The sequence below is a fragment of the Camarhynchus parvulus genome, chromosome 5 (assembly GCF_901933205.1).
Source record: "Camarhynchus parvulus chromosome 5, STF_HiC, whole genome shotgun sequence".
Taxonomy (NCBI): domain Eukaryota; kingdom Metazoa; phylum Chordata; class Aves; order Passeriformes; family Thraupidae; genus Camarhynchus; species Camarhynchus parvulus.
The window spans coordinates 38,079,402-38,151,490 of record NC_044575.1 but is presented as its reverse complement, the minus strand read 5'-3'; positions in this window follow the sequence as shown (position 1 = coordinate 38,151,490).

Below are 72,089 nucleotides of genomic sequence, written 5' to 3'. Positions count from 1 at the left end.
ATACTGTCTCTCAGCAATTAAATCGGTGCTCATATGCTCTTTTTATGACAAGAGAATTTGTAAATATTAGTAGTCTATTATGAAGCAGTCTTGGGGAAGAAAACCAGGCTGGCATAAGTTTCTTGCTGTTTCACTGTCAGAAATAATTAAATACTATGTTTAAATTATTAATTATAATAGTTTCTGCAGAATTCCTTGGAGCAGATTTACCCTTTAAAAGTGTTTAATATTTTTTGCTTTATTTGAGATAAAGTTCACATATGACTGTAAAAGAAGTGTTCATTAGTTTTGCTTATGTGATGTCCCTTAAACAGTAGAATTAAAATAAATGTTGACTACTGTTGTGGCAATGGTTGTAGTAGTACATGCAAACTGCACAGCACTCTAGCTAAACTAAGTAAAATTATCCAGTATAATGATCTGAAAATCTCTAGTGGTATTTAAAAACCAGCATAGATATAAGCAACTTAATGTTGATGCCAGGTAAACAAAACAAAGTGAAATGTAATAAAACCTCAACAAATGATCCTTAACCACAAGTATGGTTACTTAACTGCAGCATGAAAAACCTCCAGACTGGAATGATAATGATGATGTGTACTAACTCAGATCTAGGTAAAAAAATATTTTTCAGAGTGCAGTGCAAGGTAGTAAGACAGTGGACAGACTGCTGGTGGTGATGTGTAGGTGAAACATACTGAATTAATACTTGCTACCTAAAAGTCTTTTAACAATTATTGTGATGGATTATACAGATTTAAAAATTCAGAGGGCTAAAGTGAGTTGTATGCCAGACACTTAAAAGAGAGAACCAGTCTTGCAGTCCCAAAGAAGCAGCTTCATCCAAGAGATGCTGAAGAACTTTTCCATTTTTGGAGAAAAATTCTAGTTGCATTAGTAATTTGTTATAATTAAAAAAATTTTCTTCCCCCTCCTTTCCCCTCTTCCCCCCTTCTTTTGCTGCTCCCACATTGTGCTTATTTCTGTCCTGAGCTGTTGATCATCCTGATAATTTATCTATTATAATTCCTCTATTTCTATCCTCCATCCTGTGTCATGTTTTCCTTCTGGGCCAGCAGCCTAGTGTCTTCCTCTTGGACCAGTCTGGAGACTTTTCAGTGCTGCTTCCTGCAATGCTCATTCTCCTTAAAGACCAAAACAAACAAAATTTGTAAATTCAAACAAACCACATACAAATTAACAAAATATTCAGAGAGTGCCTAAAAATTAGTCACACTCAGTTATGTTTCCTTCATGTGGAGACATAACTTATTCACTATTTTTATTTCAGTATAAATGTCTAGGTGTCCTCTTCACGTGTTCAGTTTATATTTGGGAAAGAAACCTTCTTCACTTGGTTCTCCTCTGTAATATTCCAGAGGCTCACACTCCCCACTGCTATCACACCAGTGCCACCTTCTGCTCTAATGTGCTTGAGTTGACAGGTGCTAAAATCTGAGGCAACAGCCAAGCTTGCAAAAGTAGAGCTTATAAACATTTCAAAACTTCTTGAACTTCCAGAATTATTATTAGTATCTTATGACACCCTTGGAGACTATACCAGAGTAGTCTGCAATTTGACTGCAGTTCCTTCCCCATCCTCCACCTCCAAATCAATGAAACTTTTGAAGAAGGAAGTTCTTCCTTGATCTCCTTTGCTATTGAATTATGCTATGTAGCAGTTCATAGCAATTTTTAAAGGAACACATCAGGCAGACTATATTTCTGTGATAATTTCCAGCCTTTAGTTTTTCCAGAAATCTTATTCATGTCCAAATGAATGTGTCCTATATTGTTGAAATCTTTGATATGCTGAGAAAGGGTAAATCATAGGGGTTAAATTAAGAATATTGAATGGGGTACCAAATATGAAAAAAAATGGAGCTGTTCTGTAAGTGGATTTTAATGGCAGAAAAATAAAGCAGTATGTCCTTCATCCATATATTTTATAGGAACATTGATAGATAATAAAATATTTAAAAACAGAGCATATAATGCAGTCTTCTAAGCATTTTAACCTGCTACTATATTTTCCCCTCTATTTTAGAAGTTGCATGTTTTAGCTGACAGTCAACCCATTCACATGAAACTCCTTTTCATTTTATTCTACTCATCAGTTGGAAACTTAGTACTTTAGCAAATCCTAAAGTGTCTGATTTTTCTTTTGACGGTTGAAATCAGAGACAACTCTCCCCGTTATTTCTGTGTATTTGGATTACCAAAGAATTGGAATGTATTCAAATGTTATATTGAGTGGAATAATAACCATAGAATTTCTGGGTTTGGAAAAAAACTCTGAGATCCTTGTGCCCAACCATTAACCCAGAGCTACCATGTTCACCACTAAACCATGTCTGCAAGTGCCCCATTCCCAAGCTTTTTTAAACAGTTCCAGGGATGGTGATTCCACCACAAATAATGATGATAATGATGTAAAAAGTAAAGCAGTAACTTTAAACAACCCTGCCAGTGATGTATCACTTTCAGAGCAAACTTGGATTGCTTCAAGTATAGTACTTCTCTGCTTTTTATTCCTATCTTGCCGAAGCTTAGATCCCATGGAAGGAAACTTGTCCCTTTAAGCACCCTTTATTGGTACCCTCATCTTTTTACTGATAGCACTCTTCCTCCCCTTAAAAGCCTGATTTCAAAGGATTTCTTAATAAAATATGCAATGATGCTACTTAAAGTGTTAATAACTCTTGGTTATGTAAGTTGTCTACATTGTGAGATCAAGGTATATGAACCTTGTTCTCTTTTGCACTCTTGAGTCTTAGTTTTGGGGACTTGCTCTTCTTTTTAATTTGATAGCTTTTCACTATTAATTGTTTAGAATATACTAGGGCCAATGACTAGCTGGAAACTGGAAAAGGAAATTGGACAGTGGGAATAACAAGGCCAGTGGAAGATTTTATAGCACTATGTATCAAAGCTGAAGGCTGAAGCCTGATCTAACCTGTACTCATGGTATGGGAAGAGCAGCAAGGATATGAGCTACACAGAACTTGCTTTGTTTCTGATGCTGGAAATGGGGGAGGAAGGGAAGATGGTTATTTTTCCTAGGAGTAGCTAGCTTGATTCTGGCAATGGCTGTTCCATATACCCAAACTACTCCAAAATGAAGACCGCTGAAGACTTGTATATGCAAGCAAATGTCTAATCTTCAGAAGTGCCATGTATGTAGCAACTCTCTCTAGAGCAAAATGACTGGTAGACAACATAAAAATCATTATGGTAGCTCTGCTGCTTAGTATATGATGTTGCTGATTTGATTTTAACTTCAAATACTTTTTTTCCCTGTATTTGCTGTTATTTAAATGAGAAATTCATTAAATAATACTTAATTTTTAAACGTTGACAAATTTTGGTAATTTCAAATGCTCATGGTAAATTTAAATGCCTAGTTAAAGCTTTTAACATTATGATCCTGACAGCTCAACATCATAAGCAACTTACTCAATTATTTTTGTCAGAAAAAGTGCAAAGCTCTAAGATAGTTCTGCAGACTAATTTGTGGAACTGGGTCTTACTTCACAAAGATCACTTTTAAGAAGTACTGATTAAATGGAAGCAGATTTCACTTAAATTATTTTCTGCTCAGGGAACAATAAAAAAAATTCTTTTGGCAAGTTATTTTTAACTTCTAAACTGCATTCCATGTGCACTTCCAACACATAACCCCTGCTTAAATTTTGAAAGGCAATGTACAGAAAGTCATATAACTAAATAGTAAGGATTTAAACTTGTATAAACTGTAAGTAGAACATGAATGCTACTTTAAACTTGTTCCCTACCATAGATTTAGATCAAGTTGGTTTTCTTACTATTCCTATCTTCATATTCTCAAAACAAAACTAGTGATAAAATACAGAGCTCTTAAAAGGCAATAGGACAGATACATCTGCTCAAATATTTGGATAGACTTGTATTGAAAAGGGAAATGAGACTGAACCTTCTTTCATGTCAGTGGTCCTTTGCTGTTGGCTTTTATTTCCCAAATGTTGTTGTGAGGGGAGCTACTTAAAACCTGGAATGTATTCTGGCTTCAGGGGCATTCTTCATAATTTATTCATTGTCCCATTTGCACATGCTGCTACAGAACTGGCAATAGTGACACAGTTTAGACACAGGGAGTTGTCTGGGTCACTTGATCGTGTGGTGGAGCAAAAATTTCTGGTGCAGGCAGTGTGTAGTCCTTGAGCAGTTTAAGGGCAAATGCTGCAAAGTGTGTGGGAAGGTGGATAATGCTTCCTTCAATTGCCATGGCAGCATGGTTCAGCTCTCCAGGGCCTTCCTGTTATTCACTGTCATGCTTCCACCCTTTTCCAAGGCAGAATTAGCTTACTTTAATCTCTTCCTCAAGGAGGGTTCTTGTTCTGGGCACACAGCTATGGAAAAACATTAAAAAAGTAATCTCTAAGGAATTTCAGCCTGAATGCCTGGAAATACTCAGTATGAGGCACGGCTAGTGATTAGAAATATATCTGGCAGAGACTATGGGATTTCTCCATCAGTCAGCTTCCCTCTTTGTCAGCACAGGCAAGTTCAGATCAGCACTGGTATAATTTTGTCTTAACTGCTGCTGCTTCTTAGTATAAAGACTTCAAATGGCATTTTTCTTGCTAGCTTTCCTAGCAGATGCTCCCATGGCGCTAGAATCTGGGAGCCTCAATATGATGAATTAGTCTCCCCCTCCAATATCTTTATAGGCTGAAGATACCAACTTGGTAAGAAGAATTTCATTAGCTTCTTTCCTCTTTTGTGTGTTCTTTCTTTTTCATTAGCTTCTTTCCTCTTTTGTGTGTTCTTTAATATTTTAGTCTTCAGCCTTATGAGAAGGTTACATAAGGTTTACCAATATTTGTAAGTATAGTGATTGCTAGTAAAACAAACCTGGCCACTCAAATCTCATCTTGGTAGAAAAGGATAATAGGGAACCAGAATAAAGCAGGACTCTTCTAAACTTCAACCCTGCAACCTAGCAAAGATATTAAACATATCTTATTTAGCACACCCACCCATTTGTAATATTGCTATAATTTGAAAATGAGAAGTCACAATATAAGGAATGGCAAGTAACTGCAGGAGTCCCTACAGGAAGAAACAGAGGTCCCTAATGTTCTCTTCCTTTTGGCACTGATCTTCTTTGTCATGGGTGAGTAGAAGGCTGCATCAATTGACTTTGGTCAGAAATATACAAGATTTCTCAATTTATGAATATTTGCTATTTTTTCCCACTCAAATTTACATATTTACTTGTACCTGAATGAATTAGTGAGATATTTAGTGGAACCTATTATGAGTGTAGAATATTTTTTTGTAAATAGGAAAAAATAGGAATACATCCTTATTTTCTTTCCTGTAGTTGACTAGATGAACTTACAGGGAACTGGAGCAGTTCAATGACTGAGTGTTAAACCTCTGTTTCTTCTTAAGAGGCACAACCAGTAAGTATGTACCTCTTGTGTCCATAAAGTTTTTGTGAACCTTAATGAATACTGAGAATTGCAGAGCAGCAGAATCAGTCAGCAGCTATTTGTATTAGGTAAGAAAATGGTAATTTAATTTTTTCAATCACACAGAATGAGATATATTTGCTACAGATAAAAGATTCTTAATTAAATGTATTTCAAAATCAAAACTTTGGCAATTGAGTAGTCTAGTGCAGCTGATTAGAAGGGTCATACTTTCAAATATTAGGGCATTTTTATCACCAGAGGGCACTATCCTTCCAGGCTAAGATTAAACTCTTATATGGGTTTACATATTTTTTTCTAATCTAAGAAAAAGGATCTCAGGCAATACCATTGGGGGTTTTCTCTTATGTATATGTTCATTTAAATAGCTTCATTCTGATCATCCTTTCCTTTAAGTTTTCCATATTTCTATATGAAGAATATCCAGGTTGCTTTTAGACTAGTTTAAGAAACCCCAAAGGATTTGCAGAAAATGCAAATGTTATATGTTGTTGAGCACTGGCAGAGACCGGTTTGTCACAATTCAGCTGCTATTATAGGAACAGATCTGCATTTGAAAATATTTGAAAAATACTTTGTGCAGAGTATTCCTTCCTGTCTCCCCACTGAGGGATTCTTCTGGCTGCTGGTCTGTTTTTATGGTCTTCAGCCAACCAGTGCTCAGCAGCTGGCAGGAGAGGCAGCTTGTGAGTCATGCTGACCACACCCCAGCATGCAGAGCTCCTTTTTGCAGGTGGCTCCTCCTGGGATTTTCTCTTGCTGACTATTATATTCCAGTGACCAGCACTGCACAGATTCCAGTTGCTAGTTGTCCTCCTCTCAAGGGAGTATGGGAGAGAGTAGAAGTCATGACTGATACAGCAGTGACCACATAGCAGCAACAGTCTGCAGCAGCATGAATCCAAGATGATGTTTCCTTGTAGCACACAATGATATTTAACCTTTTGTATGTAGTATTATGCACTAGAAACATTCATGCTATGAATATATAGCTGATCTTTAAGTGTTTTATTTGTATACTGCCTATATTGATGTAATTCTTTTATTAACCAGACAAGACTTTAGTTAGTCCTTTGGACTACAGACATCTTTCTTGTTGGTGTCATTACTAGCTATGTGTTAGCTCTTCCCAAGTTCTGGTAAGTCATCTGCGTGGGTATAGCAGCGAGACATCACATCCCTTAGATCTGCTTGCATTGCATTAGCTGTGTTACAATTCTGGACTGAATTCCTTTCTCAAATAACCCAAAAGATGTTATGATCTTGAACCGATATTAAAAGTCACCTAATTCCTAGCAATGATGACCACCCACAGCTCTTGCCTGTAACAAGATACTTGTAATTGTCAAGTTATTAATCCAAACTTGTGATTGACAGAAAGAGAGATAAGAGTGGAAATGATTCTTTGCTGCCTTGCACATCATTGCTGTTTAGTTCCAGGTAGTGATGATAAATACTTTAAATTTAAGAAGACTGAGACCATAGGTCTCCAATCCTACACAATTTTGTGTTTCACCTGTAGCAGCAGGCTATGTATGAAGGAAGGAGTTCTTGGCGTTATGTGGTGGATGCTTCCGCAAGGGAAGCGCCACTTGTGCAATTATTGCCTTTATATCTGGTCCTGCTGTGTTTATTCTTGACCTGGATATTGGTTCTTCAAAACAGGGGCAAAGAATGATGCTGTTGGAGCTTTCTGTACCTGCAGGCCATTGCCTAGGAGAACAGACAGCAAGAAAACCTGCTTTCCTGATTGACTGCAAATATGATCCTTCTTTTAAGGTCAAAAGAAATATTTACTTTGTGGAAGGGAACTCTCATGAGGAATGGTTTGAAAGGAAAAAGAAATTTAATTAACCTTTGCTGCCCATAAAGTTTCCCATGGTGTTCATGGGAATGTCTTTTAGTAAAGCAGTAAAACAGATCAGGTGACACTACCTTTTCTCTCTTCTCTGAGTATATCCTCTAAGCATCAGGCCTCAGTATGCCCCTTATGCCTGATGGGTTCCTATGGCTGACTCCTTATTTTCCTGCGTGCTTGATCTGCTTTTGACTGGTCAGAATGATAGCTCTAAATCCAGAGCTATCAAAACCCACCATGTACAGTCACAGGGAACTGCTTGCACAGAGCAACATGGGATTTGTCTTCCCACAGGAGTTTTGCAAGCAAAAACCAACAAATCCTTAGATGCACACAGCCTTATCTAAATCTGGCTATTCTTTGCAAGCTTAGGCAGGTCCTTGCTGCCCAGTTACAATCTGCTTCTCTGCAGAATCTCTTTTTTCCATGCTGTGGTTTTTCAACTGTTTCCAAATTCTATTTACATTTTCTGCTGAAGATTTCCTGTTCAGAAAAACAGTTTTTCTTCATGCTTTTAATCTTCTTGAAAAAGAAGCTGTAGAAAAGCATCAAAAGAACACATAGCTTCAATTTGCTGCATGATTACAGCCACCAGTGGCTTTTGGCTATAGCTCTCCAAAAGTCATTCAAGCTGATGCAACTCCTTGGTTAAGTCTTATCTGATTATTGAAATCATCAAAACAGTGGAGGTGCAACATTTGTTAGGCCTATGTTTGTCTTGCCATACCAGAATATCAAAAACAGGGATCTGTTTTTCAAAGTATTTCTAGCTATGATGTAATTAAATGGTTGGGGGTATTCTAACAGTCTACATTGACAGTAACAAATGTCAAAATTATTGTACTTTCTCTATTCAGAGAAATAATTTATTTATATTTTATTTCTCTAAAGTATTTTTCAAGAGGTCTAATCCTTTACTAATTAATAAAGTGAGTGGTATAATTATTTTCATTTGGAGAGGGCACATTTGAGCAAAATATAACCATTTCTAAAAATCACAATCAGTTTCTGTAGAACTTCTAAATAATATAAAATTCAAATATTACAGTATCTTGCATAATACCTTACATTATTAATGTCCCCAGAACTTTGCAGTCACTGGTATTTTCTTTAGTAAGGATGACACTATCTTACTCTAAAAAATACCTTGCAGTTGACAATGCGAGTGATTAGTGTTTGAGAACATGTCCTTTCTAATGCATAGTAGAACTTGCAAGATCTTAGCAAACTGACAAGATAAGTTTTTGTCTTTAAAAATCCAAAATGAAACAGAAATCACATTTATAGGAAATTCTGGCATCAATATGCAGCTAATTGTTCATTTCAGTGAGCAGTGCAGTTGGTTTTGTGCCATTTGCAGCATTTGTCACTGACTTCTGTGGCAAATGGATACAACCTTATGGATACAACTAGAGTCTCTTTCATTTTATAAATATATATATATTTATGTATGTGATAGAGAGATATATGCATGTGTATGTGTGTAACTGCATAAAATTATCTCTCTCAGTCACTGACTGTAGCATTGTAAGGCTGCATGATTGAAAGAAGCGTTTGGCGAGAGTTCTTTTACTGTTTAGATATCACATTGAGGTGGACAGACTTTAGAAGGAGAGTTCAATCTTCAAAAACAAAGTAAATTCATTAAATGCTCTCAATACATTTCTTCCCCAAGAGGACAGCAGTGGTGAAACCTTATGGTTTTGGTGTTTAACAGCTGATTTGTGTTTAACAGCTCAACAGCAAAATTGCAGTTCATCTCATGAGTTCTTGGAGTGACCTGGCTTGAATATGCCAAAGAATTGTTAAGAATTTGAATACTTAATGATGGAAGCTTCCTTCTGCCTTTCGGTTTTTCTGTGGCAGCAGATACTGTTGATATATAGTCCATCCAAGGAAATGCATCTGTGTTTGAGACTACAATTTTCAGTATTGTTTATAGATTCCCACTCTAGCTTTAAATGAGGTAACTTGGGTACTGGTAGAAATCTTGCTGCAGCAACACAAGGCTTACCAGGGGTAATTTTCTTTTCTTGGAAGTGGGATAAATTATCTGTGGGAACTCAGCACATCACTTCGGATGTGCGAAGTCTCCCGAGACCCCGCCGGGGGGCTCGGAGATCTTGGCATGATGTCCAGAACACTTGGTGGCTTGACTTTGATCCTGCAAATGAATTGCCAGCTTTATATGAGAGTTGGAAGGTCACACGAGTTTAATGGGTGTATTTACAGGGTGCACACAGGGTGAAAATATAAGTTTTAAGATTTTTGGTATAAGCGTCATGGGGACAAGATGGAGGGAACAGGGCGTGTCTCGTCCTTCTTTCTTCTTCTTGTTCTCCATCTTCTGCTGTGATGTTGGCACTTGGGGATTGGTTTAGAGTAGAAATGCACTGTCTAACATAGGTGATAGGTATTGGAAATTAAAGGTAAATATGATGTACGTAGTTTGTAGTATAAAAGACGATACAGCTTCGGGGTGGTCGGAGAGTGCTGTGGCTGCCTTGCTGAACAGACCTCTGCTCGGCAGGGAGAAAATTTTATAGATAAGAAATAATAAACAATCTGAAGATTGAACTCCAGAGAGTCCAGTCTCATTCTTCAGAGCCTGTGTCCGTTCCAGGACCACCCAACTCATCTCGGGACAGAGACCAGACAGCCGGACCCAAGACTTATCCTCTGCTGAGCATCATGCGTCCGTGTCTGGTCAGACTCATACTCAGGCTTTCTCATTTCAAGCTTGCTCAGATCTCTACACCATATGGTAGTCTGCAGGGTAGCTATGGCCCTTTGAATTGAGATAGAACCAAAACTGAATACTAGAAAGGTAGAGGTCTGAGTGACAGTCAAAGAGCAGCAATCATAGGGTAGCTGGCAATGATAGACACTGGAGGAAACTTCTCTGGTTTTACAGAAGACAGCTGTTCTCTCTCTGATGGTAGTCTACATGGAATAGCTGCTCTGTGTATGAAAGACATAATGTAAAGCAAAACTTTAGGTGATCTAGCTTCAGAAGGGAAATGTTTAGCTAAATCTGACTGTCCTTTTTTGCCTGCCTGTCAGTTTACTTTTTGCAAATTTAAGGGTTGGGTCAGAAATACAAGTTGAAGTAAACTGTTAAGGATATGGAAGTCAAAAAGAATAGAAAAAAGAGCAGAAAATGTTATATTCTGCTGCTAGTGCAGAGCTCTGGTTTGCAACCCACTCACCTTCTGATCTGATGCTTTCTGTGTCTCAGAGTTATTTTCTCCTGCACCTTCTGTTATGCAATAACATGTATCAAATATGATCTGCTCAGCTGCGTAATGGACAGCTGAATTGAACTTGTCCCACTACTGAGAAGAGGTCTTTGTGCAAATTTGCATACTGTTCTTACATCTGTTCCTGTTGTCTCAGCAGTTACTCTCTTGGTCCTCTGTTCTGGGCAGTCTGCCTTTAAACGATAAGCACTGCAAGGGCTGGATTAAAGGCAGGAAGTAAAGGTTTTCCTCTTCTTACAGGATGTGCTTTTGTGATTTAGATGTGCCAACATGGTATTAATTACTGCTTCTTTAACAGCTTAGGCGATAGAAGAGTTGGAATCAACTCTTCCAAATTTTATTGTTCTTTAATTTCAGATGGCTACATCACATCGGTAATTACACTCAGAGTTTGAAATCTCACAGAATGCATCCTGAAAAGAAATAAAATCCCAAATATTTTGTGAAAGCAGAAACAGTTCTGTGTTCCCCAGTACAGGCACTCAAGTATACAGTGCCCTGATTCTTCCCTGTCTCCTGCTTATATAGTAATTTGCACCTCTGTGGGAAGAAAGTATCCAGTAGAATTGGGTAGCATTTCAGCTGAAAACCTGTCTACATGATTACAGTATGTGAGGCATACTTGGTCAAGCTGGTAGTACTTACATGAGAATCCAAAATTTTGAAATAATATTTCTGTGACTCATCTTTCCACCTGCATAACTGTCATGTTATGGTATATAGAAGATACTTTTACATCTCTAAATTTAGAAAAGAATATATGTTCAATGTCAAAAGATTGTAGAATCTCTCCACTAAAAATTTCAGGGTGAGATCCAGAGTTCTTTGGCTTTGGCATGCTAGCTCTAGTCTAAGGGCTTTGCTACACAGCAGAACTTATTCTCTGCTGAATTTTTTGGAATATAAAAGGTCTTACCTTCTCTGGGAAATTTACTTATTAATGGTGCCATACTGTGTTGCTTGGAAGTAGCAGTAAACTCCTCCTTGTGATTGATTATTTCATGCTTAGATGGCATGGTGCTTTGGCAGGTCTCCCTTTGCCCTCCCACATTGCTCGGACCACCTCGTCTGTTACCTGTGTACCTGTAACTGCTCTGCAATTACACAGATAGAGAATTTGTTCCCATGTTTGAATGCTGGGCAGCAATGGTCTTGCTTCATGCTTTCAAGTTCTAGCGATCTGTACAATCACCATGGCTTTCTTTTCAAGTCTTATTTTTCAAAAGCAATAAAAAATGATCCTCAGAGGACAAAGAGCTGGCAGAGGGAAGCAGTTCTCCAAAATTCAGACATCATGTGGTGAGGAAGCTGATGTTGCTAATGTGGATGGTAGAACAGAGCCAGGAATTCAGTACATATGTGCTGTGTCAGAAATCATAAATGTGAAACCACCTTGCAGTAAAACTGGACATCTGCTTTTTGAGGGGAGGTGGAACAGGGAAGGGTTCAAAATCTGATGATGAGGAATTAGTATAATTTTAGCACAAGTCTGTAGTGACTATTTCACCTTAGCATTGCTGGGGCTCAAAATACAGGTAAGGCCCCTGGGTGAGGTAATGATTTTAGGTTTAGATTATCTGGTAGTCAGGAGGCGCCCTAATGCCTTGTCCATGTTCCCCACAAGGCTGCCAGCAGGCTGGCAGAGGGACCAGTAAGCAGCATGGTACTGGCTTCTGCTGCAAGTCAGTCCTACAGTGAACAACCACCCATTGTTTGGTTCTCTTCCTGAAGCCAGAGGCCCACTGGATCTCCCATAGTGTGCCAAGCACTGTGCCTTTCATGCTGCCTTTCTCCCTCTCTTCCTCCCAGCGAGCCCTGTCTGGCCGTACACTGCGTTCAGAAGCTCTCTGTGCTGGCACTAATTGAAGGAAATCTTGTAACAGAAATGTGTTTGTTGAGGGCATGTCATTCTGTAGGTCCGCAATAAAATATGTAGTACACAATGTATTTTAATTAAACTGGAAATTAATTCAATTCATCAGAACAAGTCCACCCATCCTCTCCTTTTTAATATCACATGCTCCAACAATAACAAAACTCCAGATAGGAAAATTGCCCATCTTCCTCAATGAGACACTAAGACTGTTAGCATTTGGTGTGCTGGGCTCTCACTGCAAAGCAGCATTTATGGAACAGGGCCCTCTGAGTGTGTAAACAAAACAGGTTCTTAGACTCATAAAGTAATTGAGTTGGCCCTTGCTATTGTAGACCAAGGTGCTTTTGCTTTCCCATCATGGGAGCTGTCTATCTTCTCCAGAATGTCAGGGGAGGAACATTTCAGTGACTCATAGCAGCTGACCTCAGTTGTGCTTATTTACTTGGGAGTCCCATGTACAATTTTTTTCCTTGCTATTCCTGGTCTTAGCCTGTCACAGATGCCCAGTCTGTTGCATTTGTTGCACTTGGATTTTGTGGGTAGGCACTTTCTTCACTTTACTGACTGAAGACACAGGTCAGGGGTATGTCTTCTAGTATGAATTGATCTGCATGCAATTAATTATTTGTTTGCCTGTCTTCAGCATCCATGTCATTCCTGATAGCACCATCAACACTTGTCTTGGCCATGTATTCCTTAAAGTTTTGGCTACACACAAAGCTGTGGCTACAGACATTAATGTGAAATGGAGTTTAAGAGAGTAGCCATCCAACATGCTCAGAGCTCAGCATGACAGTTATCCCACCTGACTGTTTGAGCGTGTAAACTAGAAAGTTCTTCTTATTGCAGATGCTGGCAAGCTCTGGTGTTCAAAGAAATTGCCCAGTTTTGTTAGATAAAATACAATATTCTGATGATCAAGATGAGAAACGATCCATCAACCTCTCAAATGCCATATAGCTGAAGGTATGGTATGGTTTTCCAAGGCTGAGAGAAAGGAGACAGGACCAGAGACACCGGTGACCTGCTGAGACAGATGAAGTAATGGGGAAGATTTTTTCTGTTGACAGGGAGAAAAAATTCTCAGTGACAGGCAAACTGCCAGAGAGAGTAGGCAGCAGATTGTGGGGATGGACAGGCAGATCTTATTTCTGTAGCCCATACTCTGTGGAAGCTGCTTTTCCAGGGAATGGAAGTGAACTTTTGTTGGGGCACAGGCTTGGGAAAATGTCCCTTTCTGAGCCTCAGTGTCCCATAGCCAGAATGTTGATTTTTTTTTTCCTTTTTTTTTGGTACATTTTTCCTTGAGACAAGTCACTGCACAGCCTGTTATGTAGCTCTCCTGTACAAAGTTACCACCGTCATCAGTTTACAGAAAACTGTCCTGTCTCAATTAAATTTCTGGCAAAACCTTTAGCTTCATGCTTTGACAAAGACTTTTTGGCACCTGTAGCTGGGGATGAATGACACTGTCTGGGATTTGGTACAATAGACACCAGGCCTCCCAAGACTGGTGTCTATTGTACCAAATCTTACTGACTGCTCTCTGTGATGCACTAAGGGAGCATTCGAAGATGAAGGCATGTCTGTCTGACCCCCTGAGTAGCCTTGGTGCTGAAGGGATGCTTGGGTGGCACAGGAATACTGGAACTCTTCCTGCCACTGACTTTTGCCGAACAAATATTTTTCATTATTTGTGTTGTATCTACACATCTGGGACTTTGAGCTGTGACTCAGGAGATGTGGTAAGTCAAAAGCTGCCAGCAGTGTTGCATTGTAGGTGTCTGGATCAATAAAAAATGGTTACACCTTTGTCTCCCTGTGTTACACCATATTTCCCAAAGCCAAGCCTAACTGACTAAAAGATGGAGATGGCTTTCTGGGAGGAGAACTTCTAAGATCTTGGCACTATTCCTTGTATAGATGTGTTTGGCTGCTCATGTGTAAGCAAAGTGAGCTCTGTCTTGGATGCTCTGAACTGAAGCCTGGTATTTATGACATCCTCCTCTCTGGTGAGTTAGAGGGTTTCTGTTTAAACTATGTAGAGGAAAACACTGTCCAACCATTTCCATGTCATATATTAATATCTGGCTAATCACAGCAATATCTAGACAGGTTGTTTTGGTTTTGTTTGGTTTTGTTTTGTTTGTTTATTTTTCTGGAAGGAAAAATCATTTAATAGTAACAATGTCTTTCAATGAATGGGTTAATGTTTAATGAGTCCTGACTCTCATTAGATAGGAGATAAAGATTGTAAACAAAACATAAATCTTAGATTTCGTAGCTACTACACAGTTATTAAATAAGCTGTATTACAAATCACAGAGAAGTTTTTTTTTCTAATTCTTCACGACTTTTACTGACTGAGAAATTAATTTTGTTTTCATCAACTTAGGCAACAAACAACAATAAAACTTAAATGCAACGTTAAGTTTAGACACGGCAGAATATATATACAGCTTCAGTGAACAAAGAAACTGGTGGGAATAATAGGTCAATTAGGCTGTTATTACTTGCTTTGATGAGAAGAATTGAATTTTCAAGACTGATATATATCACACCCAGTGTGCCCAAGGATTATACAAACAGAATTGAACAGCAGATCCAGAAGGTGATCAAGGGACAGGATATGAAACCTATTGAAAGCTCTTCTTTCATAATTTTTTTTTCTGATTCTAGCTAAAGATTAGTAAAAAAAAAAGGGGAGTTGAAAGAGACCCCCATTTTTTAAAAAGGTATTGGTTCTGGAAGTTGCAGTAACTGCAAATTCTCAAACACAACTAATACACATGTTCTAGTTATCACACTTTCACCTTCCACTTGTAACAGTTAGAGAGACCTGTATTGCTGTTCTAATAGGATCATATTTCTAATCATCTTCAACTTGCTCTGTGACACTCCTACTTATAAAAGTTAGCTGGATTTTGTAAAGAAAGAGTTACCTACCATAATTACATCTTTCTGGTTGCCTAGTTTAATGGAAAAGTCTGAAGGGCATGTCACAATGCACAGCTTCAGCACAGATGTTTGTCTCTGTGTAATACTGAAACAAATATTGACATCTATTACATTACTGAATCTGACTCAGGGTTTGGGAAAATAAGAAGTTTGTGAATTTCTTTAAGGAACCTTGATATAAGAATTTTTTTCACTGTTTTCAAACAAAGTTACTGGTGTCGATATTAGCTATCTGAGTTATGATTCATGATGCTGAGACTACAAACTAGGTGGAAATGGTTAGGAAAGAGAGCTAGAGAGGAAGTGGTCTCAAGTTGCACTGGGGGAGGTTTAGATTGGATATTAAGAAAAAAATTACTCACAGAAATGTTGTCAAGCACTGGAATTGGTGCCCAAGGAAGTGATTGAGTCACCTGTCCTTCAGGTATTTAGAAGACATATAGCTGTGGCCCCTGGGGACATGGTTTAATGGTGGACTTGTCATTGTTACATTAACAGGTAGATTCGATGATTTTAAAGGTGTTTTCCAACCTAAATGATTCTGTGATTCTATGAAAATAAGATAATCTGTCTATGTTATGTTCTGTAGCAGGAGGGTTTTTTTCCCCTGCCTCCTTCTGTCTTGTTTTAGCTTTAAATATAATTGAAAATTACTGTCAATAAGAAGTGGGTGATTTTGTTGTATTATTGTTGGGGCTTTTGAAATACATTTTATTTCCTTTTGGACATGACTCTGCAGTCCTGCAGTAGCAGAGCTCAATGAAGACGAATAACAAACCAAGCAGTCTTTCTAGGTTTCCCTTGCATTGCCCAAGGGCAATCGACTTTGTGTCCAAAAATGATTGACTTTTAGTGTTTTGTAAAAGACTTTTGACCTTTCTATTGTCCTTTTTGTCCAGCTATTTCAAGGCTGTCCTACTTGAGACATGCCTTTTGACATGCTAAGACTGTTTTGAAATGCATTAACAAAGTATAATGCCGGTGACTCTTTTGTGACAGGAGGCCAAAGTAGTATAACACAACTGGGATAGAGTAGGCACATCCCTGCAGTGATGTTACAAGCCCCATAAATATAGACTATCCCATCTGATTTCTTTGCAAAACAAAATAGTTTCTAGGGACTCCAGCTATTGTGAAGCATATCCTGTCTCGAACTTTTGGGGTTTTGGGAGGGAATGTTGTACTTATTTTTCTATCTGTTAGAATGTACATGGTACTAAATAAAACATTCAACTCAAACCTAAACCAAAAACCTAAAACAAAAATTGGTTTGCTCAATGCAAGGCAAATAAATGTTTATGGCTTTATTCTCCACTTTACTCAGGAAAGAAGAGGTGTTCATATGTTATTTGTGGTTCAATTCTTCCTGATGTGGTCTCTGAAAAGGAGGAGGGTCTAGTTCTGGTCTCCTGGTTTCACTTAAGCAAAAACCCTCAGGAAAATCCATTCAGTCTGATTTCTGTAGTGAAACATGTGAAGCATGTAAAATATCTTAATGATTAGGGATGAGTGGGTCTTGTTATTTTCATGGCTCTCTGCCTTTCAGGGAGGAGGATGGCAATGCTGTGGAGGGGATGGGCAGGGCAAGCCAAGCCATGAATGCACAAAACTTTTGGTGTAGAGAAAGCTCTTTTTCATTATATAAGTTGTAGCCTGTAACTTCTTATAAGGTGAGCTGTTGTGCTGCTTTTGTTACATCCTTTTCTCATGTGCCTCTGGTGTACTTGAGAATCTGTGTCCCCTTCCCTTGCTCTTTGCCAATGATAAATATGTCAGTGATTAAGACAGTTTCACCAAAGCAACTAGAGTCCAGATGAAATCAGTCAGCATCAAATGTGTGTAAAGGCCTGTATGCAACAGAGCATTTATAGAAATTAATTTGGAGTAAGTAAATAAGTTAATTCAAAGTGGGCTACTTAAAATCACCTTTAATTCCTCTTCAGGTGTTGCTATTAAAAAAAATAAAGTCTCACTATACCTGTATTGGTTCACTTGAAGACTAAATGAAGGTAAATCTTTGAGTGTTTGATTCTAAGTACTTGATTCAGTACAATTTCTGTTCAATGACAGAGGTGAAAACCAAAAATACACTGCAGTGCTCTTCCACAGCATCCTCCTGAAGCGTACTGTCAAACTGTTTTGAATTCACTTGTCCTTGGGCTGGCTTGGTTTTTGTACAGCAGTTATGGGTGTGTTAGCAGATACAGCTGCTTATGACCTCTCTGGCACACAGGTGTGCTGACTGGGTCCCCAGTTGGGCAGAGGGAATAGAAAGTTTCTACATATCTCCATCTGCTAACATAGTAGTCTTCAAAAGGAGGGTTCCTAATAATTTTTCTACCTTTCTTGTCAGTATAAAGGCAACATAAAAAGCAGGAGCAGATGATGCTTTCAGTGTGTCCATCCTCTTGATCAGATGTGGTCACAGAGTCTTGAAAAGGAATAAATTCACAGAGTGAAGGCCATCCCTCCTCATTGTGATTTATCACTGCTGCTCTTGCTGACAGGTTTGGGGACTAATCTAGAGAATCAAAACTAGACATTCAGAAGTAAAAATCTTGCTCTTGCACATCCCTTTTTGTAATTCTTATTAAAATAAAAAGAAATGCCCTTTGAAACCAACATTTGAGATGCTCTGATCGTGTAGTAATAGAAAACTACTTTTTTCCAGTAGAACTTATTATACAAAGGTATGCAGTGGGTATGTGTGAAGGCTAAACAGTGGATCATGCCTCAGATTAAAATTGAAGCCAGGAATGTGTTTGAGGAAGTGTTAAGATGGTAGGGTACATTAATAATATTATGGAAATGTGTCTGTAATTCACCATACTATCTTAAAACAAGGGATGATGTGATCCCAAATGATTAGTTGCAGTTTAGGAAACAAAAAAGGAGAGGTGGGGTGCAGCTGAAGGGTGCCTATTTCTGATATGCCTGTAGTGATTCATACCACTGTTTAAAAGGGCATTATTATTGAAGACAAGTGATCCATACTGTATCCTAGTGTTATCCTCTGTGAACAACTGAAACAAACACAGTTCTCAAGGTATATCCCCTTCTTTTCTTTCCCATCTAAAGCACTGAGCACCATCAGCTCTTGAGCAGAGACTATAACATATATAATTGTTTGTTCTTCTTACACTAGTCCCTTCAGTATAACAATTAATACTGCCTAGGAGAATGCAGTATTAATTGTTATACTGAAGGGACTAGTGTAAGGAGAACAAACAATTAGATAAAAAGGGGTTGAAATTCTGACAGATGTACTAAGATAATCTTTGCTATGCTAAGGGTTACAGCTGCCACTAATTTAGTTGCATTATTCTTCTAATTGCAGATGTTCAGAGATGGGTCTTCTAAATTACAAAGAAGAAAAGCATTTCCACTATAAAAGTGGACATTATAATAAAAATATAATTTATAGGATGATAAAAGCTTTTGATACTGAATGATTTGATAGACTAACAGGAAAAATAGAATATTTGCACAGATATTTATCTGAAGAATAAGATGAACACTATGATACCAGCCAATGTGTTTCCAGTTCTGTTGCTTCTGAAATAAAATGCTTAGGAACAAGTGATTGGGCTGAATTAATATTGTCTGATGACATAATGATACCTAATCATGATTTGTTCATTAACTGTGTTGTCCCCTAGTGATAACTAGTTAGCACTATGAAAGCCATAATGGGATAGTTTGGTTAATGTATGCAGCTCCTAACAGTTTCATAAATCATTCTTGCAAACAAATCAAAGTCAATAGAAAAGTAACATGACCACACATAATTTGCAATGGTTTTTCTATCTCTTACTCATTGGTAATGTGTCCTTCAGCAGTGGTGAAATGTCTGATGGGTTTAAAACCTCTTTTGTTTGCTATTTTGGCTATGATCTTAAAGAAAGACAAAACCTACACCTAAAATTTATTATCCTTAAAGAAACCCCCACAGGCACAAGCTGTAAGCGCAGGTGTTAAACTAGAGCTAAATCTACGTACTCTAGCTCATGCTACGTGGAGGCACAAAGCTCCTGGGGGCTAATTTACTCTACTTCCAGGTACTTAGGCTATATCTGATACTGACCAAACTAGCTTATTTGGAGCTTGTTTGGAGATCTGCATGCTAGTGTGCAATGTAGGTAAACCATTAATTTAAGATTTATGCTACTTATTTTATTGCTCAGTCTCCAGAAAGGCTCACAAATCTGTAAGTGTAGGTTGTGGTTAGGAGTGCTCTAGATCATAATCTGTCAGGAAGAATTTGCTGGTGTGCCCATTGCCTGCCTTCTAGAACACATGGAGTTTACATTGTAAAATATTACTTTTACTTGTAATATAAAGCAGTGTGGTACACATGTTTTTATGGCAGCACTGCGCTTATAATTTAATACAAATCTCTGACAAAAATCACAAATAAAGGATTGGCCAAACCCTTTCATTTTTCTTTGCAGCAGTGAAATTTTAAAATAAACCCTCATACAAGAGAGGCTGAGTGTCAGAGGATTAGTCACGCAGTTGTAGTTCAGCGTTCTTGGTCCTACAAACCTTTAAGAAATGTTTAACACATCACATTTATCATGTCAAACAGTCAGTGGAGCTTATGCAAAGTGAGGTGCAAGGAATTAGATTTCAGATATGGGCTCACCATGGCTGCTATACTTTTCCTATGGCAAAATCCACATGCAGCAATAGGGACTCGCAGTAAAGCCTTATGGAGAGCATCACGTTTCTGCACATGGGGACACTGTGCTTTCAAGCTGAACAAGAGAACCTTGCAACCAAATGTGGTGTGCTGCAAAAGGGAATGCTGATGAAATTGGGCTCTTGTGACAATCTCTGCATGATGTGTGCTCTGCCATTAGGCACATGGGCCGATTTAGGGCAAGGCTGGATTTCTCCAGAGTTTTTCATGTGGCACTGTGTTGATGCAGAACAGCAGAGTAACAAAAAGATTGCTGAAGAATAAAAGTTGAAAAACAAATCTATCTCTTTGGGCACCCTCTAGCTGGAAAATTTAAAGTAGAAACATTACCAAGGAAGACTGTGTCTGTTGGATCATTGGTGATAGAGAGAAATTTTTGTTCAGCATACTCCAGAGAGGGGATCTAAACCTTCTGTTCAGAGCTGATTGTATTTGCTAAAAGAGATTGTGTCTTCCTCTCTGAAACTCCTTGTGAGGGGGAAAAAAAGGCTTTATATGTAATTTTAAATTAATTCTGTGGTTTTTTTTCTCACTAAATTGAATAGAAAAAAAAATCAGAATCCTCACATTTCCTCTCTTCTTGGTCTTATTTTTTAACTATAAAAATTTTTAACTTTGACCATGTCAGTGTAGTAGAATGGAACTGCTGAATACACTCCACTGAACAGTACAGAATACACTCCACTTTTTGCTGAAAAAACCCCATCCAACCCGGAAATAGAAAATTTTCAGCTTTGAAAAATGGAATTCGGATAAAAACTTTAAGTAAACTGAATGCTGTAGTTTTACAATTTTCCTGCAATTAGATAAGATAGTTGAATAAAAAAAATTCTTGGAGGAAAGAAAGGGAGACAAAAGTGGGGTTTTTATCAGTTTTAACCTTTATGGATTATGCCTTCAAGATCATGGTTCTGTTTTTTTCCTTTGATTCCATCTTGGTGTTGCAGGAGGCTACTGATACCTTGACCTTTTGTTTCTTGGAGTACCCAGTGGAAATATTGAAGCAATAAGATCTAGGATGAGTCACCTGATGGTAACTACTGACATTTGTTATTTGTTTTGTGTGAATCTTTTCACAGAGTAGAATCTACATTAAAAATACAGTGTCAGAAATTTTCATTGCAAACTCAGCAACATAAACAAGCATTTGTTTATAAAATGTGCTTTAAAATATATGAATCTATTTAAGTTTCCTGCTTAAAACTAGTTTTGAGGTGTTGGTTTCTGCTGTGCTCCTGTCTGCTTCATGCTAGGTTTTAACAAGCAGGAGTCAAACATAGTCCTCAGCAGGAGAGGCTGGAATAACAAGCTAAATCTTGGGCAAATATGAGGTAGAAGCTGTCCCTGCACTAAGGAATTTGTGACTTGTAGAAGCCAATTGAAATATGTAGACTTGTTTTCTGGGGGTTTTTGTTGGGTACTTTGAGAAGCATTATTTTTTTTTGGTGTTTTTGAAAGGCATTTAAAACAGTCCTTGACTTTTTTTTTTTTTCATCCAGCGACCAAACAACTTTGTTTTATAACTAAAAAAAAATAGTTTTTTCTTTCCTATCACACGTTGCATAGACCTTAGTCTCCCACTGAGAAAAAGAAATATCCTTCTGATTCACATGAGTTACCAGCAAATTTCATGAGACGCAGTGACATTTTATTTCTCTTCAAAGGTCATATTTTGTTTTCAGCAGAAAGTGCCTCTGTGTCATAATTTAAAGTGAGCAACAACCTCTAGCTTCATACAGGAACACATGTATATATTAGATAGAGTTTCAAGGGAAAATGTTAATTTCAAGTTCATTAGAGTTTAGAAAATCAAAATGCCTATTTCTTAATGGTTACTCTTCAAGAGCTTTTGTACATTTTTAAAATACTTGCACTTCTGTATGACTTTTTTTCTGTCACTGAATAATTTTTACCATATTTTGGACAAAATTAGAATAATTGACTATTGATGTAATGAAAAAATGTAATTTCACAGAAAAACCACCATGAAATTCAGTTATTGGAGTCATATAACATGACAAATCAATATGTAATATTTTTCTGGATGCAAACTGAAATTTTTGTGTTAAATAGGACTTTCTACAGTTTCACTGTTCTGGCAGCAGAAGCACCAACTGGGTGAGAGACCAGGAAAACAAATGGCAGATTTTGTTAAACAACCTTGTATTATCTTGCTGTATTCATCCTGGCCTTCAGTGAACATTTGTTTTGGAGAAACTTTGGCTGCTTTAGAATCTGTAAAATCTTAAGTTGTTTACTGCTTTTTCCATTTATGGATCTAGTTGCTTCTGGTTTTTGGCTAGATTTTATAAACACTTGAAAGTAAAAGTTATTTTAAAAATAGAGAACTGTTACCTTGGATGAAATTATTAATGTGCAGGGGTTAATATTTCTGGATCAGGAATATCTTCAAGAAAGCTAATCAGCACAAAAACTGAGGGAAAAATATCAGTGACCTCATCATGTATTTTATTTTAAAAAAATCTTCTGCAAAAAGAAACTTCATGCTGAATGGTTATTACAAAATTACATTAATTGACTTGAGACACATTTTTTTCTCTTTGCTGTAGTAGAACCTGATTATATTCAAGTCTCCTGTAGATCTGAGGGTTTTTAAGAATGAAATAGTTTTTTTTGTTATTTACTGATAACGCTGTAATGGTTAATGCAGATGAGGTGTTCAAGCTGACTCTTGTGAGATTCAGTCTGGGACTAGGCTGAGACCTTAGATGTGTGCTCTGGGAGTGAGAACAGTGTGTAATGCACCACTTTGAGAGGAACTCAGATTACAAACAAGAGTTATGACTGGATCCTGTGAGCTCTAAGGGAATAGTCTGCTGGATGCTGCTCACCCTTCCTTCAATAACTCCACTCCATTGTAGAATGCTCTGCAGATTCAAATGTTTGAAAGATTCAGGTGAGAAACTGCAGAAGGGGAAGGCAAAGAGCAAAGTAGATTTGTAAATGAGACTTGGAGAGAAGAAAATGAGGCAGTGAGGTTTAGTTAGGTTGTGCCAGATGGTGAAAGACAAGGAGCAAATGAGTCTTTTCAAAAGTGGGAGAAACAGCTCATGGCTAAAGAACTTTACTGACTTAGTTCATTTTATGCTGATGTGGTATAGCTGCAGTTGGCCCTCTGAAGTGCAGAAACATGGCAAATCTGGTCCACAGTGTGGAAGAAGTTGAGCCTCTACTGAGAAAAAGACTTAATTGCCTTACAGTGTGAGAAGGAGCATGAGGCAAATAACTTTTTACTTCTCCTGGAACCCCATTTGTTGGTAGGACAGGAGAAAAAAAGGGGAAGAGTTATTCAGCTCTTGATGAAGTATACTCACTCTCCTCCCACATTTCTATTCAACTCTCCGTATTTTTTTCCCTCTAGATGGCTGGTTGGTATATTTGATTCTTTCATTAAGCACATTTGATTCCTTCATTAAGGTTGAAAATTGATGTTGAGTTTCAGGTCTAAGGATATTTCACTGGTAACTCCTCTGAAATCTCCACATTTTCATAAACAGTATTTTTGCAGAGATAAATATATTTTTGAGCTGTTTCACTTGTTTAAAAATAATCTCATTCAGCCATCGAAGGAGAAAGGAAAATTTAAAGGGTTGTTTGAAAATCTCAGCAAGAAAGGACAGTGTTATTGACATGTATATAGCTGTGTGATAGCCTGTGAAGCCTGATATTTTCATAAATAAAGTGCCAGACAAGTCAGGTACTTTGCAAAAAGATCTCACTTTAGAGCTTGCTAATTTAGCTCATTTATTCCCCTCTTCTTCTACCTTCATCATTTTTTTCCCAGTGGCTGGATTTTCATTGTTTAATCTCTGTGTTTCAGAACTTTGATATATCATCATTAATCCCCCTCCCTGATTTCCCTATCCCCATTTTTAAAAGAAAACTTTTCCATTTTAGGGCTAAGTTCTATAAGGTCTAAAATAATAATGAAGAGGATATAAATTAGTGGACTTAAGTCTTTGGTCCTAAATCTGTTTCACCAATTACAGCAGAGAACCATGAGCGAAGGTTGATTGCTTGAGAAGTTCCTCAGCCTGGCTCACTGCGTTATTTCCCTGTTAAAGACAATAATAGTGATGATAATAATAATTTCTCTGTTTGTATTTCTATTGCATAATTATCCACTTCTTTCTTTTACTCCTACACATTCTTTTGTGCTTTGAGCCGGTCTGGAGCTTGTTCCCTTCTCTCACAATTAGACTGTGGTTGGGGAATAAAAATGGAAGGGATGTTTGAAGCTTTTTAATTGTTCTGTTAAAGAATGAGTGAATGTAAGTGCAAGAGTGAAAAATTTGCCTAGAATGTGAGTGGTGCATAGATACCTCTGCAAGAAGGGATTAAAATCCCTCTTGAGAAGAGGGATTTCCTTTTTATGGCTTGTTGTTCTCTGAATTGCACTGGATTATACAGAGGGATTTAATGGTTGCAAAATATAGTAATAGGCTATAAGGCAGTCAGTTTTCAAAGTAAAACTTTGAAAGCTGAGCAGAAGAAAACTAGGCCTAGGGTTTTATTTTCAGTACATTGGTGCATCCTTCCTCTAAATTCTTTCCCAGCATGTATGAGCTTACTGACCTATCCTTCAATACACTTAGGAGTATATTCCTTGTCATCTGCCCCTGCCTTGCTGTGCAGTTTGCAACACTGAGCACTTGATGTTGCACAGACTCATTAGGGAAAACAGCCATTTTCAAACATTGTTCTGGGAAGATGGCTGAGGGGTTAACTACTGCAGCATAGCAATGATACAGACATGAAGAGATAAAAAGAGTCTCAAGGGAAGCAAGTTTCAAACAGAAGGAATTCAGCCTGTTTAGGGAAAATTATATGATCTTGTTGGCTGCCATGTTTTGAGCAGACACTGTCTAGACCAGCACTACAGTGGTACAGAATTGGCCTCCTACTCTCACAGTGGAGGTAGGCTGACCCCAGCTGAATGCCAGGCACCCAGCAAAGCCACTCTCTCTCTTCCCTCCTCAACTGGATAGGGGAGAGAAAATATAATAAAAGGCTCATGAATTGAGATAAGGGCAGGAAAAGATCACAAATTGTCATGAGTAAATCATGGTGAGCTTGAGGAAATCTATTGAATTTGTTACAAATCAAAATCAGAGTAGAATAAGGAGAAGTAAAACTCATCTTAAACCCACTTTTCTCTCATTTCTCCCTCCTTCCAGGCTTAACTTTTTCCCTGATTCTCTATTTCTTCCCCCCTCTTGTCCTTCAGTGGTACAGGGGGATGAGAATGGGGGTTGCGGTCAGTTCATCACAGGTTTGTTCTGCTGCTTCTTCCTCCTTAGGGACAGAAGTCCTTCCCCTGCTCAAAAATGGGGTCAATCCCATGAGACACAGTCCTCCACAAACTTCTCTAACATGAGTCCTTCCCATGGGCTACAGTTCTTCACAAACTGCTTCAACATGGGGCCCAACAGGATTACAAGTCCCACCAGCCAACCTGTTCCCGCGTGGGCTCCTGTCTCCAGGGGTCCAAAGGTCCTGCCAGGAGCCTCCTCCAGTGTGGGCTTCCCACAGGGTCACAGCCTTCTTGTGGACGTCCATCTGCTTCAGCATGGCTCTCTTCCACAGACTGCAGGTGGATCTCTGCACCTCACAGGTCTCCAAGGGCTGCAGGGGGACAGCCTGGCACTTTGCCTCCCCCTGGTCTTCACCACAGTCTGCAGGGGAATCTGTGCTCCAGCTCCGTGAGCTCCATCTTCACTGACTTTGGTGTCCGCAGAGTTATTTCTCTCACATATTCTCTTCTCTGGCCACAATTGCTTCTGCAAAATAACTTTTTTCCTTCATAAATAAGTTATTACAGACGGTCTACTACCTTTGCTGATGGGCTTGGCCTTGGCCAGTGGAGGTTCTGTTTTGGAGCTGGCTGGAATTGGCTCTGTTGGGCATGGACGAAGCTTCTAGCAGCTTCTCATGGAAGCCACCTGTCGCCTTCCCACCCTCCACCAGAACCTTGCTGTGCAAACCCAGTACAGCAGTTTCTTGGACTGAGATTTTTCACTGTCAAAAGCCATCCTTTATACTTGTCACTTCTGAATTAGAGTAGAAAGAGCTCTTCAACAGTCACATACAACACGGCCTTAAGAGGTGTTGGTCATCTGCAGCTCCCACTAGAACTGAAGAAGCAGATCCTCAGTATCACTCTTCTTTTCTAAGCAAAGAAGAGTTTGGTGATTTCAGAGGGCAAATATCTAAAACTTCTTCTCCTTTGGACTTGAGTCAGTGGTAAACAGTTCTATTTTGCCACTTTTCCTATGGTGAAAGTCCTTTAAGCTTCTAATGGAAGACCAAGTGTAAGATTTCTGTGTGACAGCTACCACAGGCACTGGGAAAAGAGAATTATTTTTCTTTATTTAACTTCTTTAATTTTCAGTCTGAAATTTCTCTATTTCACTCAGAGCCAAGATTCATTTACAATATTAAAACACTTCATTATGTTTTTTCTTTTTGTAGGAATGAAGAGACTTTATGGAATGATCTGAGGTTTTACAAACCTTTTTTATACCAAAACCAACAAATTATTCAGAAAGGAGGATTTATTATAAAAATTCCCACCAGAGAAAAAAAAATATTGGAGTTTAAGTATCTGCTAATTTTGCTTGAGACTTTGGATTGTCTTTTATTTGTCCTGAAATTCTTTTTTCCTATAGATGCTGAAAAATCCCCTAGTACTTTATTTGGCACAAGAAAAATCCCTCTATGCTATCCCCCAAACCCATTCTCAAAACTCAGAGCCTTAAATGGGTCTATGCCATCTGTTCTGCTTCACTTTGGCAGCTCTGACTTGACATCTGGCAGTTACAGAACTAAGTGTGAGCTTGTAATTAGAATTGGACAGAGATCTCAAGTTCCTTGTTTGAATAAAACCTCCCTGTACTATGTGATGTTGCAGAGATGCTATCTGAATACTGGTATTCAACACGCTTGTATGTTTTTGATGACTCATCTAGAGTATGTAGAAAGAAGCAGCTTTATAGTAATGACTTTTGATTTACTTCTTTCAGTCCTAATTAGAGCATGTCTTAATGATGACACTGGAGTAATTTTTGTTGGCTTTGTAATCTTTCTCTGGATAAACAGGCTATATGACTTCTTCCATGGGGAGAGTTCTCAGCTAAGGGATAGCAGGATTAATCCCTGAGGAGGTACTGTGTTCATTTGTGGTACATAAAATGGTTGGGAGCCTCTAGAGGGAAAACCACAAAGAGTTTGGAGACTGCCAGTGTTATGAACTGTGAAATTAAACCCAGTTGCCAATGGAGAAGGGAGGGGAGAGAAAAATAATGACAGGCAGCAATTGATTCAAAGATGAAATTAGCTGGTAGGAGGGTAAGCAAGGAGAAGGTAGATGTAAAGAGAGAGACCTGAGAACCAGTTAAGGAGTTCTTGATTTCCTCTTTTTTTTTCTATAGCTATCACTCTTTCTTCAGTCAGGATTTCTGTTCTGAACACTGTCACATGTGCTCTTTTCATTCATTTGCCCTTGTTTTCCTTTGCTCCAGTAGTGGAAATCATTTGGGCAATATATCTTTTCTTCAGGGAAGAGACAGAAATTTGGCTTTTTACTTCAGTTAACAGCTTGAGCCTGGTTCTGCAGGGGATCTTGAGAATGAACCTGAGCAGCTGAATTTGACTAAGAACCTAGATTAATGACTTCTGCTGCCATTTAAACCCATTCTGTTCAAGAAGGTTAATAATTTCTAAGAAATTCTCCCCACTGCCTCATCCGTCACTCCTCATGTCTCTGTACTCTTCTTTGGTCAGTGACACTGAATTTGTATCCTCTTAAAGGCAAGAAGATGATGTTTATTTTCCTCTGATTTGTCATCATGTCTCTTTTAGGAAAATGGTTCACTTTTTTTTTGTAACAGCTTTTAATTTAATACAGACTTGGATTTGGTTATATCTATTACAGTCTGTTTCCCTGTATGTTCCTTATGCAGCTCTAAATTTGAAAGAGAGCCATCATCTTGACATTTTATTTAGGCTAGACTTTGAGTAAATGTAATTAGGCTTTTTCACGCTTTTTTAGACAGTCAACACAAAGTTATTTCTTTTCTCTTTCATATAAATAGCTCTTTTAGACTGGTTCTCTTTTAATTACTCTTGAAGATGTTCATATTTTTATAAGGCTGTAAATGTCAAGTCGGGATGAGTCAGACCTAAAATATTAGAAATCAAACTATTTCCTAATGTTCTCATTCTGTCCTGATCCTTGTGAAGTGCCAAGAACTTCCTTGTACGTGCTGAGGTCTCTCACAGCATTGAAGACAGGGAGATCTGAAATTGCCTGGTGCCTTTGAACACAATCCCTTACCAAACAGGCTGCACTGACACCAAGTAGGCCTGATCTCCGTACAAAATATGCTGTGACCCTTTCTTGAAGAATTTAGTATCTTGTTATGATTGATGTTCTCATTTTTTAAACACAGAGCCAAAACCAGGTTGCATTTAATGTATTCTTCCCACATAACCTTTTTGGAGATAAAAATTAAATTAGCAAGAGCTGCCTGTACAGAGAGGTGGCTGCACAGAGAGGGGTCAGTGGGAGGTACATGAAAAGAGAACTACAGAGCTGTAGAAGTGCGCTTAGTTATGTGTACCAATACTAGCTCTGTATGATAATTTCTTCTCCCTCCCATCTCTGCTTTGAGTTGCACTGCGGGATGTTAATCAGAATTCATTTTTACTGGGAAAACAGGTGCAGCCAACTGTGGTAAGTGGGAAAAAGACGTGGACTAAGGGTCTGATTTTATGAACATTCTCAGTTTTCAATGCTTCAGTATTTACAGTATTACAGTCAGGAAGCAACCTGGACTTTTCACAAAATCCTTAATTCTTCTTTCATTGGTTTCATTTTTTTTCCAAGCACCAAGAATCTTAAGACAGGTCTCCTTTTCCTCCTGTCACCTGACTCATGCTCTGCTGTGGATATATGCAGGGAGAAAACCTGCAGAGCCATTCTTCTTCCCTAAGCACATGATGATAAAATCAATACTAACTCTCTCCTAGCTTCTCTAGGACCATTCTAGTGATTCTGGTTTCCTACGGAGAAAGGGCTTCAGCCTTATAAATTGCTGGTTTAGTAATTTTTGTTGCTTCTCCTCAAGATTTTCCTTTTGGTTTAGCAGGCAGTGAAAGACTGGGAAGGTAGAAGTAAGCTGGAGTTCCTTGCTCAGTGGGGGAAAATAGCATTTGCTTCCATTTGCATCTGTCCTTTCACTCATCCCTGAAATATTTTTTCGCCTGCCCGACAACTTCGGAAGGTTGAGCTCATGCAAAGCACTGAAAAGTGGAGTAGACAAATCCGGATTAGTCTTAACCAAATTTATTATGTAGCTACATGACTATTCATATCAGAGTTTAGATTTTAGCAATAACTTCCTCTCACTTGTTTCTGCTGTGGCTGCTCCTCTTCTATAAGTTTAGCATACTGAGATGTCTGGCTAGAGTTGTCTCTACCCTTTGGGCCTGTACTGAGGATCTAATTGGCTTGCCAGCTGCAGTCTTTGCACAGATTTCTGATCAGAAATCTTGTTAATATCTGTGCACCAGCACCTTTAACTTGCTTGTGTGACAGAAGTTTTTATGGCCCAAACCTCTGTGGTAGGGTGGAAAGAAACTGGTCTGTGGGTTTAATGTGTTGACAATTTTTCTGATATTCATATGCCCATATTGGAAGAATAAATTGTTTGCCTTCTCCATGTTTCTTATGCAACTGTGCTTGTCTTTTGTTTTACCATTTTACAGTGTCAGCTCAGGTTTAAAATGCTGCTCACGGTAGCTCTTGCCAAGCATTTTTTTCAGGTGACAGCCATTCGATAGCTTTGCTTCACGCTGCAGCTTTTGCAGGTGTTCTAATATTCTGTCCAAGGTGACTCATGTTATATTGCAAATTGTCTTTCTCACTTTAGTATCCAAAGCATTTGCAGTTATTCTTTCCTTTTAGTAGACGTGGTATTGTGACTTACATTCTAAACCATGAGTTCAATTTTTTTCTATCAACATTAGTAAATTATCAGTTTGTCCAGAGCCATGGCTCCCACCAGTTCAGGTTTAATACTCAGCATCAGTTTACTGCTTCATTTTTTTTGTCAATCCTTCTGTATGTACCTATTGTGAAGGTACTTTAATTAAGTTTTTTTGACTAGGACATTCAGGGTATGGTATATGTATTTCAAAATGGTGATGTTTGTCACTTCAAATTACTATGCTAGGTTTTAAAAGAAAGAACAATAATCTGTCTTCAGAGTAACGGGTCTGAATGTGAATGGGAATCATAGAAAACTTTTAAAACATTTGAATGAACATTCTTTATACAGCTGTTAAAAGATTCAATAAAGGGAATGTGGTTGGTGGAAAAATTAGAGCTCACCTCACACTGTTAAAATGTTTGGGCACTCTGAGACATTAGATGAAGACAAACTTCAGGAAATACTGGGATGATGGGCAAGATACCACTAACATTTAACAGGGCAGAGGTGATACCAGAAACTTCTCTCCATGTTGTTCAGTGCTTTCCAATACTCTCCCCATTTTCAGTTGTTTGTATTTCTAGCTCAGAATAAGCCTTCTGGCTGAAGTGTTCAAGATTTTTTTCTTGTCTCAGCTTGTATTTTGAAAATTTTGGATTCAAAGCTTTCTGCATGGAAAAAAAAATTAAGGCGGCAGAATTAAAAATAGATAGTATTTGTGATGTTGACAGCTCCTGTTGTCTGTTTGATTTGATGTCTTTTGGTTTAACTACTTTGGTACCTTCCCTTATGTGTATATACATTACATTTCATTAGGCTTCATGTTTGTTACTGTAAGGTCTTGGCAGCCAGCCCTCCCCTTTTATAGGCTGGATTATACATCAGCAAACTGCCTCACATGAGGCTTCATCTTCTTTTCCAGTTTTTTAATGCATATGTAAGAGACTAAATGGGCTCAGAAAAGTTCCCTGTGAAATTTCATTTATGACCACTGAAAAAAAACCTGACAATTTATTTCTGTCTCATTTTCTAATTTCTAAGGAACTTTACTGACCACTATTCTGTTATTTATGAGACTCTGGCATAAATGTTTCCTATACTTGTCAATGCATTTGTTTTGTGAGGACTCAAATAGGAAGCAAGCTTGATGACATTGGTGCTATTGTTATTTACTGGAGGGCTTGTAGAACAGACTGATATTTTGCAGTGCTGATTCTTGAACAAGATCTGTGATAGTCAATGGAATGACTATCTGTGAGAGTCAATGTATCTATCCAGTTATCTTTTTCATTCATGTAGTCTCATACAAAATTTATTAATTTGTTTGATGAGACCTATATTCTGTAAAATTATTTTGGCTGTCATAAATTATTATTCTGTATTTATTAATTGAATTTCATATCTACATTTATTTTTTTCCCCCTAGGTTTTTGGCAGGCTACCAAGCTTATAATTACCTGCTGTTACTCTTGTTGAGTATCAGCAGAGCGCCGGCATCCTTTCAGGCTTCTTGAATGTTCCTGCAACTCTGAAACCAACAATATGCTCATCCAGAAGTTTTGAGGTGTAAATTACCAAGGGCTCAATTTTAAAAGTGTCTAAACTTCACAGGACTTTTTGAAATTTTCTATTACTAGTGTGCTGTAAATCAAACTTTAAATCACTTCACAGAAAGACAGAACATTCTGAGTTGAAAGGGACCCCCGTGGATCTTTGAAGTCCAACTCCTGGCCCTGCACAGGACACACCAAGAGTCCCACTGTGTGCCTGAGAGCATTGTCCAAATGCTTCTTTAACACTGTCAAGTGCTGAGACCACTTCCCTGGGGAGACTTTTCCAGTGCCCAACCACCCTTTGGGTGAAAAACCTCTTCACAATATCCAATCTAAACCTTAGGTAGTGTCACTGGTCAGCACAGAGAAGAGATCAGTGCCTTCCCTCCTCAGACAGTTGTAGACTGCAATGAGGCCTCTCCTCACTCTTCTCCAGGCTGAACAGTGACCAAGTGACCTCAGCCACTCCTCAAACAGCTTCCCCTCTAGGCCCTTCAGCATCTTCATTGCCCTCCTTTGAACACTCTCTAAAACCTTTCAATGTTAATGTCATTTTAACATTGCAGTGACTGAAACCACCCCCAGCACTGGAGGTGAGGCTGCCCCAGTGCAGAGCAGAGCAGGACGATCCCTCCCTTGCCTGGCTGGCCATGCTGTGCCTGATGCACCCCAGGACAGAGCTGGCCCTCCTGGCTGCCAGGGCACTGCTGGCTCAGGGTCAGCTTGCCATCAACCAGGACCCCTGGTCCCTTTCCACAGCACTGCTTTCCAGCACGCATTCTGCTGTCTGTATGTACATCCAGGATCTTCTTTGTAATACCTAATTCTGTGTTCTTTTTAAGCACATATGATAAAGCTAAGAAGCACTTTTCAACTTTATAGTGAACATCAAAATCCAGTTGTGAGACTATGCCACTATTACAATATATTTTGCTCTAAGGATACTTTAAAAGCTTTCATTCTCATTTGCTTTACCTTTACTACCTATGAGTTTTCCCAGAGATTAACTTCCCTAAACAAACATTTTATTCCTTTTTCATTTGGTATATCAATATATATATAACTTAAAATATTTTTTAATCTCTTATTTTCTTTGAATATCTCTCTTTAGCAGCTACTTACACATAGCCATATCTTTGCTTGATTCTTCTCCTTCAAAATAATGGTCTTCAGATTTAAAAAATTAGCTCTATTGAAGAATATAGTTTGCATTGGAATGAAAATCTGTCTTCTTTTAAGAAATTTAAGTTATATTGTAGTTATTGATAATTAGATATCCACAAATTTCGGTCCAGCAATTAATTTTTATGTATTGTGTGATTCTGTAATTGCATCATCACTGGTGCAATGCAATTTGCATTAGAAAACTATCATCTGTATTATTTAGCTAAAACAGTTTCAGATTTTGAATTCAATAACAGAATATGCTTAAATTAGTAATGCAAAGTAGTTTTGCTATAAAAAACACAGGCTGGAGAAACTCAGGTTTTATGCCATGAATCCTTGTCAGATTTTGATGTAACAAACTGAACATAATTTTTAATTATGCCTAAAAGGTTTTTCATTGTGTTTTGAAAATATGATTTATATGTTTTATTATCCTCAATTAAAATTATGTGAAAGCAACTATGTATAATTGTTCTTGGAGGGTGTCACAAAGGGGAAAACCATGTAAATATCATAGGAGACATTATGTTAAAAGTATATTAAAAGGATTTAATTTGTGCATAGTTACCATAACAACCAGATGCACAAGTTTGAAGCTTTTTAATTCACTTGGCTGAGGTGCATTATGTTCATGTTTGCGACCTCTGCCTATTGCCTCATCCCAGGTCCCACTCAACTGCTGTTGTCAGTCTATGAAGCCAAGAGAAGTGAGGGTGACAAGAGGTTACTGCCAGCTCACTGAGAGCTGATGCTGGCCTTGTGGATGGACACCGGTTTGTAAGGCACTGACAGCACAGGTGGGTTTATTGAAGCATGGGATGTCTCTGAAGAATGGGAATGTTTGACCGCACACCAATGCTTTCATGACCCCAGCCACTGTAATATGCTTCATGTCTTAATTATGTACGAAGTAAACCATGAAATAAGCTATAATTTAATCTTAGTTTTATATGTAATTGAAGCAAAATTTGTAATGGCAGAGTCTAAAAATTATGTAGGCAGAGTGGGTTGCCCATTTCTAATAAGATTTATTGGTTCAGATGGGATATTCCAAAAGGAAACTTATTTGTAATAACAAATCCCCTAAATTTACTAAACTTAATAGATCTTGCAAATAATTATAGATTGCATTGGTATGAAATATATCCTCTATATCAAATACCTTCAAAGCAAATAATTCAGTTCTGCTTCTTCAGTGCCTGGTTTGGTTCTTTTTTTTTTCCTATGGTATTGTTATTATTTGTCATTGGGGTCCTCTGCTTAATACACAGTGAATATTAGATTGAATTGAAATACTTGCATAGTGAAGAGGTATTCAAGACTCAATGAAATGTTTATTGAAAACTAAGAATTGTTAGGCAACAATCTTAAATAGTTTTTGTCTTCTGAATTATTGTCCAGAGAAGTCATCAATGTAAGGATAAAAAACACTGCTGATTTTGTCTAGATCTCCTTCACAGATCTGGTTTAAACAGAAAGACTAAAGCCAACAATAGAAAAAGAATAGTGATAGGCTAAGGAAAAGGCCACTTTTCAGCTGAAACCTGGTCAAGATAAGAATCTCACTGGAGTTACATAAACTTCATTTGTGGTAGCAGCTTTAGAAAAGGGAGCCATATGCACAGATTTTGTTACAATTCTTTTTCTCATATAATTGATTTTAAATCAATATGACAAGAATAAAAATAACTTCTTAGGTAAGAATAAAATTTTTCTTGACTATCACTTTTTGTGTTCTGGATGGAAAATACAAAGTTTTGGGGGTATGCACTGAATCCTAGGGACTGATTTAAGAAGAGAACCCAGGAATGGTAAAAGCATGAAACCTAATTCCTACGTGAGTGAGCTTGTGGAGAAAAGTAAAAATTTCAGTATCTTTGAAAGATATTCTGCATGGTTTGAAAGATATGCTACATGCCACATGCCAAATTGCAGTGGAATTTGGATTATTCCACAAAGCTTTGCTTTCTGTAAAGTCTGCTTCTTCCCCAGATTTAAAGCAAACAATAAAAAATGTATTGTACATTAAAAACGTGTATGAATAAAACAAATACTAAAAGGGATGTAATATATCCTCCTCTTCCTCGCCCCCTCCCCTTTTTATATTCTACATTGAATCCACATTTTCTTTCCCAAAATGTCACCCATCTGCTGGGTTTGGAAAACCTGTCTGGATTCAAGAGCTCTGGATTGCACTAGAAACTAATGTAATAAACTTGAGCCCCTTCTGGCAAGTGTGGGAAAGTTGGTGAAGCCCACAAGTATTTCCTTACAAGTCAGAAAAACTTTTACTAAATTATAGAAATGAAATATTTTGTTAACACAAAGAGGAAAGAGTCATAAAGTTAGAGAAAATTGCAGGAGCAGAGTATGTGCCTGTAGATAACAAATAGACCAGCTCCTTTTTCAATAGTTTTGTGAGAAATCCACCCACTCCTTTCTCATCACATGGCAGATGAACCCCACAAAAACACTCCCTCAGCTTCACGTCCTTCTCTCTTGGACCAAAGGGCAGGAGCAGATTATGTACCTCAGTGTCTGCCTGTCACCTGGCCTGAAGGAAGTTTTATCTCAGTCTCGTAAAAGGGACAAATATTTGTCATTACAGCCGTGGGAAAACAGGGTAGATACTGAATTTCCATGTAAAGGAATGGTTCCATTTCTGAGTGTGTTGCATCGTAGCAGAAGTACAGGGGCCCTCCAGCTCTGATTGTGCCCTGGCCTTTGGCAGAAGAGGAGGGGGCACACTGGCCCTTTAGATCTGTTCTTCAGAACATCATATTCTACATATACTACTGTCCTGGAAGGTTTGCTTTTTGCACAAATTCTAGTCTCTCCTTCCTCAGTTAAATCAAGGATATTTAAGATGGCAGCTGCTCCCACCCATCAAAAATTACCCCACAAGTACACCTAGGGAAAGCCTGGGGTTATCCATGCTGCCAAACCCTGGCATGAAAGATGTTGGACTATTGTTCTTATTGTAAAAGAACCTGCCTAAGCTTCTCCAGGCAATTTTAAAAAGCATTTCAATCAGCCTCTTGCTTTAAATTGCCCTCCAGTTCTATACGGGGATCTGAAGGAGCTTAATGCAAGGAAATATTGAAACTTATTGCATCCGATTGTTGGGTAATTACCAAATAATTTTCACTGGTAGCCCTGACTTCAAAAAGCCATTCTCACTGTACAACTGGTGTCACAGAAATAGGGCTTTGTAATCATGCAGACCTTTTCCTCCCAGATAAATTAGTACTTTATATTATTGAGTTGGGCATTTAAAATCCTTTGAGCTTTTTTTTTTCTTCTGTTTTTTATTTTTTGAGTTGCCTTTTGAATTCCTTTAATTTGAGTGAAAAAAGCTGAAAAGGAATATTTTAATTTGAATATTCTGATGCAATTTTCATTAAAGCTCTATTCTTGGAGGCATTACCTTAAAAGCGGTTGTAAACATTGTAAACATGGCTCAGAATTAGCATAACTGAAGTGGGAGTAATTTTTCATTTTTATCACTCCCTGCCATGCTTCACTTACCTACTTAGTGCAGTATGTTCTGTGCAGCCTTGATAGATGAAGCAACATACTTGTAAATAACAGATATATTTATATTGCTAGTTCATCAGGAGAGAAACACCATTGCCACAGCCATGTATCCATAGGAGCTGTAAGACTCTCAGATCAGTTTTTCAGTTTTATATTTTTACAACATGATGGAAAATATCAGGGCTCCAAAATTACATCAAAGTTAATTTTACTGTCAGCATTTCTGCTTTTTTAATGGTCTCTATTAAAACTATTTTCACATTCTTCACAACAAAGGGGGAAACCTTGGTTAGGACAGAGTTTAAATTCAGCTCTTAACTTTGCCTTTTAGGCTCATCAAGATGCACTTGCATGTCAGTGACCTCTGTCACTTGTCTTAAGATAAATCTAGAGGTCAGTCCATCAGAAAACCTAGATCCACTTGAACGGGCTGTGTGAATAATTATAGTTTATTAAAATTCAGAATTCTACACTGCACTCTGAATATCAGAGGTACCTTTCAGGGATATTAAACTTTGTGTTTTTGTTGGCTGCTAAAAAATGCAAAACTGTTGATTGAAACATTGACCTGTTAAGCAATTCATAAGTAACTGCAAAATATTATACAAAATTCTAGCTTTCTCTAAGTTGTTAATTAGGAGGTGAAAAACCACAAGAGAAATATTAATATTGGAACATTCATATGTGCAATTTCATATTTAACAGATTTATAACTGAGGAAGCTGACTGAGAGAAGGAAAAGTAAAATTTTTCTAGTGTGAAAGAAGACTTGTATTATATTGATCATTTTTTCCAAACACAACTTTGGGGGATTAAGATTACAAAATCAGATTTTTCTTGCATGTAGTTCACAGGCAGTAGATTTTGAAATCTTCAAAGTCTTTTGCTGATTTCATGGAATCATCAACTGAAATTTGTAAGCAAGTTTTTCCTCTGTGTACTTGCAAACAAGTGGCCATTTTTCAGCTTAGAAAAAGAAGGAAAATCTAAATTCTCCATTGCCAATCATGAAAGTCTTGGTTCTTTTAGAGTGATTTAGGAAAGACCATCACAGAGATAACTTTTCTTCAGAAGATGACAGTGATATGTAAGAGGCAATTTCAGTGGACATTTTGTGCTCCCATACTGTTTGAATTTCTGTCTTAAAAGGGAGTCTATTGCTACTCATTCATTTAAGAATCTGCAAGAGGTTGAGGGCTCTGCCTGTTGGTTTTTTTCGCCTTCATTTGAAGTCAAATCCTTTTCTTTTCCAGATGAAAGGTTATGGATAACAATCATTTGATTATTTGATTCTACAGAGCAGTTGGTGTCCTCAAAGGTTTCAGAGATTTTTGTTTCTGCAGCAACAAGTGTGAAATTTGCATTTTATGATCAGATTTCAACGAAAGGTCTCTGGACAAAAAGGTCAATTTGTTGATCTCAAGGGTGTGTCCAATTTCTGTCTGGATTGAGAGCTTGGTGTGAGGCGAATCTGCTCATTCCCGATTTCTGCTTTAGTTTGCATTTTGAAGCAGTTCTAGTTGATCTTTTCAGTATCCTTTTTGGCTTTCTTTTGGATGAAACTAATCTGGAAGATGTGGTCAAGGTGCAGCTTTAGATACAAATTGTCATACAGTCAGGCCAAGCTAGAGTTATCCCAAAGTTTAAAAAACAAGTCCCGCCACTGCTGGAATAAGTATCATGCAGACATTAAATCCTTATCACCAACTGTTTGGCTTTACAGCTCTCCTCTGACTTGTCTGCATTAGTTTCTAGCTGGATGTACCCCTCATGAGACTGTGCTGACTGAACAATGCTTGCACTATTGAAAGTAATATCCTGACAATTCAGTCATATCTTATTACAAGCAGATTCCAGAGCGATGTGTACTTGCAAAAATTTAATTGCATACTTGTATTAAAATACAGTTGTATTTTCACTGTAATATAAAAGCAATGAAGAATGCATGTGGTTGGTATTTTATTATTTAAAAGGAGTATGGTAATATAGTCATTAATATATTTTTATGCATCACTCATTGTAGAAATTTAAATTAGTAGTTCACTATGATGAGTTTTAAGGTAATGTTTCTTATTAAAAATGGAGCATCTGAAAGTTTTAGGTTCACAAAGGGTTTATAATTAAGCCATGAAAATTAATTTAGCCGTGTAAAACGGATTGCTAATTAGTTTGCTAATAGGGCTGTCACTTCCAAACTCATTGCAGAAGGTGAATATTAAGTTAGATTGTCTCTGGAGGTTTCAGGGAAGTTTATGACATTCCTTGTAAAAGACATTACTGTCCACATTTTTCTTGTGAAGAGAAATTGTCTTTCCTGCCAAACATTTAAGGAATATTATTGAGAATGATGATGATTTCTATTCTGCTTTGTCTGCTTTTTGGAATAATTTCCTGGGTAATTGATGCCTTTTTTTTTCCCTATGTGGCACTGATGACCACAAATATTAGAACAAAATGGAAGTGACAGAAAATCCTATCTAAATGCTGGGATGACCTTACTATACCCCAAGCTTGGAGTATACCAAATACCTCCTAAAAGAAGATGAATTGAGTCTCTTTTGAAAGAGTCTATTCAAGAAATTAAGTTGTCTTTGTTGCAGTGATATTTGTTATAAATATTATGCCAGCAATGCTAAATCCTGAAACATACAGTGAATCTTAATTCATGTCCATTCTGCACAGAGGTCAGAGTGTATACAGTGTACCAGTATTTTTCTATGCATCCCACCTGCAACTAAGCCCTTCAAAGTGCCAAAGATGAGGTTTTTTGGGGAGAAGGCTTCCCTTTTCCCCTCTTAGCTGTTGAGTGCTCTCGTGGCATTAACATGATGGGGTTATTTCTGTCATCTCTTTGACTGAACAGAGCTAAGGCAACTGACAGTTTAAAGATTTCTGATTGATCATCCAGGTTTCTTCAGACACAATCTGGCATTATGCTACTTTTAGGTGAATTTGAATTATTTAAATCTGCCACTGTAGCCACTAGAAATTTTAAAAGAACTATAATTAAAACATAACCTCTACAAATTCTAGTTATACAACAAGAGTTTTTTCTGTAGTTAACTTCAGTTTGTCATGCAAATTGGCTTAATCCAAGCCTGGGCTATGAGATGAACTCAAGGTTCATGTTGTTCCAATATGTTGAGAAGCAATATACTTGGGAACAAAATATATCTAAAAGATGTATTTGCTTTTTTTTTTAAATACAAATGGAATTTTTTTTGCCTTGTAATTTTGTCAGTTTTGTTACATATATAATCTATGACCAGTCAAGTGTCATACCTGGAGTTTCCATGAAGGGTTTCAACCTCATCTTAAGTTGGTTAGTATAAAAAAAAAACAAAGAGATAGAGAGATATAAATATATATATACACTGTATAAGGGATGTTACTGGAGTGAAATAGGAGATTCTCCAAAGTGGGGAGTCATCCTATATAAGAACTGTATTAAGGAAAAAAAAGGAGGACTGGATTACTGTTGGAATTATTTGGTGGACTGACTTTAACAACAGAATTTCAAATGATGGCACAGATGAGAACTTTTCTAACGAAACAAATGCAACTCCATCTTATTCACCCCTTCATGGTTAATCTACTGATGCCCATACACCATGTTTGTGTCATAAGCAGGCCTGGTGGCAGAGTGAGAAAATAATCAATGTCAGTTATCTTATTTCCGTACTTGCTGTCACTGGCAGCATATTCATGGTGTTTTTATTTTTGTCATGGCTGTTTTAAACTGGGAAAGAGGAAATTCCTCAAGCAATAAAAGGAGAAATTTTTAATGGATCAATTTCTAACAAATAAAATACATTTATTCAATGTAAATCAAACACTTCAGGTTCTGTAAAAGTCTCGGTACAAATGCATTAACTTCATAGGGATTAATAAATGCAAGGAGTAAAAAGCCTGAAAGTATTTTTAACCTACTTTCTGAAGCTACACCAGCTTACTAATTTTGGATTCTTTCCATAAGGGAAATACTGCCATTTTAGAAATTGATTTTCCCTTTCTGCCTTTATCTTAAAAATATTATTGCTTTTAAAAGTGCTTTCCCAAAGATTTCTGTAGTCCTAAAAAAAGGTCCTTGAATTCTTTATTGGTTTCTGAAGAAAAAAGCCTGAGAAATAGAAATTTCCTTCAATCTTTCTGTTAATAATTAATACAATTAAGCACAATGTCATGCAGAGATGTAGAGTCATGAATTCAGTGAAATAAAATTACCATAAAGTTCACTTACAAATGAAAATAAATGTAGGTCTTCAATACTCTGGCTTTCAAGGATGGTTCTGGAAACGGAATGCATTAATAATTCCAGCATGAGTTGAAATAGAACAAAGCTTGTGGTTGTTGTTTTTTTTTTGGAATGGAAAATTTTAGATGGAAGCTTGTTAAAGTGCATAGGATAGGATTGCTTATTTTGTAATTTGGCAAAAATTATTGAAAGAGAGCATAGAAAAATACGTTCATGAAAGATTTAATATCCCTTCATCTCACTTTGAAGAAAATATCTTCAGTTTGCGGATCTCAGACTATTCAGTGACAATAAGACAGCTGCATTTTAAAACTATTGACATTCAAGGTGGGACCTTAATGCCTTTTATTTTCTGATCTACTAAATAAATGATATAGAATACTAAGGCAAACAAATTCTGGTTTGCTAAAATTCTTAAAAAGCTTCAATTAGCTGTTGCCATAGATCTGCTTTTAACTTATTTATTTAGAAAACTTTACAAGTGTTAAAGAAACACTTGTAAAACTAATTTACTAATTAATTAGTAAAGATCAGTAAAATATGGCAACAGCTGATTAAGCTGATGTATCAAGAAAAAAATTGTTAAAAAATGAATGAGAATTCTAAAACATGGAAATTATTACCAATAATCTGATATAGTTTATATTCTTTCTGGAGTATATATTTTTAGCTGATACCTGCTAATAATGTACTTTTGTGATAAGAAGATTAAATACAAAGTATTGTTTACCCACCAAAATGAGGATTGCATATTGAACATATCACACAATTTATGTATACAAAATTTAATTTATATGTACATTTTTTTCCTTTATGCTTTGCTATAGTTGGAAAAGTGACTTCTGCAATGTTTTTTTGCAACATTCCCAGTTTTTAAATTAAAGCACACTATATTTGTGAGAAAGTAAACATATTTATGTTTTGGGAGAGGGACTTTCTGCATGCTCTGCTTTTGACACAGATGGCTCTTATTTTGAATCTCACTTTCTAAAGCTGTATTTCAAAAACTAAAGTAGCTTCATGAAAGTGGGGAATATGTGATTACAAAGGGGTAAGAAATGGAAAAACTATGGGGTGTGGCAAAGCAGAAAGGCTTCCTCTTTGTTTTACCCTTTGATTCTTTCTTGTAGCTGCTTTTACTTTCCATCATTGATTTGCTCGCAGGTGCTGGATGTCCATAATCTTTTTGCACTTCCTTGCTTCATATTCCTTGCTTCTATATATCCTTACATCTAAGACAAATCAGCAGCCATATGCCATCTTGAGTGTTTTTTCCTTGTTTTCTTTTACACAGAAATAATTAGTCATCAGCAAGTTCTCCTACTCTGAGGTAATTGCCCTCATAATGTCTGTGATTTCCATAGTCAAGCATGAATACACCTCTAGTTAGCTCTTTTACTTCCAGCTCTAAGTGTTTTGTGTTTGAGCAGAGTGGCCAAAAACCCCTGATGGCATTCTAGGTGGTCACATCCTCAGTGATTCTCGTGCCACAGACACGAACCAACACCTGTGTACCAGCATTTGTAACCTGCACCACAGACACCTGTGCTTCCATACAACCTCTGTGGTGTTTCTGTTGTAGTCAGTTGTTCCTATTAACCTCCAAAAAGGACTTTAACTGTTGCTGATATCTGTGGTAAGTGAAAACTGGCTCTCTTACCTATACCTCCATTGAGGTTTCACCTAATCCCAACATAGCAATTTCTTCTAGGGGTAGAAAACCTAATGTGAAAAATATTGAAGTATTAGGCATAATACTGAAATTAATTATGTCATACGGAGAATTCAATGTTTATATCCCACAGCAAGTCAAAATACTTTCTATTTTAAGGCCTTGGATGAAGAACTTTGGTGAAGACCCAGAGGCTGAACATAGCTCCACAGCAATCCTTTCTATATATGGTCAGCAAAGGGAAAAAACTCAAATCCTGATATGATTTTTTTCCTGGTGTTTCACAGTGCAATGTGTTTTTTTCATAGTCACTTATTTTTTGTTGCATTAAAGTGATCAAATTTAAATATTAAATTAAGTTTTTTCTGTCTTGTCATTTAATGTCCAATTTCTGTAGGAAAGAGACAGGACACTGCATTGTCTAAAAGAATCTTAGTAAGTAGGCTATTAGGACAGAAAGTAGCTGTTTTCATTTTAGTCTAAATACATATTTCCATAATGTTTTAGGCAGTTAAAATGGAGAAACCTTCATAGATCACTGAAAAAGTGGAGGAAAGGTATTATATAACTAAAATTCTTATGAATATCAGGCATGAATTTAAGAGAAAGAAAAAGGCAGTGCTTAGTCCAGAGACCGAACTGTCTTGGAGTTTGGGAAATGAATCACTGTATTATGAAACAAGGCATGGATGAAAATATGTGTTTTATATTATTTTACATTCAGTCATTCACTCCTTCCTCTCTGCCACCCCACTCCTACACCAGCCATCCAATCCTGTCTGATATTTTCAGAACTCTACTGCAAGATCACAACCCCATTTGTATCTGAATTATTCCTAGGCTATCTTTTATCAGCTGGCGCATAAACAAGGTATTTCTGCCTACCCAGGCCCAGTCCCTTTTCAAATTCTCTTTAGTAAGTCTAGTACATTTTCTGTATTCAAGTGAAGTTTGACAAAAGGATGCTTTCAGCCCTTTTTGCAGCTCTCTGCAACTTGACCCACCATATCTCTCCTGTGTCAGATTCTCTGACTTTGTCCTTTATATTTGTCCCAGACATTTTCATCTTTTGTAGAAAAGACTGGGAAGGGTTTTCAAACTCTCCACATGATCTGTTATTACATCCTTTAAATATCTAATCTTTTTTCCTGAGGCACTTTGGGAGACATTTTAGATATGCCTGCATTATCCTAAGCTAAAAATCTTATTTCCTATGGTAAAGATTAGTTTTCACACTCATGTAACAATAAATGACATGGGTAATATTGGTCACTAATATAAATAACTCAATCTTTACTATGTTCCCACCCAATCACCTCTCCTCACTATGTTAGTTAATTGTGCCTGCAGAGGATGGGGTGTGTTTACCTTGGGTTCTGCTCCTTTCATGCACCACCCAGTGAAACTGGCAGTGCACAGAAAGGGGAGGAAGCTGCTCTCAACACAGTTTTTGCTGAATTGAGTGTAAGTGGGATGAATGACCATCTATAAAAGATTTCTTTTTCTTTTCCTTCCTTCCTTCCTTCCTTCCTTCCTTCCTTCCTTCCTTCCTTCCTTCCTTCCTTCCTTCCTTCCTTCCTTCCTTCCTTCCTTCCTTCCTTCCTTCCTTCCTTCCTTCCTTCCTTCCTTCCTTCCTTCCTTCCTTCCTTCCTTCCTTCCTTCCTTCCTTCCTTCCTTCCTTCCTTCCTTCCTTCCTTTCCTTTCCTTTCCTTCCTTCCTTCCTTCCTTCCTTCCTTCCTTTCCTTTTTCTTTTCCTTTTTTTTTCTTTTCCTTTTCTTCTTCCTTTTCCTTTTTCCTTTCCTTCTTCCTTCCTTCCTTCCCTTCCTTCCTTCCCTTCCTTCCTTCCTTCCTTCCTTCCTTCCTTCCTTCCTTCCTTTCCTTCCTTCCTTCCTTCTTCCTTCCTTCCTTCCTTCCTTCCTTCCTTTTCCTCTTCCTTCCTCCTTCCTTCTTTCTCTTCTCTTCCTTCCTTCTCTTCTCTTCCTTCCTTCTCTTCTCTTCCTTCCTTCTCTTCCTTCTTTCTCTTCCTTCCTCTTCTCTCTCTTCTCTTCTCTTCTCTTCTCTTCTCTTCTCTTCTCTTCTCTTCTCTTCTCTTCTCTTCTCTTCTCTTCTCTTCTCTTCTCTTCTCTTCTCTTCTCTTCTCTTCTCTTCTCTTCTCTTCTCTTCTCTTCTCTTCTCTTCTCTTCTCTTCTTTTCATTATTAATTCCAGAAGTCACTGGATTGTTTAATATTTCTATTTTCTAACAAAGAAAACAATAGGTAGAGGCATGTAATAAGGATATTTACAGTAAGGCATCTGTAAATACAGCATGTGTATAATACAGCGCATTTGAATATAGAAGCAAGGATGAATTATTTTCATGCTTTATTAACACCTGTGTTTATATACAGCCATAATTTTTTTGTTTGTCTCTGGCAACACAGACCTAAGGTTCTTTTGTACAAACACTTATTAGTAAGCCTTCTGTCCTGTAAGTTGAGATACTCCTCTAAGCAAGGGCAGGTCATGAACTCTAGTTTGAAACATTGGCTTCATCTGAGTTATTTTACTGTAAGAAAATGAATGCTGAATGGAGAATATAGACCCCAGTGAGACAAAGAGGCCAGTGTCTGATACTAGTTTACAACAGCTCTACCGCAAAGTCAAAATTAGAGTGAAAAAAAAAAAAGGAAAAAAATCTGTGAGCAGTCATCTCAAATACAATCTACTTTGATTTGAGGAATTCAGATAACAATGGAAATTCCTGCAGCTAAAACTTTGCAGCTGGTGAAAACATAATTTGATTTCTTTGACTGTAAAAGAAATTGTATCATTTAAAACTTTGCTGACATAAAAGAAGACAATGTTCTGGTCATATTTTGCCTTGCTTATATAGTGATTATGCTTTAGAAACTTTACAATCGCCTTTGTACCTACTCTAAAGATTACAGTAATGTTACTACAGGCAAGTAGTATGGCAACGTTCTTAAATAGGACAGAAATAGTGATTTAAGATTATAATAGGCCATTTCCATAGGGATCTAATTGTGATCCAGATGGCAGATGCTGTTAAAGCTATTTCATGAATTAAACAGAAGAGGCTGGTTTCAGTTGTTATAAACAAGATGTCTCTCAGCACAAAAAGAAAGTCAGATGTGGTGGTATTTTTCTTAATGGCTACTCTGAAGGGTTCATTAGCAAATTCTTAAAATTTCTCACAGGAAATGTGTTTTTTCCTGTCTTCTCAGGTATGATAAAACTTCTCTATCTATAGAAAGAAAATACTTAAAGTAGTCCCTATTGTGAATTCCCTGCAATGGAGCCACAACCAGGGCTGCCATGGTAGGTCTTGTTTAATAGCATGCCTTTGTTTCATGAACCTGAAAGAGGCTTGGTAGATCTGTCTTTAGCCTGGGTGATGTCTATCCTTTGATGAAAGGCAGGAAAGCCTCTCTTTTTCTTACAGCTTTCTCCTACAAGTTGATTTGGCTGTGCAGGGTTAACATAAAGGTGTCTAACTCCTTCCTTAAACCTCACTTTCCCCTTGTGAACAGTCCCTGCTGTATATGGATTTTATTACCAAACACTAACAAGTACGAGTGGGTTCATTAAAATTTATGTGGGTAGCAAAGTCTGCAGCCTCTATGGGATACACTTACTTTGAAGAGCAGTCATGAGAATAACAGCTTGTCTGAGCTTATATAGGTCTTTATTATTCTTTCAAGCATGTGGAAGCAGAAACTCTTTGTCCTACTGGATTGATACTGCTTATAATTATGAACATATTTCCACCATTAACAAAAAACTGTCCCTAGTAAAGAGTCCTGAAACAACAATAACTAAAGCCAATCAGATGAATGAGAAACAGCCATATTATCTAAAATATCTTATGCTATTTTTCCAGAATCTCAAAAACATATTATGAAGGTCATCAGAATTGTGTGTACTAGAATACATTTGTTTTATTCTCAACTTTCTTTTTCAATAACAAAATAACATTAAATAACAATTTTACTATTTAGTGCTAAATCATTGTCTTTCATAGTTCTTGGTCCAAGAGCAGTTACCATAGAAAAGGAAAAATAGTTTAACATGAAAATCCTTTTGTATTCATATGTGTAATACAAATGCTTTCAATAGCTCCATAGTCAATTTATGTTTAAAGAAAGGAAAAGAAGCAATACTATTAATTTCATTCATCCACTAAAATATAATTTACATTGTTTAAGTGTCCTTTTCCTGCCATGCTAAGGTGTTTTCACAGGAAGATTAGCGACTTTGCGGAGGTTTGTGTTTCTTTTTCTTTAAATTGGACTTTCAGCTGTTTAATAAACTCTGGCTAGACCAAGCCTGAAGCCTTTCAATAGTAAAATCTCTTGTAGAAAGGCATCAGGCCAGAGGAAGAAAGGTGTTTCTGTCTTTAGCCATCAATAGTTGCAGAATTGGCTGCTCTGACATATTCACTAGCTGGTTTCTGTTTCATCTTAGTAGTTGAAAAGAGAGCTAGTGAAGACCATACAACTGGCTGCTATTCCTAGTAAAGCTCAGGTTTGAAAATGTCTCCTCACTCAGGTGTACCCTTAAGGATGACACCATTTGGATTTTAAGATCTGAGCTCAGATTCTGCCCTCTAGAAATATTCCTAAAGATGAGCTCTAGCCCTTATGACTAGAGTGTCTATTTATTCTCAGTTTTTGTATCGTCTATCCATGTTTGCTGTTTGTAGTGAGGTGTGCATGCTGTTGTTTCAGCCTTGCTACATTATCCGTTTTATGAGTTATTCATGTGTGTTCCTGCAAGTTGTTACTCCAGAAAAAAAAAGCACTTCAATTCCTAACAATGAGTCACTGATTTTGTATTTATTTTTGCTCTGTTGCTACAGTCCAAGACAGATGACCATTAGATTAGTTTTTGTATATAGTTGCAAAATCCACAATGCTTTTTAAATTATCACCCATCTCAGAGGAACATATCTCAAATTCTCTTTAGGAAAGTTGCTCTCAGATGACCCTTCTCTGCTACTGCTTTTGATGGAAAACTTTAAGCTCTAAGTCTGTTTGTAAATCTAGTTTTGTAATCCTGACTACCTCTATTGTAATCTTTGCATCTAAATTCCTCATTTTTAAATTCCTTTTGCATTAAAATCTCTTAGTATGTGATGGTGCTTCTACACGTTCTTGGCTTGTGAACTACTCTTACATTGATTTTGGGTGTTCTATTTGGAGCTTATCTTCTCACCTTTTCTTATGCTTTTTTTTTTCCTCGCAGAAGTTCCTGCATTTCACATGCTTTCACTTTCAGAAGGTAGAAAAACAGTCATAGAATTATAGAATTAAGGGTCACTTAGAGGATTTCTTTCAGGTTTTTAAAATACCTGCAGAATGATGGTCTTTTGGGGGAGTAGAGGTAGTTGTGAAACACAATCTACAATCAAACTATCATCTTGTAGCTGTTTACAGATTCAGACTAGATATAAGAAAGAAATTTTTTACAATGAAGATCATCGAACACTGGCACAGGTTGTTCAGAGAGGTGGTGGATGCCCCATTCCTTGAAACAATCAAGGAGAGGTTGGATGGGGCTTTGAGCCTGATCTAGCTGAACATGTCCCTGGTAATGGCAGGGGGCTGGACTAGATGGCCTTAAAGGTCCTTTCCAACTAAAAGCTTTCTATGATTCTATGATTATACTCAAGAGGTAAGAATTGAGTTAATTATTCTGTATGTATAGAGGTAGAGCTGGATTACTTTTTGGTTTGTAGTTTGCAATTTTTACTGCTTCCTGCCATGTTGCTTCTGCCATGCTGCTTTCCAAACTAGAGGACTCTTTTGATGTTTCACAGCATTGTAATATGATGGTCAGTAGAAGAAAAAATGGAACAGGAGATTTGCATGAGGTATTAAACTACCACCATGTCACTCTGACCTATGCAATGGGAAGTCAATGGCCCAGAAAACCATTTAGCATATTCCATTAAAAAAATCAATGATAGTGAAGACAATGTGCTGTACAAAGAAATAAAGCAGAAAAATAGTTCTGACTAGTTCTGCTTTTGCTTCTGGGATACAGCTGGTGTTGTGAGTGCAACAGCTGCTCAAAAAAATCAGCAGGGAGCGACCAGGAGGGAATTTTATGATTAATTGAACTGTTTCTGTGAAGCATATTTTGGTATTTCTCCTAATAATTGCAGCATTCAACTCACAGTCCTCTCAGTTGACTTCTGGAGTCGTGGCTTGCCTTGGTTTTTGTGGCTAAACCCAGTGCATCAAATTACAACCTGAATGTCACGTTGTGCAAGCAGCCTCCCATAATTTAGGTGATTCAATGATTGTAAGAGTTGGAGGAGCAAATGAGGAAATGGAGAAGGAATTGACTAGCAGAGATCTCAAACTTAGGGCTTTTTTTTTTTTTTTTTTTTTTTTTTTTGAGGAAGAAGGAAGAAGAGGTTGGACAGAGAACAGCTCAAATTTTTCAGATCTACCGAGCCAATTAATGGACTATCCATTTGCCTGCCATTTTACCTCTGGCTTCAAAAGGTTATACTAGATGGACTTTAGAAAAACTTGCTTTTCCAGAAGTATGTCCTTACTGAGAACGAACTATGATTTCAAACCTGTTAAACTTCTACATAAGTGTCACCTCAGGAAAAAAACAGAAATCTTACTTCCCCTCACTAAAGTTTGTTGCTGAATTCCCCACAATGACCTTTTCTTGTTGTAATCCTTAGCAGTTGGAGAAGCACACAATCCATTTAATCCACAAACTATCAGAGACACACACTTGGTTTCATATCTACCAGTTATCATTAAACCAAACTGTCAGGAGAGGGTTGCTCAGCTCACACACCCTTCCTAGTCCTGTGCTTTATTTCCCCCTTGGCATCCATCAGTGTTTACCTTTACTGATGGAGCAGCTGCAATTTTTTTCTGCAAATGAGGCTGTTTTTTGTAAGACTCTGTACAAGCATGTATCTAAAGGTGGTCTAAAGACTAAAAAGGCTTCAACTATGGTGATTGCACAGTTTCCCCTAGGCAACCTATTCTAGCAATTTTTTTTCTATTCTCACCTCTATAAAGATTATCCTAATAATTAAATTTGCTGAAACTTTTTTCCTTATTGCTAATCCAGAGCATTTAAATAGGCTTCTCTTCCTTAATTTGAAAAATTATCTGCATGCATGTTTTACATACCTGGACATATTACACTGCCTTTAACTTTTCCTTTTCTAAACTAAAAAAGTTGTACTATGATTTCTTTCCTAACAGTTTAAGTCTCCTAATCTGATCATTATCTGCTTGAACTCTTCCAGGCTCTGTCTAGTCTTTTACATCTTTCTTGGGGGCAGTGGTAAAAAACAAAATTCTCTTTCTGGAGCCTGAAGACTGAAAAGTTTATTTTTTGCAACATAGTGACAGAATACTTGTTTGTGCGTCCCAACAAGAAGTCATAACCCAGACCTTGTTCTGCAGAATACTGAATTGTATGTTGCCTTTCCCTACATTTTTTCAGTTTTTTTACAATCGTTCTTAACTGCAGGCCCTGACTTTTCCAGATGCATAGAAAATCTTCTAAATGTACACTTAGTTTCATCCAACTACTTAATAACAATTACTTGACTTTTTCTAAACTCAGAAAAGACAAATGCCCTTTAGTATTTCTGGTTTGAGAGTTGATGACTATTGCTTTGCATGTGTCTCCTAGTAATTCCATTTATACCCTGCTACCTTATATCATGCAAAACCATGTCAAAAATCCACTTAAAGTCAGGGTATAGGGTATCTGTAGCCTTGTACAATTTTCCTTTTATAGAAAAGAAAACTGATTGAAAGCTAAAGAATAGGAAATCATCTAAGCAGTTTCCTATTCCCTCCTTCCTTTCAGTGCCTTCAAGTGAGATATTTAAGACAAAGAAACACATTTTCAAATATTGTTTGCTTCATCATTATTTCCCCAATTTAATTGGAAATTGGCTGGTCCTTTCATATGCTACCACATCTGTTCACCTGATAATATTGGCTCATTTCTTGTTTTGTATAGAGAAAAATACTGTAGAAATAAGTGAAAAGAAATTACTTTGAAAAATCAGTTCTTAATTTTTATTTTTTTTTTAGGAAAAACATTCCCTTTTAAAGGAACAAATAACATAAATTATGCATGAATGATCTATGTTGAGCTGCATTGTTACTTCTACTGAGTTACTGTGTTTGATAAGCTTGAAAAGGCACTACAGTTGATTGAAATATTTTTTTGGAAAAAACTTCAGGAAAAAAACTAAGAGGTATTTTATTATAAAGAATTCTCTCATTGCTTTTGCAGTAGTTTATAGAAGAAGACAAATTTTTGGGTACTGAAAAAATTAGTTATAAAAGGTAACTTTTATTGTAAAAAATTCATAATTCACTCACAGACTATCATTATGGTTCTCAAACATGGACAAAAATTTCTGCAGCAATGAATAGGTGTGTCATTTCTTGAGGTTTTAAAATACTCTGGAAAAGCAAGAACATGTTTCTTTTCAGTAGTTGTCTATTTTTATCCTGTTTTTTTTTTTTGTCAGTCATGACAATTTTTGCTTTTCTTAGCTCCCTGTCTTCAGCTCTGAAAGCCACTTCTCTCTCCATGTTGGCCACAGCCATAGGAATGAAGAACATTGCTCAGGACTTCAAAACAGTCCAATTTCTGGTTATCCTAATTTTCAGTTATTACAGTAGTTTGTATGAAATGTCTTCTCTCTTCTCTCTGGTCACATCAATCTAGTGCCTGTTGATAGAAATCTTCACTGGGCTTCAAGATACACTGAATGAGTTTCCACAAGTAAATTATATCAGATTAGGAGTTACATGTTACTTACTCCAGTGAGGACAAAGGCTGTGGGCTGGGTGGGCAGTATTTCTTGAGGAGATAGACTAAAGGAAAAAATAAATATCGGTGGGAGATATAAGAATAAGCAAAATTATATTAGCTGGAACATTTTCTTGCATTCCTTAGCGCTGTGCTTCCATTTAGAAAACTTGTCCATATTTCTCCCTGTCCATTCTGCATGCCAACAATACATATTAAAATGGTAGAAAATAGTTTGACAAGAAATGACACTGGAATTTGCACAGGTTCAGGATGTGACTTGCTCTCTCCTTCTAGAGCCAAAAGAGAAAACAATTGTTAGGCTTTTCATTGGAAGGACTTTGAGCCTAAGAAGCTAAGAATAAAAGGGATTATGTTGTTCTGAGAGTAGTTGAGATATCTTGCCCTAGTTTATTATACACTGAAGCCCATGAAAGTTTTAGTTTTGGACATGTTGGAAATGTCTTCTCTCTCTGTTGTAAAGTTATGATATACTTCAGAGACATTTATAGCTATAAATGCCCTCCTTTTGTTTGTTATAAAAGAATATCCCCTGCATCCTCTAAAGCCAGTGAGCTGCATAGCATTGCTCTTATGGTTTTGTTAACAGTGATGGAAACAAACACTGCAATACTTGAAATAGGAATGAACTCCACTCTAGCTGGGTATTAGAACAGGAGAGAACATGAAAGCCTTTAACAGATGAAAGTGAAAATGTGTCTGGTGTTTCTTTATCAAATCCCGAGTTTAAAGAATTAAACTTCAGAGGGAATGTATTTTTACAGTACTATAATGAAAGTTAAGCTCAAAAAAAGAGGATGTTTAAGTTTCTTTAACAAAAGTTGAATTGTTTTAGCCTGAATCATGGTGCTTAAATTAGATCCTTTCCTAAAAATGACATTTTTTGAAAGTATAGAATAGAATTTCAGATCAAAAGCTCAAAAGCATCTGGGAATTGGATCAAAGTCTCAGAAGGAATCCACATTTACTCTGTTTTATGATATATAAACTACACAATTTTGTCAAACTCTATAACCATTAGAAAAATTAAACCTTTCCAGCAATCTTATAGTTTAGTTCTTTTTTTCCTAAAATTCCTAATGCTTGACAGGAACAGCCCTTTAGAAATTCAATTGATCTGGCAGAAGATATTACCTTATCTACAAAGCTTGCCTAGGCTGCATTCTTTAAATATGACTGCTACAACCCAGCCACTGTTTTCTTATTGTTTCAGTTCTTGAGAGATAAAAGGGCATTTAATTTCTGGTTTGACTTCTCCACTCCTGCTTTTATGAGTTTTCTTTTCAAAGACTGGATCTGAAACAAACGAACTGATAAAAATATTCTACTTCATGTGTCCTGTATCAAAACAGCTTCCTTACTATGGTTACTGAAAGAAAAGTTAGGAAATACTCAAGTTTAAACTATCATATCTTATGATAGTGAATACTAAAGGAATACTAAAAATAAAACAGAATAAAATAATAAAAAGAATAATAAAGGAATAAAACAGAAACCATATCTGCAGCAATTGAATATATTTTGAAAAAAAGAGTATTTGAAAATGCAAAGACTTTCATATTTTTTCAGAAACAATGTAATAATGCTGAATGAAACTATATCACAAAATTGGAGTTAAAAGGTAAATAACTGTATCATTGATGTAAGAAAGACTTTCAGTCCATTTCCCTAGACTTTGAGTGTCTTATACTCTGCATGCATTGTAAAAATTATTCCTTGTCACTCAGGCATTATAATACCTTACTGAAAATGTCTTACAACTGTCCCTGCTTTGTTTATATTAATATTTCAGTATACTAATTTGAAGGAGAAATGTTCTCCCTCCACCCTAGTGTATGCATGGTACATGCTTGTTAATCTTTCATCAGGATGTGTGCAGAATATGAAATTAATTGCCTAATGAATCAATGAACAAAGTACCTTAATTTATTTGAAATTACCATTTTGATAAAAAATAGGCTAATGGCAGTTTAAATCTTCACTGAAAATACAAAATGTTCTGCAACTTAATTGTTAGTGAAAAAAATTTGCATACTAATCATCAGGCTAACAAGAAAATTACAAAATCCCATCCAAATGAGAGATATTTAACACTAGAAAGGAATAAGCATAGAAAACTAGCAATAATTTAGAACCATGTAGTATCATTTCACAAGAAAGAGTACTTATTTGGTGTGGGACTCATATGAAATACAGAGATAGAGTAGGATATGAAGAGCTCAGGAAGAAGTTGTCTTTGTTTGAGATTTTTTGTATGCGTGTATCCCTCTATCAACTCAATCAGTGTATGAATGCAGTCAGATATTAAACAGGGAAGGACAAATTTTATATTCCTCACCACAGATTTCAACACTGCATTAAGCTTTAAGATTCTATGGGTTCAGTAAGATGTTTCCAAACTGTGAGCTTCTGGATAAGTCTGCACTTCCCTTGTGCAGGCAGATACCCCTGCTGCATCTTGATTCTGAGTTGGGGTGAGATGTATGTGTGCATCATCCCCTCCTTCTGCCCTGGCTTCCATGGAAGGAAATCCAAGGCCAGGGCCTGGAGAAGATTTACTGCTGACCTTGCCTGGTCCTGATGACCTTGGCTGGGTCTCTTGTGAGTGGATGACTGAAGGACTTGGTCTTGCATGTGCTTCATGGACCATGTTTTTCCTTTCATCCATTGTAAGAATTAGCTATAATTTTACTTATATACATCATGTAGCACAGTATCCATGCATAACTTGTTCCTGTCTTGGAGCCCTTAGGAAGTACAACTCTGTAGGATGTGAGATGAGACAGGGCTCTAGCATCATCTCAGAGCCCCAGAGCTATTCTTCAGAACCTGCTGGCATTCCTGGATCTGAGCCACTGTGGGTCAAGCATTTGGTTTAAATTATATTAATGAGATATTTAAAACAATATGCTGGGTTTAAAAAAAGTATTTTAGTGTTGTTATTTGAGCTTTTTTAAAATGTATGTTTTCAAGTTTTGCTCTTCAACTACAAAGCATATGTATTTTTCTTTCACTTGGGCCTCCCACATCATCACAAATCTCTGGGGATTAGGACTCTCTGGACAAGTACCAGGTCTCTGAAGCTTGTGATAAGGCAGTAAGAATGAGCAACTGTAGGAAACCTGTGTATGGCAGATCAGGTGTGCAGTATGACAGATGGCTAGGAATGTGTGCTGCTTTACAAACAATAGATATACTCTGTTTCATTTTAGTCACAGTGTTTGTTGCTATTGACTCTGCCATTTTGTGTCTGTCACTTGAATATGCAAGATATGCATCTATAAGCTTTGAGGCTTTCTAATGATAAAATAACTTGAAAATTTTCCCCTGCACTCTAACTTTAATAGGATATTGTCAGTCTAATAACGCAGCTCAGGTGTGCTTGAGCCTGTGCTTGTTGCTTATGTGCAAAGGAAGCAAATGCAGACCTGAGAATATGTATTGCCCTGCCTAGGCATTTTATAAGGTTCAATGATTGGATCATAGATGTTAGAATCTATTTTCTGTTTAAAAGGAGACAACTATTTCTTCCTCTTCCATCCTGTAAATTACCAGTTCTCTTTTTTTTATCTAGTATTTGATATATAGTGAGATAACACTATTGCAACATCTGTCGTGATGTCAACATATCCAGTTGTCTTTCACGTGTCTGTTAAGTTACACCAAGCTATAAGATGTAGTGGCATATTGCATCTCTAAGCTAGGTTTAAAAACTAATTAGGATGCAAACAAGAATGAATGCATAATGGTTTCTTTCTGAAGCTTTCTGAAGCTGAGTAGAAACTTGACTGCTGTACAGTTAAGCAAATAATTTCCAATGAATAATTTATATCAATGTCACCTTCTCTCGTTATATGAATTATACACTATCCCATTAAAAATTTCACTGGTTGTTAATTTTATCCAATCTGTGAATTTTTAAATTATTGGTAATTTCTTGAACATTGTAAGTGAACAAAGATAATGTATGCATGTTTTTTTAATCCGATGACTTAGGTAACAAAACAGTTCTGTGAAAGGTAAAAGGTTCTGCAAATAAAAAGTGCAAAACATCTGTTTGGCAATTATATCTGGATTTTTGTTTCGAAGCCAAGAAAATTTGAATGGCAGAAGTACTGGTAATACTCAACTGCTCTTGAGAAATTGTTCACAAGAGGATTACAAACAGAAATAAAAAGAAATCTTGCTGTTATTTAGGTTTGACTGAGAGTGTCTTTCTACTTTTTGCTCTGTGCTGATTTGTAAGTCAAGCCACCAAAACATTCCCCAGTGTTTTCTGCTAAAGAGTGGGACAAGAGAAATGTATTGCATGAGAAGAAAATACTATAATCATTACTTAATATACAAAACATTTTCATCAAGGCACTCCTTACAAATTCCAAAACAGGATTGCAGCTGGCTCTTTGAATGGTTTCATAGAATAAGCAAGGATGTGTAAATAGCCTTCTATTTTGTGCATCTCCAGCACCAGGGACTGATCCTCCGCTAATCCTTGCTGTGTATCAAGTCTCTCTCTTTGCCCAGGGGATGCATATGAAAGGACAATTTCTCTTGTTAGTAAGAAATTGGGCCACACTAGCCCCATAAGTTTTGACCTCTTTGCTGTATGCACTGCCAAAATCAGACAGATTTTCTGTGCTCATCAAGACTACTCAGAGGGTATCATGACCCTTAATTAACAGGGCAGCTGGTGAACAGTGTTGCTGCTGTCCTATTTCCCTTCACAAAGCCAAAACCATAAGTTAGTGCAGACATTTTATTCTGCTCCTCCTTTGACTTCCCTCTTATGGAGCAAGGTGTTGACACTCTTTTTTGTCTCTGTAAAATAGTAGAAAATACGTTCTGTGCAACTGCCTTCATCAGTGGCCTGATTTTAAATAGAACAGATCTTGTTTCTAAACAAATGTAGCTTCACTCATTTCAGGGAGTAACTCACCTTCAAATGAGTGGGAAGAAATAGTCCTCAGTATCTTCCAGAAAATTTGAGGAGAGCTAAGATACTGTATTCAAAGCAAATTCTGTGGGTGGAGCAACATTTTCTAAGGAAAGTTCTGAGTCTGGAACAGAGAAACATGATTACTCCTTTTTAAATTCATCATACTGAAGTTTTAAGATGCTCAGAATAATTGAGATTTTTGGGCCATGAAGCATAGAGCCAGGTGCAAAATTTCTGGATGCACATGGTGAATACAAATAATTGCTATTTGTATATGTATTACAAATAATACAAAATTCTTGGGGCTTCTAAAGACAGTTAGGTGCTATGGTAGTTCGACTTTCTCCCACACTGCTTCACAGGCAGTATTTTTGTCATATATACCTCTTAGTTGTTAAGAAATGTTAATTGACAGACAGCACCTCTATCACTTTTCTCAGTGCTAATAGCTTTAGCAAAATGAAAAATGGCCTTGTATTGGCTAAACCCTACTCTTTCTAATTCTAAAGCAAGCAGGGACAAGATGCATTAGCATGTTAATAGAACTTTGCACCCTAAGGCTCTGGTTTATCAGATATTAAGAATGCATTAGTGATTCACAAACAGTGATGGACAGGATTTGTTAGCATGCTAATGCTACCTGAAAATAAATGGTTATTGTGGTATCTAGAATCACACACTCACAGCACGAATAATTTAAACAAGCTTCTTATTTTAGCAAGCTTTCCCTGTAGCATAAAACACATTGCAGTGTTTTCAAAGATGATTGTTGACTTTAAGCATCTTAAAATTGAGATTTTATCTTAAGATTCTTTGAAAAGGCCAGATTTTCAGATACTCATGTTTAGATTATGTACCACATCTAATCTAGTGATTAGATCTCTGCATAATTGAGATACTCAATGATTGTTATCATGTAACCATAGTGAAGACAGCCAAAATCACTAGCAATTTTTGTTTGCACAATAAACCAGTTTAACCTCATTGTCCTCTTACACAGACAGGATTTGTTTTATAATGGTTTCCAGCTCACTGCCAAGATTTCCCAGCCTTCTGTCATATATTGTGGTTTTGATGCATAAACATGTGGATCAAGCTAGACAAAGTGCATCAAGATAGGTGAATTTGAATTAAATTGTTTTTGGGATTCAAAGCTCATTGAAAACACAATATTTTTGCTAGATTTGATCTTGTTTGAGGCTGAGTTTCACTTAGTATTTTAGTTTGTCTGATTGATTGAGGGAACTTAAATGCAAGTACATAGAAAACATGCAGCACATTTCCATGAAATTGGCTGGTGTAAAAATTCTGTTTCCAAATGCTGTAATGAATGATAGTTCTATTTGATTCATCCTGGTGCTTGAAGGGAAATTAATATCTATCTTACATTAAAACAGGCAGATTTACCACTGTGCCTGTGGTGTTTGCTCTTCTTTATCTTTTTCTTTTTTGTATACTTTTGATTAATAATGCACCTGAAGCTAGAAGTGGACAGACTATCACTTGCACAGATAGATGCTATTCTGAAATACTTTTAATAGGTTTATGTTAAGATGACAGAGAAAATGGAAAATATAAAATATAAGCCCTACAATAATTGTTCATAAAAATAAAATTTTGGACGTGAAATCTTACCAAGAAAGCTGCAAGGAACACCTCGGAGCCACAGTTGATTGAGCATTTTTTATTATTATCATTATTATTATTATTATTCCCATTATTTTTCCTAAGAACAATAATATAGCTTCTACACTGTTTATGTAGATTAACAAATTCTCTTGGAACCTCTCCCATATAGTCAGCAAAATTCCCAGTCCTCAAGCGCAGAAATGCAATTAAACAAGACACGGCCAATGAACCAGACAGATCACAGGTTAGCCAGTTCTGGGTACCTTACAACAAGCCTCAACTTTTCAGTCACCATCTAAATAGTTTCAAGTGTAGGCATAACTTCATTTTCATACTGAATTCCCCGCTCCCCCATCTTCTACCCCTCCAAGTAAAGGCACTTGGTGTTTTCTCAAGGTGTAACGTGCTATATAGTACTTCATGTCTATAGATTTGGGGTGATATTTAATTTCTTTCTTCTGGGTGCTGGTTTTGGGCCAGCATCAGTCTACAAACTTCCACCCCTCAGATTGTGCTGATCTGGTATGACGGGCCAGTGGGTTTCACATGAGGACAATGTTGCCATACCTCGAGCAGATGCCACTTCCCTACATTGCTTCTTCCAGCATGTACTGACTCCATTAAGTAGTCATTAGAAAGAGCTGATCCAGGTCCAGGAGTCCTACAGCTGCATTGTGAAGGACTAATGACAAAACTTTGTAGGATCTGTGGATTTTTAGGATCTGTTTTCACTTTTCACTGCTCTTTAGGCTAAATTGTTCCATCTCTTCTAGTTCAGCTACCAGTAATTTGAGAACTAAACTGAGTGACATAACACACACCTGTATTTAAAAGGGGTTTTGTTATGCCCTCCCTGACTTTTCTGTGAGTCAGCTCAAGTAGCTCTGTTACTTATTTGCTCTCAGTGATCTAAGAGACAGTTAGAGTGGTGGGAGAGGTGAATGTGCATATTGTATGGCATGTGAAGATGGCTCATCTCTGGTCAAAAGCAGCATCTCTGGATCTTAATCAGCAAAAAATACTTCTAACAGCTCAGAAATCCAGCATGTTCACTGCTATGTCTACATCACCTGGGCTAGCATGGAAAAATATTAAGAAGGATACAGGTAAGCACTTTATATTATATGTACAGCTTGGAGATAAAAAAATTATTTAGTGCTATCTCAAGATGTTATTTAATGGTGTACTTGGTATCAGAAATCACTGTTTTCTACAGAGAAGGGTACTTTATTTAGTCCTCCACAGGTAACTCTAACCCCATCATATATCAGTAAAATCACTACCCTTTTGTTTTATGACAACAGAACCACTGGTACTGAACCTATACTTGGGAATCTCTTCTTGTTATCACTAAATCTTTTCTAAATAAGTTCCTGGATATAAATGAATGTGTAAGTAGTAGGAAATTAAGACTCGGAGAAGGAATGCTATGTTCATATTAACATCTTTTTTTTTTCGTTTAGCACTCTTACATTGAAATGCCCAGAATTTATATTTTTTATTTGTTGAGCCCAGTTATTCCACTCACCATAAAAAAATCCTAATAAAAAACATTTCTTCAATCAGGAGGCACCAATAATCATACCTCACTCTTACTCAGGATATTTCATCCACAGATCTCAATGCACTGTACAAAAAATTTTAAAAGTAATTAAAAAATTGATCAAAAAGAGGTTCCTATTTTATGTGATTTAATTTTTCCCTTTTTCAGTTGAAACTTTTGACATTTCTCCCGTAACATAAACTAGCTGGGGATACACAACCCTGAATATTGGGTGGGTCAGTGGTTCAGATACCCTGATATGGCTGATCTACTGTTGGAGCCTAAGATGTAGTTCAGGATTTGTTGAACTTCCTTCAGGCCTGGGGCAGCAGAGATTTGTGCATTTATAGTAAGCTCTTTTTAAATCATTCACTACATGAATGTAGTGAAACACTTAGCTGGAAGTAATTAATATGATCAGTTTCAGTCTTTTCGTTTGTGCTTTGTAAACAGACCTTGGATCTCATTAATTTGTTTGCTATTCATTATTGATTGGCTATATCACAAGAATGAATTTCAGTTTTTGTGAACAGTGTTTATTGACTGCATCTGCTGTTCAGCACTACTGCTCTCACTGATATGTGGGATTGGTCACTCCTGCCCTACAGCTTTGTTTTTCTCCCTTGATTGGTTTAGTGGTCAAAACATGAGGCTAATTGCTGCCTTGGGAAAGGGAAGGTACTGATTGTGGTGCTGTGGTATTAGAATCAAGGAACTCTTAAATAGTGTAAATTAATAGATGGTCTGGCCATACAAAACTGGATTGAGACTCTCCAGACCACTGGCAACAAAGATGTACTGTCACTGAACGTGGAGTGGGCCGTTCACATTTCCATTTGCTCCTTTTGACATGGATGGATACTAAGTAGTAGGTTGAAACAGAATAAGCTTGCAAACGGAGTATGAAATCACTAGTGAGTGAGAAAGGGAGGAGAAGGGATAGAAAGAGTAGAGGAAGCAGGAAAAAGCAAGAGAAGAAGAGAACTATAACCCAGATGAAAAGAATTAGCAGTTTTATTTCTCAACACTCTCCTGTGCAATTGCTTTCTGTTCTTTCCTCTGTTATCCTGTAGACTTTTGGCAACACTTTTGTGCTGCTCAAGTATATAGGTTTTAGCTGTTCAGGACTTCCAGACTGATTTTAAAACTTAAACAAGCAGCTTCTGTACTCCCTTTGCATATATAGGGCATCATCATAAATTATATCCTGTCTCTAATATCTCTTATAAATGAGATATGGAATAAAATGGAAGAGGAATTGACTGAATTTGTTTGAACGAACATAACTAATGTTATCCAAATTACTTTTCAGTTTAAATTTAAGCCATTTTTGTTCTTCACGTATGCCAAGACTATGATTGCACTGGGCTTGCTGGTCTTTAAAAGAAGCAAACATTTAACGATGCTTCTCTATCCTAAGTATCCTGTAGCAAAATCTCAGTCTTTATGTACAATAAGATAATTTATTTGGGTGATACAGTGGTAGGAACAGCTTGAACGATATGACTCTGAAGAGGAATCCCTGGGCAACTATCTCCTTCAGTCTAAGTTTCCCACCCCTCATGGGAAATTGGTCCAATTACAATATTAACATGTGGAGTGTTGATCTCCACTGGTTTTCTTTATTGTCTCTACATAGGCTGTTTCTTCTCTTATCCCCAAGGCTGCAACTTCTGTTAATGGGGGTACTAGCCTTTCTTCATTCTTTATCTTTGAGGATCAATTGGCTTTGAGACCTTCTTTTACTTAGGTAGATAAAAAGCTCAGGGTGTCTAGGTGAAATTTCACAAGTTGCTGCCTCAATTTAGTTCTCCCACCAAGACTAAACCACTCTGCTGCTTGCTTGCTCCCCTTTCTCCTGCTCCTCTCCCCAACCCGTGAGGATGGCCAAAACGGAGATTGGAGGCACAAAAGGCAAAGATCAGGCGCTCAGAAAAGAACAATTTACTGGAAACAGCAATGAGATAAGAAAATAGACAACAATATTAATAACAGAAGTGTGCAAAAGAGAAGGTGATTTACATGTAAAATGCTCACTGAGGACTACAATATGGTGAGTATTGGTGGACAATCCTGATATTCAGTTTTTTCAACCAGAAGTCAGGCTCTTCTTATCAGAAGCAAGAGGCAGTCCCTTTCCCACATCCCTGGCAATGATGTGGGGTGATATTGAATGACACCATGGTCCTGGCTGAAACAACGACAGTACGTGACACAAACCAATTAATTTCCTTTATTTCTTTACACAAACCAAACCAGATAATATCCAATTTCTCCATTTCATGTAATTGCAAAACTGCACTAAGTACTTCAGTTTAGAAATTATGTTGACAGGTTTCTGGAAATAGTTGATCAGGTCTACTTTGGCAGATTAACTGTCAACATCATTGCATTGTGACATGAATATCCAGACCAGCTAAAGTACTCCTAATTTGCTAGTGCTAAACATTTCACTCTCACTTTTAAAAATAAAAAATTTGCAGAAATTAGGCTTACAGAGTATCTGAGAAATAAAGTTGATAAACTCTGAAAACTTCCATCTTCCAAGAACAATTTATTTTGCAGTTGATCTTCCAGTGTTTCATACTTGCCTGGAGATGGCCAACAATGTTAGGATTTCTGTGGTTGAAGAATGAATGATTATTTGCTCATGTCATAGTTCTGTATCTCGTGTCTAATTACCTCTTAGAAGAGACAATAAAAGACTGGCAATTCTGCCCAAACTTCACTGATATTCCTATTGTACTGTCTTTGGTACATTGCCTTCTGTTTAGGTAAGCATGTATCAGTGGGAGTGCATGACCTAGCCTAGATAACACAGTCATTGATCATATACGATTTGCTATGAAATTTTTTCTCTTATTGTGTTTTCTGACAACAAGTAATTTCCTTCTTTAAGAGGACACAACTTTTAATGATGATATGCAGGCTGACCTACTGTTGTGCCAAGCATTGAAAGACTAATATAAAGGTAAGGTTGTTCATTTAAGCAGAAAGGAGTTGCTTGTTGCTTTGATGGAAGCCTGTCTTCTAGTACTGCCTCCGTGTGACATTTCTGTCTCAATTTTCTGCTACTCTGAGTTCAGTGGCAATCCTTCCCTTTAACTACTTTGGGTCACAAAAGGAAACTTGACTATGAAAATTAACAGAATGTCAGAGAAAGAAATATTGAGCTATTATGATATTCTTAAAAAGATAGGTAATTTGGAAGTGTATTTTCTAAAGCTGGAATTCAAAGACTAAGCCCTCAGCTGCCATAAAGTAAGGTAAGCTGTTAGCTAAAGGTAACTGTTAGTTTTAACTAGAATAACTGTATTCATTTACCCTAGCATGAGGTGAATCTGTGTTTTAGAAAGAAAGTGTGGTCCCAAATCCCAGTGGATTGTACTTCAGCAAACACTTTAATTCTACTCACTAAGGCCTTTGCAGCTTAGAAATCTTGGGTCATGCTAAAGTGATGTTAGGTTGGCTGTGTCCTGGGGATTAGGACAAAAAATAAATTTAAAGAATGAGAATATTCAAAGTTCACTGGTTCTTTTCAACTCTAGCAGATGAATCTACATCAGTCAGATTTTCAGCAAAAAGGCTAATGTTATAGAAGGACCAGGAATCTATCATAAAGGTATACAATATCATAGCTATTTTATTTATTTAAATGCACTTCAGCAGCAAAACTATGGTATCTAGCAGCATTTAGAAAGAAATCTTAGACTGATATAAAGTGGCATTCTTATTGCTGCTTTTCCATATTAAAGAGAAAATTCTGTTTTTGAAAGCTGACTGTCATGGTTTAACCCCAGTCAACAAATAAGCCTGATACCAATGTTTGCTTAGTTTCCCCCTGGTGGGATGGGAGAGTGAATCAGAAGTGCAAAAATTAGAGAACTCATGGGCTGAGATAAAAACAATTTAATAGGTAAAGCAAAAGCCACACACACAAGCATAGAAAAACAAGGAATTCATTCACCACTTCCCATGCACAGGCAGGTGTTTAGCCGTCCCCAGGAAAGCAGCATTTCATCACATGCAGGGGTTACTTGGGAAGACAAACTCCAGAATTCTGAACACTCCTTCTTCCTCCTCCTTCTCTTCCCAGTTTTATATGCTGAACATGACATGGTACTGTATGGAATATCCCTTGGGTCAGATAGGGTCAGCTGCTCCATCTGGATTTCCTCCAGTTTCTTGGATACCCCAAACCTGCTCATTTGTGGGGTGGTGTGAGAGGGAGAAAAGGGTTTCATTCTATGTAAGCGCTACTCAGAAATACCTAAATATCTCTGTATTATCAACGCTACTTTCAACACAGATCCAAATATATCTGTATACCAGCTACTGCAGATAAAATTAATTCTATCCCAGCCTGAACCAGCACACTGACTGAATGAAATGTGCTACATTCTTCGATTCAGAGTGTGAAGGTCCAAAGAGCAGCTACCTTGTTCTAATGTATTCAGAAATTGTTTCATTTTTTTTGCAATAAATGTGCTTTGTGATAAATTGCATTTGTTGCCTTTTTTTTTTTTTTCCAGAAGTTCATTGCCTGTTTTTCCTGTTTCACTTATTTGTTTTGGGCCATTATGCTACAGTTTCTTTTCCATTCTTCTCCTTTCTAGAGATTACACTGAGCCTTTGTCCATTTAGTTATTAGACTATTACTCCAGTTGCCTATTTCTTATGGAGAAGTGATCTGTCCCCCCTTTTGCTTTATTTATCTGCAGTTACAGCTACAATGGTTAGGTCTGTGTTAATTTTGCAAGTGTCTTCACTGCAAATAATCTTGTTCATTTAAAGGAATAAGGTTCTGAATAAATATAGTACAGTAGAGTAACATGTTTATGCACAGCACTTCACTAATCATCATGTTATAACCACTTAAACATGTTGCCAACATTACATTTCCATCCAACACATGCATAATATTAAAAAGATGGAATTTTTAAACTTTATCTTAATAGGAACTCCTGATTATGTAATAGAAGTGTTCAATAATTTAAAGAATGAACATCTGTGAACCATCCAAGGCTTGGTCTCTTTTGAGTTACAATGGGAATGAAGTTCTTGAAAGGGCACTTGAAAGTAACTTGAAGTGCTCAAATATCAATTATTCTAGTCAATGTTCTATTTGAAGAAACTTTTCTTTTTGTGTTTTGATGAGACAATTTGTTTCCCCATACTGAAGTTTCAACCAAGAGACCGTGCTCTAATTTGGATATACTTCTATTAATGACATAAGGGTCTTCTCATGAAATACAAGCCTAATGTCCAGGAAATCTGTTTGGTTGCAAAGCAAGACAAGAATTTTAAAAGAATTATTAAATCAGCTAGAACTTGATGCAACATAAAGGGTGAGAATCTAATTCATTCCATAATTTGACTCACCCATTGAGACCTTGATGCATTTCTCATCAGTACAGGGTTTGACAAAATAATTAGTTTCTGCCACTCATTTATATAAGGTGATGTTATTACAGCAAGTCAAAATAAGGGAAAAATACCTTGCTTTATATTTCTTGACACTTGTGGGATCCTTGCCAATAGAAATAGATATCTAACATGTAAATTCATCATTGCCTTTGAGAGTTCTGTCAGATTTTGGGTTTGCCCTATTCAATTTCCTTCCTTTCCCCCCCACCCTCCTTTGCTGCTATGACCTTTGAAACAAGAATGGGAACTGACAGACTGACTAGCTACAGAAAAGAAAATAATTAAGCTGACCACCTGCAGCACTGTCAGAAGCAGAGATGGTAAACTGAAGGAGAAAAAAAAAGTGAGAAAACCCATTTTTCCTCTAATATATTTCCATCATACTTCTTCTGGGGTATATATCACTCTTTAAAGATTCTCTATTTCATCCATTAAAAATGGCATGCTACATAATATATTCTTAAATTAGAATGGGTATAATAGAGCTCTGAATTGTTTTGATACACTTAAAAAAAGCATCTGCAGTGCCTCATAACATATTCACTTTAGAGAGAGTGTTAATAAGTATTCAGTTTATTACACTGTCCTGCCATGCATTTTAAATATCTGCAAAATGTATTTATTTAAATAATGGTGTACCTGTGCAATTAACAACAGCTGCTACATTATGCATGATTCTTGGCTACTAATAGTGAGGATCAACTGCAGTGTTCCATTAGTGCTTTTCAATTTGTAGCTGAGTTTTCTGTAATTGATTGATGCTACTTGAGACAGTCCTCAAAGCTGCAAAACCAAAAATAGTGTGTCTCCCATCTCTAGGAAAATCCTTTCCCAAGGGTTCCCTTTCCTTCACAACTAGAATGAGAGTGGGTTAGAGAGAGTGAGAAGACATGATCTCACATTCTCCATCATGTGTCACGATAAAAAGCTGTTCCTGGCTGCCCAGCAGGCAGTGACATTCAGTTATTCCTGCCAGTTTGCAGCACAGGAACTTGTTCTGTGGGCCGTAAAAAGGTCAGGACATTGTCTATGATTCTGTGACTGTGCTTATGAAAGTGACTGTGCTAATCCCATCATCCTGGTGGGAGCAGCTTCAATATGGACTGCAGAGTTCTACCACGTAATCTGAGAAACATTTCACAACACACACTCAGTGTAACACACCCAAGTGTAAGACCCAGGCTCTGAGGAAATGGCAGACAAAGCTGTAAATTTAACTTGTGATTGGGGGCACTTGGACCAGTTGTATGAACAAGGCAGCAGGAGGTTTATGGATAGAAGTGGGAGTGTGCTCATGGCTAGCTTTATAGCTGGTAACTGAGGGATCTGGGGAGCTTTCTTGTACCTTGCTCTGACAGACTGTGTTCTGCAGACCTCTACAAAACACCACTAAATCCAACTGTACTCTGACCTAAGTGCTGATGCAACTTTGGGAAGCATGAGGTAACATCTTCTCTATGTTAAGTTCTGCTGATTCTGAAGATGTGCCTAGACACCATGCTGGCCTGGTCTGTGGCACCCACCACCTGCATGTCTTCTTAACATAAACAACTGGAGGGATACATGGGAAAATGTGTTCATAAATCCTCTTCAAGAATCCCCAAATTTCACTTGCACAAGGCTTAAAATAGTGGTTTTGCTGCCATATTTATTCATGACACTTGTAGAAACTGCAGGCTCCTTCCAGGCATGTCCCAATAACAAGGGCAGCTAAGAGAATTCCTGTGTGGGTCTGCTTGTAGAGCTGAGCTGTTCCCTGGGTGTGATAACATGCTGCCAGACATGTAAAGTGAGAGAAGGGGTAAAAAAATCGTGATGAGAAAGGAGGAAGCTGAGAACTAATGTATGTCAAAGTGTTATCTGGAGAAGAGCCTTTTTAAAATGAACATTGAACAAGGCTCTTCCCCCTTGGGAAACTGGCTTATTTTTTATTGTTTTCTGATGTGGTATCTCATCAGAATTTGAATATCTCTTTGTCCACTCTTGGCAGAAAAAGGATTTTTATCTGTCTCTAAGAAACTTGGCATTATTCAGCACATATGATAATGCAAAGTTTAGCATGCCGGTAGTAGATGTTCTTTCCTTAACAGTTATAGCTAATGGAATTTCTACTGAATCATGGATGTCTTGAGTCAGATTTTAATTCTGTGGATGTGCTGGTATTAAGATCAGCAGGGAATTAAACTCCAAGTAAGCCACTTCCCTTTCCCTGACACTTCCAGTAAGTCGGGGACAAAATTTAGAAAAAGGCAATAATAGGGCTTGAAGTAACAATTTACTGAAAGCACAAAGCAATGGAAAAAGACACACACAGTAAGAACATTATTAGCAAAAGTATGCAAAGCCCCAGAAGGTGTTTTATCCAAAAAAAAGTATTCTCCACTGAGAACAAAGCCAAGGTGGTGGATGCTCCCTGTAGGCTGCATCCGTGTGGTTTCCCCAGACAAAGGGAATACGGTAACCTGGATGGATGGATTCCCATGCCCTGTGCCACGTGGTATTTGGGGAAAAAAGGCAATGTGGTGACTGCTTCCTTGTATTGCCCATGTGATATTTGTGAAACAAAGGCAATATGGTGGGGGAGATCCCACAGCTAATGTTTTCCCCTTCCCAGCATGAAAACAACAAAAAACAAGGACAAAGGAACCCCTCTAAGTGAGGTGGTCTGAGTAGGCATCTGCAGCCACTTCGCTGAGCTCAGACCCATGCATTTGCTTTAGCTGCTACTTCTACCTCTGAAACATTCTTGCTCCAGGGCTGACTCTGTGCCGCCCCGGCCTTTCTGGGTTGGGCCGTGTCTCAGAGCTGTCCCTTCAGCACCATGGTTGGGAGTGATGCTGCTGTCCCTTTCAGCACCAAAGGTCTGTAGCCACACTGGAGAAAAATTGAGGGGGCAACGCGTGGGTGGCAGAGGAGCCGAGTCCACAGGGCTTGATGGTGACAGCCCCTTCACTGCACTCACTCATTATCTGGCGCCCTGTCTCCTCCTGCTGAAACCCACAGCTGCAGTGATGATGGGCTTGGTGTACAAGAAACAACTCAGTCACACACAGAGCACTAAACTCTACCCTTTTCTCTGTAAACAGGACAGTAGAAAAAGTCTTTTGTATAGCCAATTTTTTGTTTGATGTCAACTCTTTGTTGATACAGCATTTGCAGACACTGAAACAATACAGCTATTAACTTTCAAAGCTTTGCACAACAAAGCAATCTCTGCATAGAAAATGTGTACTGTTATGCAGAGTATAGAGCTCCACAGACCTGAAACCCTCACAGCATGGATCAAAAGTTTCAGCTACGTGTAAGGCCCCAAGAATGAGAATCTGATTTCTCAGGAGCAAGACTCAGTCTGAGATCAGTAAGTGATGAGATGTTAAAGGCATTAGGCAGCAAGGTTTACTGCTGACAGAGTAGTCTGGCACCATGCCTGTATTATTACAGAAATGTTACCAGTATATTCTTTTCATCTACACACAAACCTACAATATCTGGTTCAGCTATTTCGTGTATTTTATAGTGTAGTAGAGCATTGAGGCATATGGTAATAAAATAGTCAGTTACTCTACACATTTTGTTTCTTTTGTTGGTCATGCAGTGTAGTTTACAATATATTCTGTAGGTCTGTAGAAGTAATGTGTTTTCCTTTGTATTTTCTAAGTTGGCTGAATTTGTGTGGAGCTTTTTTGTTTGTTTGTTTGTTTGTTTGTTTTTTCAGGACTGTGCTTTTACATATCAGACTTTAAGCCCCATAAAAATGGTTGCAAGAAAAGAGTTTGATCTGGCAGGGTGGCCAGGTTGTGCTGTTCAGCTGTGAGACAGTATACAACAACCCTCCAGCTGAAGTTATTCTTGTGGGGATTTTGTTGAGAGAAGGAGCTGGTACAATATTGTCTTCCAGGACACAGAGACTAGGAAGAAGAAGGGTATTTTCAAACCCCAGAGCTGCAGAACATGTGCAGTGTTCTGGGTAGCACTGACTACTGCTGGGAACAATCGAGAACCTGACAGCTTGGAGCTCCTGCATCTGGAAGATCCTAAATCTTGACCAGTGGTAGACAAACCCTGCTCTACCTATTTATTGAAACTTGATGGTCCTGAAATTCCGAGACACTGACTGGCAGAAAATGTTGAGATACCTGACATACCTGAATTTGCTTCTATCAAAATGAGACAAGGATAAGCAAGAGATACATACAGCTTGTATAACGGACACATATGGATCCAACTGAGCAGCAACCTGCACATCACACATCCTTGGATCATGAAGAGCAAGGTTTACTTAAAGAAAGAGATGCTTATAGTCCCATAGAAGAGTTCCAAGCAGAAGCCATAGAATGATATAATTTACATTATAGTGCTGCATTGTCTTTAATCTCAGGTTAAAAAATACACTAGTTTTGGTTTCATTATATGTGGTCTCCTTATGGATGATAGCTGTAAGTATCCGAAAGCAAGAAATAATAGTATTTTTTAAAATGCAAAATATTATCTCAGGAAAAAGGCTGAGAGATTGATAATAATCTACAAAATTGTATATGCACACATAAATATATATTTAAAGCAGTTATACAATCAGAGGATCTCCAGAAAAAAGAACAGGCAAGTGTCTTCAGTCCCTGCAGGAACCTGTTGCACATAAAACTGCAGCACAGGCACGACAAGTAGACATAAGCCATGTGATAAGAACAAGGACAAGAGCTCTGTTCAGTGTTCCCAATGGCGGGAATACATCTGGCAGCTGCTGCTCACTTGCAGCACAAAAGCGTACAGAGTACATGCTGTACATCTGGAACAGAGTGAACTTATGAGATGGACTGACTGATGATGACCTGCCCCCACAGGAGATTCTTTGTGTTCAGGAAGCAGTGACAGTCTATTCTGAGCACACTGCTTGTCAGTTTGCCATGTGAGTAAGCCTGCATAGAATGGTCCAGATTCACAGCACGTGCAACACGAGGTGTGGGCACATATGCATGCAGGACTGCCTGGAACTGAGATTATAAAGTCCAGCTCCTTCTGTTCCTTCCTACACTAATCTAGTAAAAGTACCCCAGGCTGCAAATCTGATTTTCCTTATGTAAATTGTTTTACGAATTTTAATTTTCTTAAAAGCTATGCACTTCAGTGAAGCAAACATACTTTAACTCTTTGGAAATTGGCATGTAGTAGGTTACAGAGCTTGGAAAGGTAGTTTGTTTGGGATGAACAGATTCTTCATGTGGTGATGTGTCTTAGGAGTCCTCACAACTCTGTGGCATCAACTGAAATTTACCAAGTGCTGGGTTAGTGAAAGTTAATTTGAAAATATTTACTTGGTATCTAGTATTCCTTTTACAAAACAGGCAAAGAGAATAGAATGAAGAACTCATTGTAAAACACATAATTTTAAGGGAAGATAATGAAAGATTTTACTATGAAAAGATAAACAGAAGACAATTTTAAAAGCAAATTGTATATGAGGGAGGCTGTCTGGCAGACAGAGCATCCAAATTATGTCTGATAGTTTTTTCTAAAGCAAAACCACAAAACCAACTAGCAACCACCAAAGTCTGCAAAATTCTGGTCTATTTTTCAGAAAAGCATTTATAGATTAAATGATAAATGATTATAAAGCCAGGCAGTTCTTCACACCGCATCCCTGCTGCTGAGTAGTGATGTTGCTTAGCAACACTTGAACAGGAAGAATCCTGGAATGGCTTGTGTGGAGTGTCAGTGCAGGTTATATTATGCGTCCAGAGAAGATACATACTGGGTTCATGAGCCATCTTTTAGGTCTTTCCTTAAAAAATACTTTTTTTGTAAATAGATATTTTGATTTCTTTGTTTAGCTACCTGTCCATGCTAGGTATTTCTGTATTTAATGTATATGAGGAACTCCTTGACTGGGCAGAACATACTAAGTGAAGTTTTGGAGCTATGGAGGTAATGGTCTACATTTTCTGAAGATTTACTGCCTCTTTCTAGGATATTTGCAAATATATCCACTCAGTAATGTAAAAGCTCACATTTCCATTCACTGCTATGCCACCCACACCACATGTATATTAACTGGTTTAGTGGGATAAACCTTTAAAGTACATACTGGTTAAAGAGGCATTTGCTGTGCCCTCTTCTTCCCCTCCTCATCCTCTCACCCCATCCCCTCCCTGGCTTGGTGTCTGTCCTGCCTATTAGTTGTTTGTGACCTTTCCTATTCATATGTAATCACAGAATCACTAGGTTGGAAGAGAACTTCAAGATCATCGAGTCCAACCCATGCCCCAAAACCTCCACTAGTGCCAGTCTTTTTAGTGCCAGTCTCTATATGGAATATTTGCACATATCTACCACTCATCTCTGGGCTTACTCAATGTAATCCAAATTAAACTGAAAACTGGGCTCATTGTGAGAAAGATCTCTTGTAGATGTCTAGCCATAAACCCAGAATATCTAAACCAGAACTCTTAAATGTCTTCTTTAAACCTTCTCTATTCCCTGATTTCTCACTTACTATTGACCATAGTAACAGTCTACTTGTCATGAAGATGCACTATTTGAGACCATTTTCTTTCTTGGTCCATTTGCCCATCTGACTTATCAGCCTTCTACTTCTGAAATAGAAAGGTATTTCAAGTTTTATACTCTCCATCCTAAAACTCTTGTCCAAAATATTTGTGTTTTGAGTTTTGCTCTCTTTTGAGGCTTGACAGATGTGGTCTAGTCCTCTCCCATCCATTCAGAAAGTTATTGCAAAGATCATCTCTTCACAGCCATTTACTGACTGTGCCTTGCTCCTGTCAAACCTCCTTGGTCCTGCTCTCCACATGGACTCTTAGCTCACGTTCACTCTTGCATTGTTGGTTTCCTACTCTGATTTACTGTCACTTAATGAATTCCTCTAAGATATGTCTTAGTTCAGGGAAGCAACCCTGGTAGCTGTGAAGTTTCCGATTTTGTCTGACTGGTTCATTCATATTAAGGCCACTCAATAAACCTACTAATCCCGTGGCTGCATTCTGTGTTTGTTGTCTCCAAAGCTGACACTGAGGAACACAACAAAGCTGTTTCATTATGTGATGTGGGTGGCAGTACTGTAGGGATCCCTGCTCTTATTGCTCTTATGTCAGCTGCTTCTCTTTTGATTATTTCTGACCTGATGACTAAGAGATTTGAGCATCTGACATTTAAGAGGAGGCTGACATATGAGGAGAGAGCTGGGATTGTTTAGTCTAGAGAACTCAGAGGGGATCTCATAAAGGTATATAAATACCTGATGGAGAAAAGTAAATTAAACAGAGACAGAGTCTCCTCACTGGTATCCAGTTAAAGTACAAGAGGTAAAGAGGAAAAAATAATTGAAGAAATTCCCCTCTAACAGAAGAAACAACCATTTTTTTCTGTAAAGGT